Genomic DNA, 72089 nt, shown 5'->3' with positions numbered 1-72089 from the left:
TATACCTAACATAAATAATTATTTAGATGTCTGTAGTTACAATTAGCTTTATAGGATGGGGTTTAGAAATAGCTATAAAGCAAGCCCTTTGGATAATTCTAACACATGCTACAGTTTGGGGATGTAAGCTTAAACTGTCATCCATCTAATGACTTAAAACTTGTCTTCTACGCTAAAATACATCAACACTCACACATATATATGTGCACATGCAAATGCATACAAATAAAATATGCTGAAATAAAATACCTTTTTTTTATTTGTTGGTTGGTTTTGAGAAAAGTTCTAGCTCTGTTGCCCAGAATGGAATGCAGTGGAACAATTATGGTTCACTGTAGCATCAAACTCCTAAGCTCAAGTGATCCTCCTGCCTCAACCTCCTAAGTAGCTGGAACCACAGAGGTGTGCCACCCTGCCTGGCTAAGTTTTTAAAAATTTACTTTTATAGAAATAGGGTATCTCAGTGTTGTCCAGGCTCATCTTGGACTCCTGGATTCAAGCCTTCCTCCTGCATCAGCCTCCGAAAGGCTGGGATTAAAGGCATAATAAGGCTCTGTGTCTGGACCTGAAAAGAATTTTTATTCAGTCTTATCCAGATGTTTTTGCTTTTTTCTGGTGCTAGTCCTAAGAATATTAAGAAGTCCTAAGAAAACTCTTCCCAGCATGTAAAAGATGCATTCGTTGGTTATTATGGCAATATTCCCCACATGAGTAATTTTGGTGGTTAGCTTCTGTCTCATCATTTCTAGAAACGTTTTTTATTTCTGTCATAACCCCTTATGCTTAGTCAAAAGGCTCTTTCTTTGTATGTTGGTCTTCTTCTTGCAAATTAGACATCCAGTATTAGCTAGTATTTCACTGTTGAGGACCAAACAAACAAACAAACAAAAAAGTTGTTATTCTGCCCATGTAGTCTTAAGGTTTTGAAAACTTTAGAATTATCACATACTATCACTGCAACCCTTTTTAAATGTATTCTCATCTCTAACAATTATACCAGTAAGACCTGTTGACAGAATCTATTTCTGATAAATTCAGGACCCTGAATTTGAGTGAGAGAGAAAGGTGTGAGTAGTGACTGCGCATTGCTGCAGCTGTCTACAAAGTGGTCTTTTTCAGGCCTAGTCCCCATAGGATAATGTGGCTCAAATCAGGAGCATTTCAAACGTAGGCCTTCCCAAAAGGGGGAAGAAGGAAATGTTAGTTTTTCCCTAATTTCTATGTATTATCCAATGGAGACAAAAATTGAATTTTCAAATGATTTTTTTTCTTCCAGGGTTTGAATGAAATGTGCTAGAGGAGAAAACTTGTGGTAGAAAATGTTTCTATGGAAATCTAATTGCACAATTCCATAAAGCTCTCTTTCCATGATTAGGTTAGGAGTTATAGTTTATCTCTGTAATCCATGGGAATGACTCCATCATCAATGCAGGAGATGAAGAAATAATGTCTTTGGTACTTGATGGAAAGCAAAGATATAAAGGCCAGCTAACATAAATTGCCTCAAGGGTCACCCTTAGTTCTTATGTAGAGCAGCTCCACATCTGGTTTATGACACATTTCCATTAGTTCCTGATACATTTCTTTCAAGTGTTTACTCTTTTGATCCATATTGATCCAACTTCTCTGGAGTTGCTGAAAAATCTCTTGGTACTCCTTGTTCATCTCTCTAAATGTTGTTTTTCTTCTTTATGGAGAACTGGATGCAGCTTCCTATACTCATTCCCGATCATCTGTGCCCGTAGAACCTCATTGCCCTGTGGGGACATGGATTTTGTAGGTTACATACCCAGGCCTACTTCCACCGCACAGAAGCCACAAATTCATCCTCCTCATTCCTTCTTTTATTTTCCATCATTTACAAAGAGTATGATGGGTTAAACAAGACCTTCCTTCAAAATTTATGTAATTCATCAATTCCCGAACACCTGTAAAATAGCACTTTAGATTTAAATGTTTAAATATATGTCCTCCCAAATCTTAAATACCATTAGAAAACAACTAAAATTTATGATTGTTAAATTGTCATCAATAATATATATAATCTTTGTTACTCAATTAGTTTGTTGTTTCAAATCTTTGTACTTCACAGCCTAGACAATCACTCTTAGTAGAAATGTCGTTAGTATGTTATAATCAGGATCAGAAGCCATCACACAAAAAGGATCTTAGTAAAAAATTTAACTCCCATCTCTCAAACTGACTACCTCTTTTCTGTCTCCTATCTTTCTTCTGTCAAAAGCCATAGGCTCTATATTGCCCTGCCATTCTAACAACATGAATCTCCATTCCATTGTGTCTCTCCTCTCAATATTGACATAGTTATTCTCTCACTCCCCCAGTCATTTTTTACCCCTTCTCTGCAGCTTTTCATCATGTTACATTTTCTCCTACTTGAACTGGCATCATCTGGGTCCTTTGCTATCAGACTTCACCAGCACAGGCACATTTCTTAAATGACTGTTCCCACCTGATTTCTTCCCCCTGGACAACATCATATTCACCATTAAATACATTTATTTTTCAATTATATACTATGTAATTAATATTACATAATTCATCTTATTCAGAAAACTGCCTGAAATACTTCTTAATTTTAAGCACATACTGGCCCTTCAGAATTTATAATTATTTTTTTCTTATCTGAAAAACATTTCCAGAAAACCCGAACAAGCGTTATATTGAAGAGTCTGGTTGTTTTCCAGCCTATGAATAAACACATGACAAAATCTGGCATGTGAGAATTTCAACTCAAGTTGCTAATATAAATGTTGTCAGCATGCCTGTCTCAAGCTGGTTGTGAGGACTCACGGTCTCATACTTACCCTCCAGAGGAAGGCTGTTCTTCTCTCCTCATTTAGATTTCTCTGATTTTTTTTTTGAATCCTTTTCCATAAAATCCTCATTCACTTTAAGAGCTTCTCCTGCAAAAGAATTATGAGGTTGAACAACAGAAAGTCAAATACTATGGATTCCACACTCTGAGTGGCATACACAGGCAAGGGATATAATATATAAATACATTAGAGAAGCGAAAAAAATTTCACTGCTCATCCTCAATTGATATTTTTCAATTCTGAGGTTTCAGAATGTAGAACAGTTTAGGGAACTGAAGAGTGAAGATTTCCTGTAACCCGGCTAATGTTCAGTGAAACTTCCTGCTTCAGAACCCACTATGCTAGCCTCCTGATTTTGTAGTGTGCTATTCCCATACTCTCTTGTCCAGTAATATTAAATAGATTTCCAAAATACGTTTCTTTGCACTTGTAGTAGTTTTGGTAGCTTTTCAATGCCTTTAGCATTGAACTGTAGAGTCAATAATAATGACATTTACTTATTCACCCTCTGTTTGGGTGCAAGCTCTATGAAGGAAGGTAGAATTGCATATTTTATTCAAAATTTCATCACTGGTACCTAGAACAGCACCTGGCACTCAGTAAAGAATGGAGTAATCACCACTATGATTCTCATCGTCCTTCTAATCTCTTTACCTCTGGCACCCTCCAGCTTTCAGGTGATCGCAGAGCCATCTCTTACCCGGTGTTCCTCAGCTACCCCTTCAATGGGATAGTGTGTGTGAGCCCCGTGCTCCTGAGAGTTGGAGCACAGCAAACAGAGCAGACTCTTTTCTACGTCACAGAACATCTTCTTTGTTTCCCTGTGGGTCCCACATTTTTGTTTCTAGAGCTCAGGAATTGCCAGAGATTGGCTTTTCTCACAATGGTCACTAAATTATTCAGAAGAATATTGGTTTTGAAGTCCTTGTTCTGTGATGGTTCTCTGCATGAAGGGCAGTTGGTAGGACTTCGAACTTCTTCCCAGGAAAGGCAGAGACAGGGCCTACAGAAGCTGTGCCCACAGCAGATGGTGACAGGGTCTACCAGATAGTTCGAACAGATGACACAGGTGAGTTCCTTCTGGAAGGCATGTGCGAAGTCTGAGTCCATTTTCCTAAGGAAAGAAAACCACAAGAATTTAATCTTCTACCCTGGAGAGACAAAGATGCAAGCAAAGTTTGAATCAGGTTGTGATTGAATAATATCCTTTTTTTTTTTCTAGAGAAGAATAGGCTTTAATTTGCAATGACAGAATTAGGAAAAATAGAAAACCAAGGCACTAAGAGATATCGACTTCTGTAGACAAACATGACTGTTCTCCAGTCAACACACGGCCAACTTTCCAAACTCTACTTTCCTGCTTAGACAAATGTCAGATTTTCTGAGGTGTTAGTGTCCACCAAACTGCTTGGGCTTCAAAGGTTTCATCAACCTGTAAACTCAAGGGTTGAGTCTTGAAATGGTCTGAAAATCAATAACACTCTTAATTGCCTGTGATTGATTTAGAGAAGGCAAGCTAACTAAGCTCTTCTACTCTCACTTTTTTATTTAACTGTAATAACCATCCATCATGACTTTTCCAGAAGGACCCTGCTTGAAAATGTTAGAGCAGAACTCATACTTAGACCAAAATCAGAAAAAGCTAGCCTTTGCTCTTCAAGGTAAAACAGACAAATTGAGGTAAAGGCACTTCTCCAAGTTAAAACAAACAATCATTGTTTTTCTAGGCTGCTATGCTAATTCAATCAACAAAAACATTCTGGAATGTTTACTATTCTCGGACTGTCTGAGAATTTGAGGAAATACTGGTTAACATATCAACCTCCTTAAAAGACAGGTAATTAAAATTACAAAAAGATTGATAAACTATAGAAGAGTACACAAAGGATACAAATATTTTTTAAGTTCTTTGGAAGCATTATCATTACTCTTTCACACAGTCAGAAAAATAGTAAGTATTATGCAATACTAATAGGCACTAGACAGTAAGTCAGAGTTTTAAATGTATGTTTTGGAAAAAAAAAAAATAGAAGAGAAAAGAAAGAAGAAAGAAAACCTAGGCCAGATAAGGTGGCTCAAGCCTATAATCCCAGTATTTGGGGAGGCCAAATCAGGCAGGTTTTTTGAGCTCAGGAGTTCTAGACTGGCAACATGGCAAAATGTCTAGGTCAGCCTATCTCTATAAATACAAATGTATGTATGATAGCCGAACATGATGGCCCATGCCTGTAGTCCCAGCTACTTTGGGAGATGAGGCTGAAGGATTTCTTGAAGTAGGAAGTAGAGGCAGTAGTGAGTCTTATTTCCACCACTGCACTCCAGTCTTGGTGACCCTGTCTAAAACAAACAAAGAAACAGAGACATGAAAAAACCTAAATCCTGGTTTCTACACTTCATAAATATATGAGCCCTCTATTTCTGATATTTCTGCATGATTGCCAGTGAGACTTTTCTGCAGGAATACTCATTTCTTGCTTTCTTTGACAGATGAACGGAGGTTTGTGAAGAGACTTTTACCATTTTTTAGGAAAAAATGTTTGCCCAAATCATTCACTTCACTCTACCTATATATAGCCATACATTGTAACATAGGCACATTACCACTACTACAGTAGAATGTAACACATTCATACACATAAATTACAGTACCCGTAAGCCATTTATAGAATCTACAGAGATTTAAAAATTACTAGATATTTGGAAACTATTGCAAAATGCTTACAATCTATACAAACAACTAAGAAATACATTAAGTAAAAAATTAATCATAATCTTAATTTGAGGAACATGTAGCAAGACAGATGACAAAAATGTTAATTTGTAAATAGGTTAAGTAAATGGAGCTTGTAAACCTATGGATTATGTTTAGAATAATTTTAAAAAAGAAATGGTGCTGTTTTTAAAACTCAGAAAATGAGATAATTTCATGTAAAAAAAAAAATCTAAGTTTGGAGATAAATTAAATTCCCCAAATTGTGTGTGTTTGGATTTGTAACCTAATAGTAGCTCCTACTCTGAAATTGTGTACTTACCTCAGAAATATATCTGTGTTCTCACCAAAGCTTGCTGTCGAATATGATGGATTCCGCTCAGGGATGAGAGTCTCACAGTGCAGTGTTGTTAGCTTTTGGAAATCTCCAAGGCCAGTTGCAAAGCCACTCTGTGGGTTCTGGAGAAGAATGAGCTTGGTTCCTGAAGGGTCCTTCTATAAATCTTTGAAGACCACACTCTTTCTTCCAATTGATTGCATTTCAGGGGACATAGGGGTGTGTTAACATAGATGATTAAGTATTTTCAAAACAGAAGTTTTTTTGTTTGTTTGTTTTTTTGTTTTTGTTTTTGTTTTGTTTTGTTTGGATGGAATCTTGTTCTAGTGCCCAGGCTGGAGTGCAGTGAAGTAATCTCAGCTCACTGCAACCTCTGCCTCCCAAGTTCAAGCAATTCTCCTGCCTCAGCCTCCCAAGTAGCTGGAATTTTACAGGTGTCCACTGCCATGCCTGGCTAATTTTTTTGCAATTTTAAAAGAGTGTTTAGTTAACCGCTGGGATTACAAGCATGAGCCACCGTGCCCAGGCGATTCACTTTTATTGTAATGTAAGAATTTAATCTAAAAACACTGTTGGCCTCCACTCCAGAAGGGACATTTTTCCTGCTCCTCATGCTCCAGATGAAGCCTTCCAAGGGCCTCTCAGCAACCACAGGATGTAGGATTCCCTCCTATATTACCTGGCACTGCTCATCCCAACTCAAGGGGTAATGGAGAGAAAGTCTAGAAAGCTCCATCTCAGGGACCTCCCTGGGCCCAGGTAGTGTAGGACATGTTGGTCTAAGGTAAATTGAAATGTATTTCTAGTTGACAAAGTAATGATGGCAGGTCTTCATCTGAATGCATTTATTCCACTGCTCATGGAGAGGAGTGACGTGCCATGTTGAACACATGAGAACATTCTCTGCCTAGTTACCAGTGGCTCCAGATCTTCATGCAGTCATGGAAAACCATGCTGCAGATTCTGGAGAAGCAGCTCAGACCTCGTGCAGACAAGAGTTCTTCGAGAACCACCTTGGCTATGCAAAGACTATCAGGCCCAGCAACAGTCTGAGCTGGGTGAGTGATAGAGCAGAGCTCCCAGGAGCAGCAGAAGCTGTAAGGGAGAGAAAAAGGAAGGAATAAACCCTAGATTTCAGGATATCCCCTTTATATCTGTGAGAATCTCAGCACCCTCAAGGCCACCGTTCCTTTGTCTGACTCCTCTGGGATCCAGGAGGTTTCCTGGGTTAAGCCATCCAGGAATAGGACAGGAGATGCCATTTGGCTCTAGCAGCAGAGGAAAGAAACTCAGCGGGAAGAGTGTCTCTATGGGAGGAAAATTCAGTTGAGCAGGTTTGTAGGGTCACAGAGCTGGATATGGGTAGAGTCTAGCGTACATGTTTAGAAGCCACAGTTCCCCCAGATCTTCTGATTCTAACCTAAGTACACAGAGCCAATCAAATGAAGGAGGGGCGGGTCAAGGGAATTCAGGGACAAGGGGAATGAAGGATGATTAGCTGCAGGAGGATGCTGTCGAGGTCAATAGGCAGAACTTTTCCCCTCCTCTTATATTGAGAAACAAGTAATGAAGCTTAAAAGTGTTGCTTGTGCTCTATGCCAAAGGCAGCAGAGCACTTGTCTCTGGTCTCCATATACACTTGTCATATTTTCTTTCAGTATTCTGAGTAAGATTTTGATTCATTTCACACGGAATAACACTCACCTACTATGCTAAAATTACCGTACATATTATGAGACTTTACTGATCATAAATAAGTTGTTCTCAACCTTGAGGTCTGGCTCAATTTTCTCTATTCCTTCTCCTTTATATCAGAATTTTCGTAATAGACAATGGGGGCAAATATGGTATGGAGAAATAATCAATTTAGATTTAGATATTTTTAATTTAGTTATCTCTACCTAAAAAGCTAGGAAAAAGCTGAAATACATGAAACAGCCACATGCTTTAGTTTCTAGCCTCTTTTAGGTATCTGCCCAAATATATTCTATACTATGTCTTTTCTGACCATGATCTTAAAAATTCAGTTTTGGGCCAGGCACTATGGCTCATGCTTGTAATCCCAGCACTTTGGGAGGCTGAGGAGGGCAGATCACGAGGTCAGGAGATCGAGACCATCCTGGCTAACACGGTGAAACTCCGACTCTACAATACAAAAAAATTAGCTGGGTGTGGTGGTGGGCGCCTGTAGTCCCAGCTACTGGGGAGGCTGAGGCAGGAGAATGACATAAGCCTGGGAGGCAGAGCTTACAGTGAGCCAAGATCAGGCCACTGCACTCCAGCCTGGGTGACAAAGCGAGACTCTGTCTCAAAAACAAAAACAAAACAAAAATCAATTGTGTCTATGATACTTTCTTTATTTTCCTTTCCTGCTATATTTTTCTCTAAAGAACTTATCACAATGCATCACTCTATCAATTTTTTTTTTTTTTTTTTTAGACAGGGTCTTGCTCTGTCATCCAGGCTTAAGTGTGGTGTAATACCAGTTCACTGCAGCCTTGACTTCCCATTTTCAAGCAACCTTCTCACTTAAGCCAGTATCTGAGACTACAGTAACTTACCACAACACCCAGCTAATTTTGTTTATCTTTTCTTAGAGATGGGCTCTCACTTTGTTGCTTTGGCTGGTTTTGAACTGCTAAGCATAAGTGATCCTCCTGCTTCAGAATCCTGAAGTGCTAGTATTACAGGCCAGAGCCAATGTGCCAGCTTCACTTTTTCAATGTTATATTTTGACTTTTTGATTTGTGTTTCTCAACCTACAACCTCATTAGCTCTTTAGGTGCAAGAAAATCTGTCTCTTTTTTTTCATTTCCGTTTTGGCTTAGAATGCTTATTAAGACACAGTAGGCACTTTATATTTTGAAGAAAAAAGTATTGTAAGTTATATCCTTAAGGATATCACCTTTAAAGTATCAAGATGACTTATAATATAAATAATTAAGCTGATGATCTCTCTCTCTTTCACACAGAGCCAATTTCTTTCTTAGTGTGTCTTTAACATTATTTGTTTTTACTTTTCCATCAGGAAATCTTTACTTCTTTCGGAATGGGTATGTAATTTCATTTCATCTCTTCTCTTCACAATATTCATTTTATTTTTAAATCAGTAAATTATCAATACAGATTCTTCAGCCATGCATCTAGGCCCCATCTTGAACTACCCTATGTTACCATGTTACCTTTTCTGCTACATCTCTAGGCACTGCCTCTCTCATGATATATGTGTTAATCACATATGTGCACTATGTGGAAATCCGATAGTACAATGGTTTATCTAGTATATAGTTTCCAGCACCCGCGCATTCCCAGAAATTTCCTATTAAATTTTTTAATGTAATGTAGTTTAATTTACTTAGAAAATTGGAGAATACAGTTTTAAAGCTTTTGACCTATATATACTATTGACCCTTGAATAACACTGGTTGCAACTATGTGAGTCACTTACAATTGGAGTTTCTTCCACTTCTGCCACTCCTGAGACAGCAACACTAACCCCTGCTCTTTCTCCTCCTTCTCTGATTACTCAACATGAAGATGAAGAGGATGAAAACCCTAATATGATCCACTTCCACTAATTATATTTAGTATTCCATTAATGAATATTAAATATATTTTTCTTTTAATTTTCTTAATAATATTTTCTTTCCTTTAGCTAACTTTATTGTAAAAATACAGTATACATATAACATATATAATATGCATTAATCAACTGTGACTATTATCATCACTGCTTCTAGTCAACAATAGGCTATTGATAACTAAGTTTTGAGGAAGTCAAACGTTATATGCTGATTTCTGACTACGTGGGTTTTCGTCACCCCAACCACCACAGTGTTCAAGGCTCAACTCTAAGTTTATTAAATATCATTCAAAAAATCTGAGAATCTCCTTGTGAACATTCAAATACTTTATCTTTCTGTGAAACCCTGTGTTCATCTCATGCAGCAATTATTATATTTCATAGTGATAGTGTATTTTATCATGCTTATTGATACTTTATATCATTCCCCAGGAAACAAATATTTTTAGCTGAATATTTTCATATTAGCAAGAAATCCTAATAAAAAGTTTGCTCCCTTGTTGAAATGATTAGATGGAACCCTTTTGCTGTTGTTCTGCTGCTCACAGTAGCGTAGCAATTTACATCTCGGTTGTGCTCATTGTTCTATCTGGTACACTGAAGCATATACTCTCCATGGACTTCTGATAATATTGTGAATTACATTAATATTTTTGAAAGTAATAGCTATATATTGTTAAAGTGTCCAAGAACTGTTACAAAGTTTTATATTTTGTCATAGTATTTTCATTTCTTGTATTATTTCTTAAGAAAAAGTCTCAAACTTGGAAAAGAAAGATTGCTTTGAAAAAGACTTGAGTTCTAAAATGGTAATAGCAAGTATTTCAAAATAACCTCTTGCCTAAGAGAAGAGAAATTACTAAAGAAGTCGATATTCACCAACTTGAACATTTTATAATCATTAGAATTGGTGATTAGAGGCCTGGTGTGGTGACTCATGCCTGTAATTCCAGCCCTTTGGGTGAGTGAGGCAAAACTCCTGAGGTCAGGAGTTTGAAACCGGCCCGGATAACATGGTGAAATTCCATCTCTACTAAACAACAACAACCAGAAAAAAAAAAAACAAAAAACAAATGAAAACAACTAGCCAGGCGCTGTGGCAGGCACTTGTAATCCCAGCTACTCAGGAGACTGAGGCAGGAGAATCGTTTGAGCCCGGGAGGTGGCCAGCCTGGACGACATAGCAAGTTTCCGTCAAAAAAAAAAAAAAAGTTATTACAGACACAATATAAGAAGACATTTTAAACAAAATATGAAGTAAGCAGAAAGAATATAAAGTTGTAAATATAATTTGATTAATTTTATTCAACAAATATAGGTAAAACTTAAAGGGAGTTAATCAGTTAGTATAAGCATTGCATTATCTTCAGAGGAATATTGGGAGAATTGTTCCTTATTGTTAACAATTCTTTCCAGTTTTTTTAATGTGGGTAAAAAGTCAACAATGAGAATGAAAATTTAAACAGATTCCATGAAGCTGATTTTCTATCTTTAAAAGAAAAATGATGTTTTCTCTCCCTGACAAAAATGCCTCATCATTTGAATTATGGTTTGTTAAGGACGCACAGATTTTTCTTCCTGGAGTATATCTATATTTGTTTCATTGTCTCCAAATGATAGTAAAGATTCAGTCTATGTCTCTACATGATGTTTGCAATTCCTGAAACACCTGAGCAGTGCATTGCACATAGTAATAGTAATTTCTCACTAAGTAAATTAAGCTGAATGTTGAATTTCTCAACCAAAACTTTGAAATCTAAGGAAGAGACATGTCTTCATCCTGCTTTTCTTGTATGATTTCTCTCCCCTGTATCAAAGGACACAGGGTGTTAACACAGGATACAGAGAAAGAGAATGTGTGTGTGTGTGTGTGTGTGCACGCACGCGCGCGTGCATTTACATGTGTTTAGCCACATCAGTTTTTGTATTTGTAGCAATGACTTCTAAATTTGATTCAGAAACCCATAGCATTTTATTGGAATTGTGCTTGGTTTGATTGTCTCATCTGTTTACAGGAGCTACTAACAGTCTGTGTTTCATTTACCATATACTATTACAAAATCTGAGTTCATGATGCTAAATTTATGAATGTTGAATAGAGCTGAAATCCAAATTATGGGGGTTGTAGTTATTCCTATTTTTCCTTTGTCAACAGGGTGCAGTTGAAAAAACAATATAGACTTCTGATTTCATTCTAAAACTATCTAATGTGAGTTCAGGAAAATTATTTAACTCCTGATCCTTTATTATTTCATCGATGAAATGAGGCTACTACCCTACCCAACTTGTAGAATTGCTCTGAAGATTAAAAATCATGTATTGTGTAAACATTCAAAACAGTAATTGGCTCATAGGAGGTGATCAGCCATTTCTAAATGCTGTGAGTAAAGCAAAATTATAAAAAATAAGAGATAAATTAATGAATATAATATTGCTTTCTTAATGTAATGATGGTTCTCATTAGTTAAGTACAGTGTGACAGAATTAGTATATTGAATTCAGTGACTCATTGTTCTTCTACCCAGAGCTTGTTGATACACTTTCAATTAGATTAAATCATTCTTATTGCAATAGCAGCCCCATCACTCCTTTTGGAATGTAAGTTCTGTGAAAGCCAGGAGTGTCTGATACATAGCAGGCAATCAGATATTGTAGAAAGACTGAAATAAACACCATGTTTTGTTTTCCTAATAGGTTTAGCTTTAAAAATAAGAATATTGTTAGTTATCACTTGGCAAATATTTATAATTTGCCAGGCATCTTACTAAACTTTAGTAGATTATCTTATTTTAATGTTGATATTACTTCTGTGAGTAGATTACTAGGAGACCTAAGGTGAAGAAAGTCTTGCCTATATTTGTATACCAGGGTTTATCAGTTAGTTGTTATCAATGTAAACATTTTTCCCATTGGCACATGCAGCTGTTTATGTGCTTTCATAAGCCTTAACAGAATCGTATTTTATAAGATTTAAAAATATGGTAGCTATGTATTTTATTGTTCTTAATTTGCATATTATAGGAATTTAAAATATGCATTTCATACTTGAAGAACACTGAATTGAATTGCACAGGTCTACTTAAGCACAATTTAAAAAAAAAAAAAGGTCAGCCCTTTCTATCTGCAGATTTCACATCAACAAGCAAAGATGGGTAGAAAATACAGTATTGTTCATTGTAATCCCAAGTACTTAGGAAACTGAGAAAGGAGAATTGCTTCTTGAGCCCAGGAGTTTGAGGCTGTGGTGAGGTATGATCAAGCCACTGCACTCCAGCCTGGCAAAAGAGTGAAATTCCATGTCTTAAGAAAACAAAATAAAATACAGTATTGAAGGAAAGATCCCCACGTATATGGAGGGCCAGCTTTTTATTTTTAAAGATGGTAAACTTTATTTTGCCAAATTATTTTTTTCAAATTTATCTTTTTAAATATTAGTTTTGTATACAGAAAATGATTTTGTTAAAAATATCACCAAGTAGGAAGGACATAAATCCAGAAAAAAGGCTTTTAAGTGAGTAAATTTATTTCTATGGAACAAACTTCAATGATTATTTTTCCTTTACCTTTGATATGTTAGAGCTTTTTTCACAGAATGATGCTCATTACATGAGCTTGAATCTGAGAACCTCAGATGTGGCTAATAAAGAACTAATGAAAAATGTAAAGTAAGAAAATTATGAAAGTTTTTCTAGAAAACAAAACTAAATAAAACAAAACTGTTACATCCCATTTGGACTTTTAGCCATGTATTTCACAAATATTTTGTTTTATATTATTGCCTACTTCACTGTCTTAACAATATGAAGACCAGGATGTCAAAGGGCATTACGCATGTGGTGAGAGTTATATTACGACCAGTTAACCCAAGGGAGGTCAGATGTGGCTTCAGATCCCACATACACAGCTACCTCTCCTCACTGAGGCAGAGCAAGGCAATCCAGAAAGTCTTTTCAGACTCTGAGAATGCTGTACTTACTTAGAAAATCACTTGAACAGATGAAATATTAAATAATTTATACTAAAATCTGGATTATTATTCTGATAAATCAATTTGATTTGTTTAGTGGTTTGTTCACATTCAGCTTGTTAATTCCACAGAAGAGGAGGGCCTACTTTTCATATATATGTGTCTTTTCTTCAGCACTTAAGTATGCACAAATTTTGATGTCTATCAGTGTCCTGGAACCAATTCCCAGAGATGACTAAGTTCAGTTTTGTTCTGAATTTTTTACTTTGTGTGTAGAAATACATTTTCATGAAGTTATAACTATATTCATTTTATTTCTCATTCCAATACTATTGAAAATTATGAATAATCAACCAAGGTTTCTGTAATGAGCATTTATTGATCCTCAGGGTTACCAGATAGAAGTGTCTATAGGTAGGAAAAGAAAAAATGACTCCCTATTATAATATCACTTTTTCTTTTTTTTTTATACTGTTGAAATATATCATAGTTGATTTCTTGTAAGTCAATAGAAAATTTCAAAATATATGTAGTAAATGATCAATATAATATTTTCTCATACAATGTAATATAATTTTTGCATGTCTTTATTTTCAGTATCTTTTTGTTTCTTATTTTAAAATAATGTTTATTTTAGAAACTGTAAAGATCAAGAAAGACACAGCAGAAAATAAATATCTTCCTAATTCCATCAGAAAAATATAAAATCATGATTATATTCTTGTGTATATAATTCTAGCCTGTTTCCTATTTTAAATATATTTTTGTTTATGCATACATAAAACCCAGTAAATCTCTCTATATGTAAGGTATATAATAAACACATATTTATTTGTCCTTTTCATATTTTTGATATTTAGAGGTTTTTTCTTCCTAAATCTTGACTATTGTAATTTTTTTTTTGCCAAACATTGACCATCCCCAGGTTGATCTTATATGTATTGCAGAAGGGGTTAAGTCATTGGACAACCAGAAGTGGCTCCGTCTTTCTGTCCAGGGATTATCAAAGTGTCTGGCTTGGGAGAAAGAGCATGCTTTAAACAGTTTGATTGGTTGGTCAATGGCAGCATATTTTTAACTTACCCATTGCCCCAGCTTATTTTGTTGTCGTTCTTAAGAGGCAGGTTCTCACACTGTCTCCCAAGCTGGAGTTCAGTGTGCAATCTTAGCTCACTGCAGCCTCAAACTCCTGGGCTTAATCAGTCTTTCCACCTCAGTGTCCAAAATCGCTAGGACTACAGTCATGTGCCACAATGGCCAGCTAATATTTGTACTTTTACTTGTCGAGACAGGGTGTCCCTATGTGGCCCAGGATGGTCTCAAACTCTTGGCCTCAAGCAATTCTCCCACTTAAGCCTCTCAAATTTATGGGATTATCATCATGAGCCACCAATCCTGGCCTTATTTGTCTCTTCAGAGTTTGTCCTTCCTTTCTAGGTCTATGACATGAACTGTCTTTGCCCATTCTATAAAACATTCGTCTGTCGTGGTCATATGAAACATTACAAAATTGTTTTTGATGTTTCCTCATGCTTTATGTTAAGTATTCTAACATGGTAGTGTAGCTTTTTTAAAAAGGACAAAAAAAACACAATAGGTTGGCTAATCACAAACAAGACTTTAATGATCTCAATTGTGCTATAATTTATTATGATATATTAAAAAAATCAGCACTTACTTGTAATGTGCCTTAAGGCAAATCATTTAGTAACTTGATTTCTCAGACCTCAGTTTCCTCCTCTGGAAAATACTAATATCAACTCTGTGTAGTTTAATTTGAAGAATTAGAAAACTTGTAAGTAAATACTTTATCACCAAGCATGATTGCTGTGATTACTTTATCGTTGTTACTGTTGTAGCATTGAACCACTTACCACTTTAAGTTATTTGTTTGAAGTCAAATATTATTAATTAATACACATTTCATAAACTAGTCTTATTTATTTATTTATTTATTAATAGATGGAGCCTCGCTTTGTAGCCCAGCCTGGATTGCAGTGGTGTGGCATGATCTCGGCTCACTGTGACCTCTGCTTGCTGGGTTCAAGAAGTTCTCCTGCCTCAGTCTCCTGAGTACCTGGGACAAAAGGCACGTGCCACCATGCCCGGCTAATTTTTGTATTTTTAGTAGAGACCGTGTTTCCCCATGCTTTCCAGGCTAGTCTCGAATTCCTAACCTCGTGATCCACAAACCCTGGCCTACCAAAATGCTGGGGTAGCAGGCTTGAGCCACCGCGCCCGGCCAAACTAGTCTTTAGAGTTGATCGAATGTGGGAGTTCAGTTGACAAGTGACTGATTCAAATTGTTAAATTAGAAATATTCAGTGTTAGAATTGTAGAGTACTCTTGTGCTTCTCTTCCATATCATTTGGGTAACTAGTAAACAGCATACTATTTTATCAACAAGCATGTCATCTATGCTCCAACCAGCCACAGCAAGTATTCAGGGGAGTCATTTCCAGGCATTTCTAATGCTCTGTTTGATACTGAAAGGAAAGTGGACCCTTGCAAGGCTAGGGGAGAAGTGAAGAGAAAGATTTCTGTTGCAGCCTTCACAGTGCAGGCAGCTTCAGAGGCTTTGAAACAAGTAGCCTAAGAGGATTCCTTAGAGAAGCGATAATGAATTTGTGTGGTATGTCACTCAGAAAGAATCATGATGGGTAAATTGATGAATTTTAAAATTAGTATATTAGAAATAAAGATGGATATTATATACAGTTAGGTGAGTGTACATATATTTGTCTGTGTATATATTTTTTCTTTTATTTTCTTGTTATTGATTAAAAATAAAAAGTTAAGTTTTCAGAGGTCTCACACCTTGCCTGGCCTCCCAAGACTGAGAGGATCACTATCTCAACACACTCCTTGGGACAGTGATTGAATTACACTTTTAGTAAATGTAATACCTCTATAGCATAAGAAATCTTTATTTTTTATTAAAATATTTTATTTATATAAAAGACTATAACACACAAGTATAGAGAAAAATAGTAATGAAGTGAACATTTGTGAACCTACTAGTCATAGTAAGAAAATAACATTTCCAATGTCTTTGGGTTCCCCATGCACTATGACAGTTGTGCTTGATCACTTTCTTGAATTTTATTTTTATCTTTATTTCTTCTGTTATTCTTTGTAATTTTATCACACATGGCTATATTATTTACATATTTTAAGGTTTGGCTTTAGGTAGTTTTGGAATTTTTTAAATAAAATCATACACTGTATAGTTTTATGGTACTGGATTTTTTTTCCACTGATCCTCAAGTGTTCAGATAGATAGGTAAGTAGATAGATGGATAGCATTTATGTAAATGAAAGTAAGATTCATGGTCCATCAAGAAAGAGAAAACATATAATAATGTGAATAGGGAAAGTTAATCTAAAGAATGATTAATTATAACAGCATTTGGGCAAGGAAATATTGTCTAGAAGAAGGTAAGAAGAAGTCTAAATAATACGTGATGAGCACATATAAGGAATTGCCATTGTTTCCAGGGGGAAGTTGGAGTAGCCATTGGAGAGTCCCCTCACCCCTTGACCTCACTGAATGTTTAGACGTCGTGGTACTGTTGTGCTTGAAAAACTTGCTTTAAATCCACACTTCAGAGTTCCCCAGAAACTTGCCTTCTGGGCCACTGGTGAAGCTGTTTATGAAGAAATGTCATGCCAGACGGGCTCCACTGCAAATATGGAAAAGGGCAGTATCAGGAGAAGCTCGTGGCTGCTGAGTTCTCATGGGCCCCAGTGAACTTCAGGAAGTGGGTGCTATAGCAGCAGCCTGAACTACACAATCTGGGCATTGGTGTATCCCTGTATGCCCTCCGGGCCAGACACTGGAGGTGTCATTTCCAAAGCAGATTGGAAGCACTTTTTTGTTATTTCTCTCCAAAGCTTTCTACTCACAAAGATTGACATCATAACATGTGGCAAAGGAAAAGTATTTAAAGGATCCAGATCTATTTATGTAAACAATCAAGAGTGAGTTTGTAGTGGATAACCCAACGTTGGATAAATGGTGCATCACAAAATATATTTATTCATTTTCTGCTGTTGTATATTTGGAATGATTTTCGTATTTTGATTTTTGTGAACATAGCTCCTAATGCAAACACTCAATAGATTCTCATTCCTGACAGTATCTTCTGATAGGTGGAATATCTGGGTTATAAAATTTGTGGATCTTCAATTCTACTGGGCAATGCCAGAGCGATTCAAAGTAATTTTATTTATTTATATTTCCACTGACAAGGTAATCATGTTATACAAAATAATAGAAGTATGGATGATTGCGGCAAGCTAAAGAAATACAAAGAACTCACCCTTACTAGAACCCAAGGCATTTGTGGGAAGAAAAATTCATACACTGAGCATCAAATACATCAAGTACGTTTTGGAAGACATCGAGAGGAGTGTAACTACTTTGTTGTAGTTTGTCAAAATCCCATAATAAGGTTAACCAGGTAGGAATATAGGCACATTTGCATTTCAGAAAGCATTCTGGCCTAGATGTAATAGAAGGACATCAACCCAGCAAGAGAACAGAACTAATGTTTTTTTGAGTGTGTAAGACAGGATCTCACTCTGTCCCCCAGGCTAGAGTCAGTGGTACAATCCCAGCTTAATGCAAACTCTGCCTCCTGGGCTCAGACAATCATCCAGCCTAAGACTCCCAAGCAGTTGAGATTACAGGTGTACACCATCATGCCGGTGTAATTTTTCTATTTTTTGTGGAGATGGAGTTTCACCATGTTGCCTAGGCTTGTCTTGAACTTCTCAGCTTGACCAGTCAAGCCATCTAGGCCTCCCAAAGTGCTGGGATTACAGGCATGAGCCACTATGCCAGGTCCCGAAATCTTTTCTCATGACAACTGCTGTCACATAGACTTTACTATCAGAAAAGACAAGGCTACCTTCATCCTTTGGGTTTTAGCTCATGTGTCGTTTCTTTTAGGAAGACTTTTAGGATCACTGTCCCTTCCTTTGTATCTACTACTAAACCATGAGCTCCTTAAAGACTTAGTCTTGCTTTTTTTTTTTTTTCACACTGTTTTTATAAATTTTACTTTAATGTTCAGGATACATGTGCAGAACATGCAGATTTGTTACTATTTTGGCTCCAATCTCTACCAGTAAGGAGAGTCCATAGCAGACACTCATTTTGTGAGTAAATGAGACCCTCTGAGACATTCTGTGCTTTGAAAAGAAGAGCTGCACCGCCCACTGTGATTTCCACAATGCCTTTGTTATGGGGTTTAGCTGAGCATGCTCACAGGATTTTTGTCATGTCATTGATAGAGAGTTGGACAGTATGGTAGATGTAAGACAGTGTGCATATTAGTATTCAAAAAAATGGACCAAAACCTGCACAATACTTGAAAGCTTTGTCAACTTTCAATCAATTCTGCCAGCATGCAAGAAGCATCCCCCAATATATTGTATGTAATTTGGTGGCTTAGGAACATACTTTGACATCATATTTAACGTCACTGAAAGGAAAACAGTTTTCAGAGACAGACTCCCTGGTTTCAAACCCTAGCTCTCCTCCTTCATTACAGTATGCGTATGGGCAAATTATTAAAGTTTCCTATTCTTACATTTCTTAATCTTTAAATCAGTATTAAATATTATTTATTCCATGGGTGGTTGTAGGAATTAAGTAAGCTAGAACATGTGAAGCACTTAGAACAGTTTTTAGCGCAGAGTTGGTAATCAATAAATGTTTGACATTTTCACTTGATTGAGAGTATTTTTTAGTTAGGTAAGGAAATACTACTTTTTCTCTCTTACCTATCCTGCATGGGAACGCGGTTGTAGTAAAATAGATAATAACTTTTTCAGCTACTAACCCTATAATTTTCAACTTTTTAAAATTCTTTTATATACATCTCATAAGTTGCTTATTATTTATTTCTGTCTAATACAGGGCAGTCTACAAAATACAGAAGTGAATTTTTCCTGAGAAGTGAGAATACTAGAAAGTCTTTCTTCTCTACAGTTAGGTAGATAATATGCAACGTTTTAAGAATTGTTTGAAGCAGTTTTCAAAGAACAGCATTTCTGGGAAAGTCTGCACATAAGTATCTATGATTACCTTTTCTTAACTTTGTTGGATATTTTTTTGAAGCATAATGCTGATCAAATGACACTTCAAAAAACCCACTAATTTGCAATGCCATGGACCGATTAAAAAAACAGCCACTTCATCTTTTCCTAGGATATGCTGACTTTTATAAATTTTATAATTTTTTAAATGTCTATTAATATATAAATGGTGACTTTTATATAGATTTTTACTTTTTCAACTTCTAGCAAGGTTTTGTTAATTTTAAGTTTATAGAAATGAACAAAATCCCCAAACATTAGATAATTTATGAATACAACTATGTGTAAACATTGGTGATTTATTAAATCATGGTGAACGACAACAAAATCTATTAGTATGGCAACTGTGTTAAAAATAACTTTCATGCACTATTAAACATAATTATGCACATAATTGTTGTGAAAATAGCAGCCAGGTGCCATGGCTCATGCCTGTAATACCAGCAATTTGGGAGGCTGAGATGGGCGGATCACCTGAGGTCAGGAGTTGGAGACCAGCCTGGCCAACTTGGTGAAACCTTATCTCGACTAAAAATACCCAAATTAGCCGGCCATGGTGGCAGATACCTATAACCCCAGCTACTCGGGAGGGTGAGGCAGGAGAATCACTTGAACCTGGGAGACAGAGGTTGCAGTGAGCCAAGATCATGCCATTGCACTCCAGCCTGGGTGACAGAGGGAGACTGCGTCTCAAAAAAAAGAAATAATAATTATTATTATGTGTAAATAATTATTATATAATTTTAAAAATATGAATACATAACATTGATATAGATAGTTATGTACATATATATGTAAAGTATCAGTTTTAAAATTATTGAAAAAGGTGGATGAATAAAAAAACAAATTTTATTTTCATATAACACAATCATTATGAAATAGTTATAAAATAGTAAAAATAAGAAAAACAGGCTGATACAACTAATTCTATCAACCATCATATATACAATTATGTGAAACACAATTGAATTCCTTGCTGTACTTTTTTAAACAAGAGGGTTACACAGTACAGATGTGTTGGTAACCCCAGTTAATGTTTTATCTTTGAACATATTCAGATAAATAATGGTTAGGCACTTAAGCAATTATAACTTTAAAAAAGAGTGAGAAACAAAATTTTAAAGTTAGCATGTCACCCGGTGCAGTGACTTACGCTTGTAATCCCAGCACTTTGTGAGGCAGAGGTGGGCAGATCACCTGAGGTCAGGAGTTCAAGATCAGCCTGAGCAACATGGTGAAACCCTCTGTCTCTACTAAAAATACAAAAATTAGGTGGACGTAGTGGTGGGTGCCTGTAATCCCAGCTACTTGGGAGGCTGAGGCAGGAGAATCACTTGAACTCGAGAGGCAGTGGTTGCAGTGAGCCGAGACCGAGTCATTCCACTCCAGCCTGGGCGACAGAGCGAGACTCCGTCTCAACAACAACAACAAAAAACAAACAAAACAAAACAAAACAAAAAACAAAAAACAAAAAAAATCATAATTAGCATGTGATAATATTTAATGAAATAATTGTTATAGTTAAAATATTTCTTTCAATAACCTGTGTTAAGTCAACTTTCTTGCATCTCATTCTAGACTTGTCTGTTGAGCTTTGGGCACCCAAGTGTGGTTTTTAATACTTTATAAACCTAATCAGTCAATTTACCCATTTCTGTGCAATCTAATCAATCTCAGGAAGTGCGTGTGGCCTTTCATGGTCCCATACAGTTTAAAAGGACACTTGTCCAGAGATTTCTCTCTCCTTCAGGGAGGACCCACCGCATTTGTGGCTGCTGGGCTTTGGAGCACCAGGAGTTACTTGTAGTCTGGATATCTACAGAGCTTCTAGACTGAGACCATTCATAGTAGCCTTGTGAGTATAAAATCTGCAGTAAATCCATTAGGAAATAGTCAAAACAATCATTAGGAAATAGTCAAAATAGTAAATATAAGAAAAACAGGCTGCTACAACTAATTCGATCAACCATCATATATACAATTATGTGAAACACAATTGAGTTCCTTGTACTTTTTTTAAACAAGAGAGTTACACAGTACAGATGTGTTGGTAATCCCAGTTAATGTTTTATCTTTGAACATATTCAGTTACATAACTGCTGGGCACTTGAGCAATTATTATTTTAAAACAGAGTGAGAAAATTTTAAAATTAGCATGTGGCCCAGTGCAGTGGCTCACGCTTGTAATCCCAGCACTTTGGGAGGCCAAGGTGGGCAGATCACCTGAGGTCAGGAGTTCAAGATCAATCTGAGCATCATGGTGAAACTCCGTCTCTACTAAAAGCACAAAAATTAGCTAGGCTTAGTGGTGGGTGCCTGTAATCCAAGCTACTCGGGAGGCTGAGGCAGGAGAATTGCTTGAACTCGAGAGGCAGAGGTTGCAGTGAGCCAAGACCAAGCCATTGCACTGCAGCCTGGACGACAAAGTGAGATACCGTCTCAAAAACAAAAACAAAAACAAAAACAAAAATTAGCATGTGATATTTAATGAAATAATTCTTATACTTAAAATATTTCTTTCAATAACCTGTGTTAAGTCAGCTTTCTTACATCTCATTCCAAACTTGTCTGTTGAGCTTTGAGCCCCCAAGTGTGGTTTTCCATACTTTATAAACCTAATCAGCCAATTTACCCCTTTCTGCGCAATCTAATCAACCTCAGGAAGTAGGTGTGGTCTTTCATGGGCCCATACCCTTTAAAAGGATGCTTGTCCAGAGACTTCTCTCTCCTTCAGTGAGGACCCACCAGATTTGTGGCTGCTGGGCTTTGGAGCACCAGAGGTTACTTGTAATCTGGATATCTACAGAACTTCTAGACTGAGACCATTCATAGTAGCCTTGTGAGTATAAAATTTGCAGTTAACCCAGCATGCTCACTTTTTCTCTTAAAAATACTTTAAATTTACCTGACAGCACACTTGGGTCTTTTCTAAGCAAACAAGTAACTGTCTTCGTGATTTTACAGAAAATCAATATAAAGTATCTTCAATTTGTAACATATGGTTTGTGTTCCCTTGCTATTTGATTCATCTTATGTGACTATTTTCTGTATTGTTAGATAATTTTAAGTGTGAAAAGATAAATATTTCCATAGTTTCATGCAATGATAGAACTCATAAAATAGATAAAATGTTCACTAGAATGTGGGCATGTAGTAATGGTTATAATGTACACCAAAGTCAATGTTAAAAAAAGTTGAATTACTTTGAAAATTCTTGTTGCAAAGGTCTTATTTGCTGTCTCTTCAAAATTTGCAGTTTGCAGACTAGATTTGAAAGCTGTTGAAAATAGTTTTAATTGGCCATGTTTAGATGGCTCATGTTTGCAGCCTAGCACTTTGAGAGGCCAAGGCAGGCAGATCGCTTGAGGTCTAGAGTTAGAAACCAGCCTGGCAAACATGGTGAAACCACGTTTTTACTTAAAACATAAAAAAATTATCCTAGCGTGGTGGCAGGTGTCTGTAATACCAGCTACTCAGGAGGCTGTGGCCGGAGAATTGCTTGAACCTGGGAGGCGGAGTTTGCAGTAAGTGCCACTGCACTCCAGCCCGGGTGACAGAGTGAGACTGCGTCTCAACAACAACAACAACAACAAAAAGGTAAAGAAAGAAAGAGAAAGCAAGCAGATGTAACCCTCTGACAAGGGCTTCCAAGTGGCAGAAACTCCCAATTTACTAAGAGGAATGGTGAATTGGTGGCCATGCTTCCATTAACTGCATTTCTGGATTTCATAGTGTAGAGTGGAAAACCTAATACATAACTTCACTTTTATTGTTATTTTAGAAGATAATTAATTGTTGATTAATTCTTATAAATTATTATATTTTAAATATTCATTATTTCAGAATGTGAAAGTGTTGTCTCTAATCTGAATTGACTATGGGAAAAAAATTTTCTAAATTAAAAATAATAGATATTATTTACAATTAATGTAGTGAAAGGAAGAGTTTTGATATTAAAGTTAAAAGGATAAATTTAATGACTGATAATTTTAGGAGTTGATAGTCCACTCTGATTAATCAATCTTAGATAAAACCTACTTCAAAATTGTGTGAGCAAACTTCATAGGTGAGTTTGGAGGCAGGGAGTATAGAATAATAGCATAGATACTAAGTGTCTTTCATATATTATCATCATGGAATCATTGAGAGAGAATGACAGAGACAGAACGAGATTAAGAATGTGCTTAAGAACGAGATTAAGAATTAAGAATCAGCTTATATAAGTGACTGAGAAATCATCTCAGCTTTTACCCTCTGCCCAGGCTTTAAGCTTGCTAAGTAACTGGGAATGATTGAGAGCACGGCCTGTTTAACAAAAATACCATGAGGACTCTCGTCTAATTTTCTCATTTGAATCACAGTTGGTTGTTCATATCCATAAGTTTCATACCCGTGGATTCAACTAAACTCAGAAAAAAATATTTACAGGAAGAAAAAAGCAGCTGTACTGAACATGTCCTTTTTTTTTTTTTTTTTTTTTTTTTTTTTTTTTTGTGAGACAGAGTCTCACTCTATTACCCATGCTGGAGTGCAGTGGCATCATCTCGGCTCACTACAACCTCCACCTCCTGGGTTCAGGCGATTCTCCTGCCTCAGCCTCCTGAATAGCTGGGACTACAGGCACGTGCCACCACGCCCGGCTAATTTTTTGTATTTTTAATAGAAACTGGGTTTCACCATGTTAGCCAGGATGGTCTCGGTCTCCTGACCTCATGATCTTCCCACCTCAGCCTTCCGAAGCGCTGGGATTACAGGCGTGAGCAACCGCGCCCTGCCAAACATGTACATATTTTTAATAATCTTCTTTCTGTTCCTGAACAGTATGGCATTACAAGCATTTATACAGCATTTACATTGTATTAGGCATTCAAAGTAATCTAGACATAAAGTATTCAGGAGGATAGGTTTAGGTTACATGCAAATCCCACACCATTTACTAATAAGAGCCTGGAACATCTTAGGATCTTGGTATCTCAGGGAGTCCTGGACCCAATCTTCAATGGCTATTGAGGGGAAACTTTATAAATCCAGCACGTTTGCATTTACTATGTCTCAGTTTGTACTGGAGCTAACTTATTAGACATATTGGACAGACCTCAAGTAGACAAGGAAAATTGTCCACTGGCCCTTTTTTCCTTTGCATCAAGGCAAATAAAAATAAGAAAAAGAAATTCTCACCTTTTTCTTCATTTTCAGAGATATGGATTCAGACAGACTGCAAGCCTTCCAGAATGAGCTCATTTGCTCCATTTGCATGAACTACTTCATAGACCCGGTCACCATTGACTGTGGGCACAGCTTTTGCAGGCCCTGCCTCTGCCTCTGCTGGGAAGAAGGCAGAGCACCAATGCGCTGCCCTCAGTGCAGAAAAATCTCAGCGAAGTCCGACTTCAACACCAATGCTGCACTCAAAAAGCTGGCTTCCCTAGCCAGACAGACCAGACCTCAGAACATCAACAACTCACACAATATCTGTGTGCTCCATAAGGAAACTAAGGAGCTCTTCTGTGAGGCTGACAAGAGATTGCTCTGTGGGCCCTGCTCTGAGTCACCAGAGCACATGGCTCACAGCCACAGTCTAATAGGATGGGCTGCTGAGGAATGCAGGGTATGTGATGCCTCTAAGGCAGTTTGATATGTATATAATCCCAAATAAGAATGATGAGGGCCTATGACAATGATGGTGATGAGAATGCAGATGGTGGAGGTGGTGATTATTCCATGTCAATCATAACACATAAATGTGTCTTTTCAATGTTGCTGACTAATTTGGCACTCTAATCATAGCTGTATTGAGACTTCACTAAAGGAGGTTTCCTTAGAAACATTGTTCGAACGTGTAGAATGGAGCTGTGGAACAGGTGACCAGCACCAAGAACACTTTTCAAAGTCATTTTATATAAAAGCCGGTTCCTCCGAAAATTGATGATATTATCCAAAGGGTCCCTTAAAACTCTCTATTATATTTCTATCATTTCTCACATCCAAATTATTAGGACCAAATTTGTTTAACATGGTAAAATCTGACCACTCCACTCTAACTTGAATTTATGTTTCTTTCAATTACAGACTTTTTATTTAATTGATAAGGGGATGAAATCTAGTATACTGTCTTCATTATTGCTAAGCTTCTTGCTTCTTTTTCAGGAGAAACTTATAAAGAAAATGAACTATTTGTGGAAGATTAATCAAGAGACACAAAATAATCTAAACCAGGAAACTAGCAAATTTCGTTCGTTAGCGGTAAGAATGAAAATATTTCCTTTATTTTTACTCAAATAAACACAATGTTGGTTTACACTTTTTAGCTAAATTCAAACTACCAGTTAAAAGATAGTGATTTCATCCCAAGAAAATATAGTGATTTCAATTGATATAATAGGAATCGCAAATAGAGAAGCCCACACAAGCTAGCCAAATTAATTCTAGTATATTGGATAAATGGCATGTTATGTATTCTAGTTCAAATTTGAAGGTTGGTATACAATTTTTCAGACACTGCAGATGAGACAACATTTCACTAAGACTGGGTGTGAGGAAGAGGAAAGAAATAGAATACTATATAGAGTAAAAATATAGTAAAAGTAAAAAAAAAACACACATAATATGATGTATGGCTAAATGTTCTTTAACATTTAGGTGAATTAGACATGGAAAAATCCTAAAAGAGAGAATAATAGAGGAAATAATGGACTCAGTAAGAACTGTAAAGAAGCATCACAGTGACAGAAACCAGAAGTCTTTATATAGGTTTTGATTTAAAAGGGGAGAGAGAATAAGAATATTGAAAAAGATGGACAGAAAAAAAAACACCAAATATTCAAGACTCTTTGCAAGAGCAAGGCAGAAAGTTTAGAAATTGCTTGATTACACCCAGCATATAATTATTTGAACTTTTCTATTGAGAATGAGAACATGTAATTCTTTTAACCAAACATCTCTGCAGGACTATGTCTCATTAAGGAAGGTGATAATCACTATTCAATATCAAAAGATGCATCTACTTCTCCATGAGGAAGAGCAGCTGCATCTGCAGGCACTGGAAAGAGAAGCAGAAGAGCTCTTCCAACAACTACAAGACAGTCAAGTGAGAATGACCCAACATTTAGAAAGGATGAAAGACATGTACAGAGTGCTGTGGGAGACGTGCCACATGCCTGCCGTGGAGCTGCTCCAGGTGAGGAGGGAGGGTCCATCTTCAGAGACAGGAAACCCTTGCTGGACATTGCTGCCAGGACATGCACATGTCACCTGCATATGTCACTGCTCTAAGCTAAGTGACACATGCTGTCTGACTCCCACCATTACATTACATTTGTCCAGTCACTTATTACTGCATACTTCGGTATACCAATCTTTGGGAAATTTATATCATTTTAGCAGATCACATATAACAAAATCTCTTCAATCTAATTTAGAGTACTATCCACACATAGAGATAATCTAAAATCATTAGAACTTGAGGCTAGGGGAAGGTTAGTAATACTCCATTTATATGCCCTAGTTCCTCCTCACTCTCTGATGTCCCACACAACAGTGATTTGCTGAAGACATTGAGGGTTTTCCCCTTTCTGGGGCGAGGTTTATGAAAGTTGCTCATCAATCTCCGTGTACTCTGTTTTTCAAATGGTTCTGTTTTGTTTTAATAGTTGTCATGCGTGGTCAGACCTTTCCTTGGAAATAAGAGTAGGAAATTAATGACACTGGAAACCTAGACATCTTTGCTTTGCTCCACCATCTCTTGCTCAGCTCCTTTCTTCTTCATGCCCACTGATGAAGCTATTCATTATTTAGTTGAGGTTCTGTTATTAACGTAGCCTTGAATGATTCCCTAGAGGGGAATAGAAAGATACACATTTTAAAAACACTAAAACAGAAAGAAACAAGAGTATGAGAAAAGATACAGAAGGAAAAATCTCTCACAATTAACATTATCTTTTATTTTTTGCAGGATGTGAGAAATGTATCGGCAAGGTGAGTTTACACTAAAAAATGCTATTTCTGAAAAGTTCATTCTCTTGTGAATGAACGGGGTGTACACATTTTGAGGTACTAATATCATTCTCAGTGGCTATTTCCATTTTTGTTTCAAAAGAGGGCCTGAGGTCTTCTTCTCTTTGGTCTGGAAAGTTTTCATCTGAAAATTTGTATGAATTCATATATACGTAAAAACAATTTGCCATTCTGAAGTTTGTTCTTTCCAGTCCATCCATCCTGTCCAGCCCTACTCCACAAATCTTAATACGAAATTTCTCTGAGGAATCATAGTGTTGTCTTCTACTCTAGAGGGGTGGAAGGTTTGAAAAAAAAAAAAAAGACAGAGGGAGGAGAGAGATTCCCTCTGGGTGGGCTGAGGAGGAAGGTTTTGTTCCTAAAAGCATCAATGACCAGGACCTGCTCCATCACAATACATCCATTTCTAGGAAAGACCTCAGGAAAATGGTTGCCTCAGGACCCTCAGCAGCAGGGTTCTCAGGCTGGAATTAGGCTCCTTTGTTTTGCTCAAAAGATTAAAGCCTTTTTTGTCAGTGAACATTCTTTGTTAGACACTGACTAACATTAGTGACAACTGCAGGCTGTGGTCCCAAATGCTTTTGTCTGAGTTTTCTGCTCTCTGAAATATTTCCAGGATTTCTTAATTCCCTCAGGAGGTGTGATGGGCAGAGGGAGGTAATGACTTTTAATGAGTTTAGAAGTTGTGTAATATCTGAAAACAGCATATCTGGCGAAATTGGGTTTTTATGCAATAAAATTCAGAAAAAGTAACATTTGTATGGCCCATAGAGTGTGGAATAAAATGCACATGCAGTTAACCAAAACTGACAGAATTCTGAGGAAACATCTTATATGAAAATATGATATCTTTGTATGACTGTGTGATTAGCTTTGGACCTGGAAATATAACTGAGACCATTTTTTTGCAGGGCTGATTTGGCAGAGATGCAAAAGCCCCAGCCAGTGAACCCAGAGCTCACTTCATGGCGCATAACTGGAGTCCTAGACATGCTCAACAACTTCAGAGGTAAGAGCCAGCTGCTTGGCAGTCCAGCCTCAAATCATTTCTTTATTTGGTCCATTGGTCGAGGCTTTTCCCATTAAGTTTTATTATTTTTGACATGTAGGTAATACATAGTTTTCCAAAACATGTGCATCTTCTCTACCTGCATAGTAATACTACAATGATCAAAACTCAATTTCCTGAGTTAGAGTTTGATGAAAATGTGAAGCAAGATACATACTTTATCTTCAGAATAAGAGGACAAAGAATATTAATGTCATGTAGTTATGAAGACACTAATTCTCATGGTGGCATCAGTATTTTGTGTGTATTCAATTTAATTCAATTTTGAAGGCTTAGATTTGGCATAATGGTTTTTAATTGGTTCTATTCTATGTGCATTTACATTCATTTTACAAATAAACTTTACTATTTATAAATTCAGAACTTTTTGATCAACAAAGAAAATGACTAAAATGTCCATAATCAGGATAATTCTAATGCCATCAGATACATCTCGTAACAACTGAAAGCTGAGGGATCTGTGAACACGGCCTAACCATGTTAGGCTCATTCTAGAGAGCAGGTCTAGGTAGCAGAGGGCAGGAACCCACAGCAGATTGAATCGGGGGCTAAACAGATAGTTTAAAGCCAGAGTATGCTTTCAGAAACTTATAAACTTTACATGTGTTAATTTCTACCAAAGTTTTGATGTTTGAGACTGTAACAGGCATAACTTACATTCCAATAAATACATCACAGCAAGGTGATGTCTACCTATTGATGATCTTAAAGACAAATAATATGAGAAAGTTTTTCTATTAAAGAAAAAAATTGTTGATATGTCCTGAAACAAACTGTGCAGAGGTAGACATTAAATCATTACTTTGCCCAGGGATATGGTCACTTTTTTCTCTATTATTTAAGGAACAATATATAATTGTATGTGCTGTAGAGTTGTAATGACATTTCATCTTCATGGATGCATGGCACTGAACTCTCTTGGCTTCCTTTTTTCTGTATTTTCTTGGAAGAAGGGCAAATGAAGTGAATAATTGGGCCACAGAGCCTCTGTCCCTCATAGCTCTCACTAATATAGTATTTTTTCCTTGTCAGTGGATAATGCTCTGAGCACGGAAATGACTCCTTGCTATATAAGCCTTTCTGAGGATGTGAGACATGTGATATTTGGAGATGACCTTCGCAGTGCGCCCATGGATCCCCAGGGAGTGGAGAGCTTTGCTGTGTGGGGAGCGCAAGCGTTCACTTCTGGCAGGCATTACTGGGAAGTGGATGTGACCCACTCCTCCACCTGGATTCTGGGAGTCTGTAGAGATTCCAGGACAGCCGATACCAATATTGTTATTGATTCTGATGAAACATTTTTGTTAATTTCCTCAAAGAGGAACAATCACTATAGTCTCTCCACCATCTCTCCACCTTTAATTCAGCATGTGCAAAGGCCTCTGGGTCGGGTTGGGGTGTTTCTGGATTATGAAAATGGATCTGTGAGTTTTTTTGATGTTTCTAAAAGTTCTCTTATCTATGATTTTCCTCCTTCTTCCTTCTCTTCCCCTCTGAGGCCTTTCTTTTGCTTTGGTTGTAAATGAAAATTTGGTTTCATGATGATTTATTGTGACCTCCCATATATGAGACAAATAGTGTTCTGAGACCCAATATGTGAGAGCCTGTGAGCTCCTTGTAACTTCATGGAATGTAATTACTTTATGGTTATACATGGGATAACCACCTTGAATGTGTATATTTGTTAATTAAGTTATTTTAATTAATAAATTATTGTGGAATCTTTTTTTTTTTTTTTTTTTTTGAGACGGAGTCTCGCTCTGTCGCCCAGGCTGGAGTGCAGTGGCGCTATCTCGGCTCACTGCAAGCTCCGCCTCCCGGGTTTACGCCATTCTCCTGCCTCAGCCTCCCGAGTAGCTGGGACTACAGGCACCCGCCACCTCGCCCGGCTAATTTTTTTGTATTTTTAGTAGAGACGGGGTTTCATTGTGTTAGCCAGGATGGTCTCGATCTCCTGACCTTGTGATCCGCCCGTCTCGGCCTCCCAAAGTACTGGGATTACAGGCTTGAGCCACCGCGCCCGGCCTGGAATCTTCACTAGAATATAGATAATGATTTTTTTTTATTTTTTATTTATTTATTTATTTTTTTTTATGGTACAAGGTTTGTTGAGATTCATTCACTTACTGTGAAAGTCATGTTCTAATGTATTTAATTCAGAGATGGTTAGTATATCACACTTGTGCAGCCATCAGAACTCTTTACTGCTTGGGCACTTTTATCACTTCCAGAAGAATCCCAGTGCCCATTAACATTTATTCTCCATTCACCTTCCCCATTCCTTCACAACACTTAATCTACTTTTTATGTTTATGCATTTAGGTAAATAAAATCATACAATATAAATTTTTTTAATCTGATTTATTTTTCTGAGAGTATGTTTTCAGAGTTTGTACACACTGTAAACCATTTGTCTTACTTGTATATTTGAACAGGCTGGGGTAGAAAAATGAAGTGGTGGATATCTTATCTTTACAAAGAATAAAGACGAGTGCTTATTTTCTTTTTAAGTCTGACCAAGTTAAGTTGACCTCACAGACTTTATTATTTCTCAACGTCCTAGTTATTAATCACATTTCAGCTCATGCAACAGTTTTTCAGTGCTGCATTGCTCTGTTATTACATTCTCTCTGAGTATATTATATCAGATTATAATATTCAGAAAACTCTTATATGTATTTCTACCAGATTAAAAATTCCAAGGGGGCAAAGGCAGTATTTGTCTTCTTTGTTAAGATATTACCATTATCCAGTGCAATTTTTAGAATACAGTACACCATAAATAAGATGAATAAATGGATAAGTAGAGGAGTTAATATGTACAAATATTATTCTAACATTAAAATACTTTTCCACAATGTAATAAAATAGGATAGAATATACTAACGAATATCTATCAACAGATAAGAAACAAATCGATTTTCAGATTCATATCAAAGATAATACTATAATGTTATGGTTTAAAATAATTGTAGCATAATTTTTATGGGATTGATTTCAGTTGCCTTGGGTTTTTTAATATAAACCATTGAAAGAGGAAGATTCCTATGTAAAATCATGATGAAGAGGTACAAGGCTTAGAATAATGAGACTGTTCTTGCATATAAGCTGAAAATAAGTGAAGACTGGGTCAGTAATAACATTGCTTTGCTGAATTAAGAGAATTCTAATAAAATATTTTTAGTTGGGAAGCTATCTGTATTAAAAAAAATTGATCTAAGGCTGGTTATAGTGGCCACACTTATAATCCCAGGGCTTTGGGAGGCCAAGGCAGAAAAATCACTTGAGGTCAGGAGTTTGAGATCAGCCTGGGCAACATCTCTACCACAAATAAAAAGAAAATTAGCCTTGAGTGGTGGTGTGCACCTGTTGTCCCTGCTACTCAGGAGGCTGAGTTGGGAGGATTGCTTGAATCCAGAATTTTGAGACTTCGGTGAGCTCCCATTGTGCCATCGCACTGGGCCTGGGTGACAGAGTGAGAACTTGTCTCAAAAACAGCAAGTAAATATTTTATGTAGCCATTTTACCTGAAAATTATAATTGTTTCTTCTACGATTAATAAATCTATATATATCTAGGCCAGCTACATCAGGCAGAGCTTGTCTTTTAGTAGTTACATCTATATATAAAAAGACAATTATAAGGAGGGTCTAAGGAAAGCTTTTTTTCTCATTCTGGACTTTGAGGTTATAATTTTTTAGAGTGATTTTCTGTCTCAATGGTGGATATCACCCTGAATCTTAATTTGTCCGAACACCTCACCTAGTCTGAGATTTTTACAAAACATAAAGTTCATAGGATCAATACATTCGTGTGCCTTAAAAGCCTCCAGGCATTCAAGGATACTATTATGGGGAAACTCAGGCCTTCTACGGCATTATTGGAGGGGCACATTTGAAACTCATAGCACTGGGTTGCAGGAGTCTGTTAACAGGTCTGGACAATGAGTGATGTCAGTTCAGATAATTCTGAGGAAGGCTTTCTGCCTTATTATAGGGAGAATAATCATTGGAGACTCTAGACAAGTTCCCAGTCATTATTCCAGCATTTAATTGCTGTTTTTGTAAACCAAGCATTTTCGGAGGCCTAGGCAGACAGATCACTTGAGGTCAGGAATTCAAGACTGGCCTGGCCAACATGGAAAAACTTTGTCTCTACTTAAAATACAAAAATTAGTGGGGTATGGTGGCGCACACTTACAATCCCAGCTACTCAGGAGGCTGAAGCAGGAGAATCACTTGAATCCGGGAGGCAAAGATTGCAGTGAGCCAAAATCATGCCACTGCAGTCTAGCGTGGGTGACAGACTTAGTGAGACTCTGACTCAAAAGATAAATAATAAAAAAACCTCACATCTTGAAAGGAGGGTGAATAAGGAGTATAACACGGGGCCTTGGAGGGAAAATATGCATTAAAAGGGAAGGAGAACATACTTAACATGCCAGTGGAAGGTGAAATTCTAAATATCTTATAAGAATAGTTTTGAGAAACATGTATAATTATTAGTAAATCAAGATATACCCTTTGAATGACATTAACAATTCACTAGAAGAGTGAAGAATAATAGTTATAACGTCACATAAGTAACAAAAGTCTCAAAACATAAAGTGTTCTAAAACTTTAATTAAATTTCATTTTTGAGATAGAGAGAATAAATAATAGTTCATATATTAGACTTTATTATGTGAAAAAGACTTTTATAAAATTCTTCCATAATAATTGAAGATATAAATTACAATAATTATAATTCACAAAAGAATAAAAACATTAAAATAAATTGTAAAAAACATTTTAAAAGGGTAAATTTGAAAATTATTCAAAAATCAGAAAGTGATTTTATCAATGTCCAAAAAAATTAAAATGAAAACAAACTTAATAATGTAAAAGAAGGCAGTTTTCTGCCGGGGTGGAGCGCGGGAGCTTTGGCTTCTCTGGGGACGCAGAAGCGAGAAGTAGGGACCTTGGCACTTGCCCCACGCCTCACTCCCTTGGCCGCCCCCCGGGCCCCCTGCCCGCGCCTCCACTCGCCAGCAGGGTGCTTCTGACTGGGACTGGGAGGGAGGGCGGCGGGGCGCGCTGCATGATCCCGCCACCGTCGTCCCCAACCCGGGGATCGCAGGTCCAGGAGGACCGCGCTTATTATGAAGAGTTCCAGGACTTCTTGAGTCCGCCTAATACACGCAGCATCGCCTCGGACAACTCTTTCTACCCTTTAGAGGAGAAGGAGGAGCACGGCCTCGAGGGCGAGGAGAGCGTCCCGGAGGCGTGGGGCTGCTGGGGACGCTGGTGCGTCGGGGGCTGAACGTCAAGGAAGCGCAGGAGACTGACCACAATGGCTGGATCGGCGGTATTGCCGCCTGCTACCATAGCTTTGTGGATATACCCTGGTGGCCTTAGCTGAGTGCCCCCACATTGACATCAACTGGTAGGACAGGGAGGGGAACACAGCCCTAATCACAGCTGCACAGGCAGCGGCTGTCCTTGGCCCCATGGGCACAGCTCTCAGCCTGGCGCTTCCTGCATCAGCAACACCTGGGCTGGTTCATCTCAGTTTTAGCCCAGATGTGGTGGAAACAGACTACCAGGTCCTGCCCCTGGAGTCTTTCTTTGAATAGGCCTGGGGTGGGGCCCAAGAATGAGCAGATCAACAGGTTTCCTGGTGAGGCTGATGCAGCTGGCCCAGGGCCCCCACACTGAGGATGGAGGACTTTGAAGTTTTCATGTCTGATGACGGTCAGCGACCCCTCTCAGTAGGCACTGAAGACCAGCAGAGTCACAGACCCCAGGAGAGATGTTGTCATACTGACACAGAGGCATCACGGAATTAAAAAGAAAATGAGGAAAGCTGCTGAGCATCTGTTCAGGACTTCCCCGCGCTGTTTTACTAAAGAGGCCGTTCGGTCCCTATCAGGGCACACTATCATCACCAACTACTTGTTGAACTTATGTCCCGGGTCTTGACCTGGAAAGGAAAGACGCGTTCGCGTTCACCGCCCTGATGAAAGGGGCCAGGGAGGGTCGAACGGATCGCATCCAACCCCTTAGCTAGCAGGGGCGGGTGTTCATGAGAGGGCCCCCGCCATGGGATGCTGCCACAGGAGTGAGCACTTACATGTCCGCTTCATGCAGTGGCTCCTGGAGCGCCCCTACTGGGAGCGGTTCAGGGAAAAGTACCAGCTTGAGCTGCCTCCGCTCCCAGAGAGGGCGCAGAAGCCCTAGGGCTCCAAGAATCGCCTCCAGATGCTCAGGTACTGGAGTTGTCCGCGCTGACGCCGCGCTCCGTGCGGGGTCCGGAGGACCTTGGCGCCCTGGATCACATGGTCAGGATGACCACGAGCCTCTAACAGCTCTGCGGTGGCCATAGCGTGCCAGACCGTGTGCCCCGAGAGCACTCCGTGCGTGGGGAAGAGGCGGCTGGCGGTGCAGGAAATCCTGGCGGCGCGGGGAGAGGGGATGCAGGTGCAGGAGGCGGGCGAGGGGGAGGGCCAAGGACAGCGTAGGAGGCTCGTCCGGGCGTCGGTGGGCTAGCGGGAGGGCTCCCTGAGAGCAGGACTCCGACCTGCAGTGCTGCCGGGGTCCTGGGGCCCCGCCGCGCCCGCCTCGCGGAATGCCAGCTACCTGATCCTGCAGCGCATGCAACAGAGGAGCGTGTGGCCTGGCGTGGTTGTGCCCGGGGTCGGCGACAGCAAGGCGCCCGCGCCCACCTTCTAGTACCCGCGGCCGGCGCGGAAGGGCAGCACCAAGGACAGCGGCCACCTGCGGCTCCCCCAAGTGGAGGTACAAGGAGGCCAAGGAGAAGAGCCACGTCAAGGCGCAGGAGAGGATCCTGCCGCCCTGGAAGAAGAGCAAGTGAGGGCCCGCGAGTGCCTGGCGCGGGCTTCGAGGTCAGGGTAGGACCCAGGGACTGAACGCCATGGCTGCTCCCTGGACCTGGGGGCCTCGCGGGGTTCCAGGCTGTCTCTCTAGGATGCTCCCAGCAGGGGGGATGGAGGAGCCACATCGATTCGCCTGACTTTAGCTCCTCTACCAATCAGTACACCTAGCGGGCATGTTGCCTAAAAGGCTCCCTTAGAGAACCTCAATTAAGATTTTTTTAAAAGATCAATTTATCCCGCTGGGCGCTCTGGCTCACGCCTGTAATCTCAGCACTTTGAGAGCACGAGGCGGGTGGATTACCTGGGGTCGGGAGTTTGAGACCAGCCTGACCAACGTGGAGAAACCCTTCTCTACTAAAAATGCAAAAGTAGCAGGGCCTGGTGGCACATGCTTGTAATCCCATCTATTCGGGGGCTGATGCAGGAGAATCGCTTGAACCCCAGAGGCGGAGGTCGTGGTGAGCCAAGATCATGCCATTGCACTCCGGCATGGGCAACAAAAATGAAACTACATTTCAAATTACTTACTTACTTAATTTAATTAAAACAATTTATTAAAAGAGTTTTCTGTGTAATTTGTATTTTTAATCACTATTTATCCAATTTGCCAAGTTTTGCAAGTGATAGGGCCCCTCGTACCCAAGGCAATTTTAATACACTTGCCTGAAGACCTTTTGTTTAAAATACTCTTTCTAGCAAAAAATATTTATAGTATCTGTAAGAGTTTACACAGAAATCATGGGATTCTCTCTTTTTTGGCTTTTTTTTGGTCTTCTCATCTTGGGTGCATGTGCACACTGGATGTTCTTATTAATCAGATTAAGTGATACCGGATATTTCTATTTGATGGAAGGATTGACTCGTTTAGCCACATGATCAAGTGAGACAGAGAGATCAGATTTTATTGTATCTTTTAAAAAGTCTTATCCATGCAGTCACATATTGGAGAAAAACATTTAACATCGAAGTATAAAACAATCCAGAGATAAATATGTATGTATTACTAGAATTAAACTCATTTTAAGCAAGGAGTTTTAGATAAACTGGATACAAAATCTTTAACATATTAAAAATAAATATGAGAAAAAAACTGTCATTTGATAAAATGGGGGCAAATGTAATAAATGACTACCACAAATACAAAATCAAGCCATATGTGCTCTTAAGTAAATCAAATCCAGGTATCCATAAAATGTAAAAACAGATGCAACAAGAGTAAGGAGCCCAGAATGATGCAAATTACAGGAATGGGGAGGAGGTGATGTTTAGAACAAGCGAAGAGAATGAAATGGGAAGCAAAGTTATTTTCAGCAAATTCTCCTGAAGTGCAACAGGCAAGCCCTTCTTCCAGACTCAGTTTCAAAGAGTTCCTTGTGTGGGTATTTCTTTTGTTACTCCTTTCAGGACTGCACTTGGTGTTTAGTTCATCCTCATGCGGACCTCATGGAATTTCCAAGACGTGGAGCCTTGGCATTGTGGCACCTTCCTGCCACACACACATAATTCACAGCATTATCAAGTCCCCATGAGCCCTACCCTCACCTCTGTCAGCCGAGGACCCACCCAGGCAGTGCCACGTGATCTCCCAGGCACGCTTCTCCAAGCCAGCTATCCCTGCTGCGAAAGTTCTCAAGGCACTGGTCTGGGCAGCGGAGCCCTGGGCTTGTCCTAAAGCTCCATAGGTGACTGTACTGCAGCCCACATGGAGAGCTGCAGCTCTAACACAGGGATTTTGAGAGGCCTCAGTGGTCTTTAAGTGGCACTTCCAGGACACCCATCCTGAGCTCCCACAAAGGGCTAAACCTTCCCAAGAGTGTCTAATTGTCATTGGAACAGCCAGGGTTAGGCAGCTTCTGCTAGGGCTGACATGGAGTCTGACCCTTGGTGGGTTGCCAGACATTCCTTCCTGTTTCTGCCATGGGAAGCTGGCACTGGGAATGGTATGGAGCTGGAGCCCCCTTTCTGCCCTAAGCCTTGGGTTCCTTCTGCTTCCAAGTCAGAAATGGACACTTCTGGTCCTGCCCAGCCACTACTGCACCACAACCCATGCTCATAGTCTCCAGGGATGTGTAGAACAGCCATGGCAGGACAGCAAACAACTGGCAATTTCCCCAGGTCCCACACTATGCACTTTAGTGCGGTTTGGGGCTTGAGTTGGCTCAATGTGATCAGGTAGTGATGAAATCTTCTGGATGTAAGTGGATGCTTTGATTTAAGCTACACTTTGTTTTGTCTAAGTGCAGCTTCCAGTATCCTTACCATGTTCTGACTTAGCTCCTCTATATGTGCATAGAGAGTTTTTAGTGATAATAGTTTCTAGAGCAATATTTGAGGATGATGATGAGCAGTGTGTCCATGCTTCATGGCCGTATTCAACTAAGCACTCTGCTCTTGGTTTCCTACTAAATCCTCCTTGGACCTTTAAATTTCCTAAAGGTTGTTGTAAGTTTTTCTGGATACAGAAAATGTAGCCCATTTCTTGTCACCTCATGAGCTACACCTTGACATAACATTTTAATGAAAATACGTGTGCTTACTCCATAACCTTTTTAGGGTTTGCTGAAGATGGTGGTATATAGGCTGGGGGCAAGAGGTGGTGAGGTATATCGGGGTTTGTTGATTATAAAACAGGTTCCTTTAGAGAGATATAAAGCACCTCCAAGTCCTTCGAGTTTTAAGCTATTTCTTGTAGTATTCTGGGGAATCGTTTTGTTAATGTAACTATTAGAGCTTAGGGCTAAGAAGAGTGGGGTATCTAATCCCAGTTTGGGTCTTAGCTATTGTGTCTTTAGGCTATTAAAGCCACTTTCATAGTATATTTTCTTTCATCTGGAGTTCATTTTTTTTCTAATGACTTAGAGTTTAGCTTTATTTAGGGACCTTAAACACTCTTTACGCCGAGTGCTATTAGGTTAGCTAGGGCTGAGTATGGCCGCGGTGGCTGGCACGAAATTGACCAACCCTCGACATCCGTAGACCATAGTTAACCTTTTGCTTATTACTAAAGATTTATCACTCCTCTTTCCCGTGGGGGTGTGATTGAGCAAACTGTTTTGAGTTGTCTTTGTGTGTGCTTGGTATCTGCTCCTTTTGATCTGGGGGATCTAGAGGGCATTTCCACTGGGGTGGGGATGCTTGCATGTGTAATCTTACTAAGAGTTAATAGAAAGGCCAGGACTGAACCTATTTGTTTATGGGGTTGTGAAGACCCATCTAGACATTTTCAGTGTCCTGATTTTAATAATTAAGCAACATTAGCTGCAAAAATACTTAAGTGTAAGATTAAAATGTGAAGGGAAAAAGTAAGTAAGAATAGTAATTTTCAGTTCTGAAAATTTAGTCTTTAAAGTTGAATTGACAGAGGCTTGACTGAGAGAATATTTCTAATTAGGGTATAACTGATTTAGGGTATAATATGTGGGATGTCACTTTCAGAGGGGTATGTTCAACGTATTATACTAGTATTAGGGTGAAAGTTTAGTTATTATATTTATTATATGAAATGGAACCTTAATTTAGTAGGAGCGTCTTAAGAATATTTTAGGAAAATTACATCAATTGAAAGGTAGCTGTTGGGATATTCATGGTTAAAATATGGTTTTTGGGCTCTGACTGGGTTGCATTTAGTCTTTTGTTTTTGGGGTTTGGCAAGGGCACATTGACCTGGGTTGGTGATAAGTTCCGAGATGAGGGGATGGAGGGTTTGCCAATTTAATCGGAAGTAGTTCTTGGAAGTGAGTGTACATGAGTGGTCGTACGCACCTATTGATTAATTATTATGTCCATCAAGCATGAATTAATAAGCACCTCATGATTGGAATGCCAGTTCAGAATATTCAATATAAGTTCAGCTTCTACAATTGATTTGGCAGAAATAAAATCCAAGTTCATTGACAGCTTATTTAGAGGGGACCAGGTCTTCTGTGATGGTGAGTGATAGCTCCCCCAAAGTTAAAAATACCAAATGCATGGCAGTGCTCCCATGACTGGTTAATAGGGTGATAGTCATTAGTCCATAGAGATGTCTTATATAAGGGGGAAGTGTGGGCGATCTTAATTTTATGGCCCTGAGGTAAGAACCAGATGCCGGGTATAGTTTCAATATAGTCTCCCCCAAGTGTAATGGGCCCAGAGCGAGGAGGGTAGCACTCGTGAGCAGGATGATGATTTCTCAGAGGTTGCAGGTTAAGAGACCAAAATTTGGTGGGGGATATCCATACTGATGAGAAATTTCTTGACTGGTACTTGCTGTGGCCAATGAACGAATATATGTACTATGTAATATTAAGGATTTATAATACTAATTGGATAAAATTTGTATTGTATTGTTAATATTAGTAGGTTGATGGAGGGATTTCTAATACGTGTTTATATGCATGTGGGTAAGCTTTTAATGCACTTTCATGCAGGAATGGCCTCAGTATCCTGACCGTGCAAAGGTAGCATAATCCCTTGTTCCCCAAATTGGGACTTGTATGAATGGCCACGTGAGGGTTCAGCTATCTCTTACTTTTCATCAGTGAAATTGACCTATCTGGGAAGAAGCGGATATAGATAAATAAAATGAGAAGACCCTATGGAGCTTAATTTTATTAATGCAAATAAAAACTCAAAAAGCCTACAGGCCCTAGCCAGTATCCCTGCATTAAAAATTTTGGTTGGGGTGACCTCGGAGCATGACTCGACCTAACTAAGACTGTGCTATTCTAAAGGAATCAATATATATTGATCCAGTAATTTGATCAATGGAATAATTTACCCTAGGGATAACAGTGCAATCCTATTCTAGATTTCCATAACAACAATAGAGTTTATGACCTTGATGTTTGATCAGGACATCCTAATCATGCAGCTGCTGCTATTAAGAGTTCGTTTGTTCAACGATTAAAGTCTTAGGTGATCTGAGTTCAGATCAGAGCAATCCAAGTCTGTTTCTGTCTATTTAAGATTTCTCCCAGAATGAAAGGACAAGAGAAATAGGGCCCACTCAAAAAGTACCCTTGCCTCATAAATGACGTTATCTCAATTTAACAAATCATTATATACCTTACCCAAGAACAGGGTTTGTAAAGATGACAGAACCTGGGGATTGCATAAAACTTAAAACTTTATAATCAGAAGTTCAACTCCTCTTCTTAACAATATGCGCATAATTAATCTTCTCCTACTTATTATTCCCACTCTAATCACCATAGCATTCCTTACACTCAATGAGCGAAAACTCAGGCTACATACAACTAGCCAAAGAGCCTAACGTTGTAAGCCCTTATGGACTGCTTCAACCATTCACTGATGCAATAAAACTTTTCACCAAAGAACCCCTATGGCCCTCAATCTCTACTACTACCCTTTACATTATTGCTCCAAGCCTGGCCTTTTCTATCTCTCTCCTATTGTGAACTCCCCTCCCTATACCGGATCCTCTAATTAATTTGAATATAGGCCTCCTATTTTTACTAACCATATCAAGCCTAGCCATCAACTCTATTCTGTGATCAGGATGAGCATTCAAATTCAAATTGGCACATTACAAGTTGTAGGCCAAACAAGTTCACAGGAAGTAACCCTAGCCATTATCCTGCTATCAATTCTACTGATAAGAGACTCATTTAACTTACATGCACTCATCACAACACAAGAATTCCTCTGACTGTTCCTACCATCATGGCCCCTCTTGATGATATGACTCGTCTCCACACTAGCAGAAACTAATTGAGTCCCTATATTATACATATATATATATTTTATATTATATAGAAATATAGATTATATAAAATATAAATCTATAAATATTTATACATTATATTTTATACATTATATATAAAATTATATATTAATTTTATACCCTCTGTAGAGAGAATTATCTTTGTTTCTATGTCCATCCATAATAAAATACTATGTCCATAATAAAAATACTAGTGAAAAATAGGAACTATAATCACATAAGAGGTAAAAGAAAATCTGTTAGTATCGATATATTAATATATATAGATAGTGTTTGTTTTTACAGGGTTTAGTAAAAGGCATTCCAATTTTCTAAACGATTTCCACTTTACAATATATATATTTTTCTCTCTTTCATGATTGGAAAGAGTGCAACACTATACATCCCTATGCAATCATCCTTGATTACATCTAAGGGAGTTTCTGCAGTAATAACATTACAGAGTTAATATATTCATACAGGTATTACAGGGTAACCAAACGACATTCCGAATTCTTTCATCAGCAAAGCCCAGTGTAATCCTAATTCAGGTAGCCACCCTAATTAATGCAATTAACTCAGGTACATATATATATACACACACACACACACACACACACATATATTACATATGTATATATCTGCATGTGTGGATGCACTTATATGATTATAAATACCATCGAATTTTCCTCTCAAACACTATTTTTGTGGAGAATGAGGTATATTCACTAGTTCATCAAAAATATGTTTAAAATTCTTGGATGATTACATTTGTTACAGTGACTAGCTGGATTAGAAATAGATTGGGTTAAAAATGATGAAAGAATTGGGGAGAGGGAGCAGAGTGTTGGCTGTTAATTAGCACCTGGATCAAAGGAGAGCACTGATGAGTATAGAAGCCACAACATTGACAGAGTAAAAGACAGACCTAAGAATCCAACTGTAAATTTCTTTACTGTGGTATTTTCTACCATTTATGCTCCATAACACACACCTTAACCACTTTATCTTGGTATCTGCAGCATTCTATTTTAGTCTACGTAGCATTTTCTCTCAAATTCATTGTTTCTCTCTCCTTCATCTTCCTTCCCTTCTTCCTTCCAGCTGTATTTTTTCACTAGAGAACACTAGTAGAATGTTCTCCCAAATTTCAGATTTCAGATACACATCTGCAAAATAATGTTATGGAGACACAGTTTAGTTGCTACTGAATACTTGGTTGTTTTCAAAATTTCACAGCATTACTACTGTCCTCCAAAAAAACGGTTTCCCATTTCCACAGCTAATCTCATCATTGACTCTGCCATCCAAGTTTATTCTATGCCAATCTGGAAAAATCTTGAAAAATCAATTCTGATCGATTTCACTTTTCCACCTAAATAAAACAGTGGATGACAGGGCTTTTGGGATCTGGGGACCAGGATATATAGGGACCGACCACAGCTACGCACGCATTACCTCTAAGGTTCCACACGCAAGAAGCAGCACAAGGAGCATGTGCAGACATCTTCCGGGTCCCCATGCTACCCCAGCTCTACTGGGGCCTTCATCCTTGCACTGCAGCTGTTGTCTTATGTAGCCACCTCCAGCTCCACTTAGTCATTTTTCAGACATTGAAGGAAACTTATTTTAAAATTATTTTGAAGCCGTAACTTTTGAAAGACGATTGTCGCGGAGACTTTTATTAAAAATAAATTTTTTTGAAAGCATTAATGACTTAACCAACCTGCAGATTCCGAAGAGCAAAATCCAAGATTATTGTGGATCCATGCCAATGATCCTTATGACAAAAGGAAAATACAGCAGCAGCTATGTGGTTTTATACACTCTAATCGTAGTAGCTTCTGCCTATTTCTTTAAGGAATCTTTAAATTTTATTTAGGTCAGACAAGATTCACAAACCCTTCCTTGTGCAAAGAATGGCTGCAAAAGAAAGATGGGAAAATCCTTTCTTGTGGTTAATAACCAAAATTTATTAATGTTTTGAGTCCTATTTTCCCAGTTTGGAAACTGAAAATTGAGTAAACAATATAGGTGCAAATAATTTTGATAAATCAGAGGTTTACTACAACCTTGATTTTTCTGAGACTATTAAAGTCAAAAATTCATAAATTTAAAAGAAAAACTTAAAGTATCAGAGCTATAAACAGAAATACGAAGACAGACTATTCCTCAAAGCACTTTGTTTTCTTTCTTATTTGTAAAGATATGTTTATGTAAATAAGGCCAGAAGCAGAGGCTCATGCCTGTAATCCCAGCACTTTGGGAGGCCAAGGCAGGCAGATCACCTGAGGTCAGGAGTTTGAGACCTGTCTGGCCAACATGGTGAAATCCCGTCTCTACTAAAAATACAAAAATGCATTGGCGGTACACGCCTGCAATCCCAGCTGCTCAGGAGTCTGAGGCAGAAGAATTGCTTGAAACCAGTAGGCGGAAGTTGCAGTGAGCAGAGATCGTGCCACTGCACTTCAGATTGGGCGACAGACACCCACTAATAGGAAAATTTGAGAAAAGTGATTATATACACATAGACAAACAATTATATGTTTACCAAGCAATTTGTAATGTAATGTGTATCTAATGTTTAGAATATAAGATCAATATTCCCATAATCATGTCTGATGTACCATCCTCCACATTTGAAAATAGGTAATTCCCAAGTTTCAATGACAAGCTGTTGTCATAAGTGAGCTTTCGTTACTAAAATCTAAAATTGGACAGAATTAATATGTGATATTATCTAATATTCTGACAGTGTAAAGTAGGTACCATCAGCTACCATTTGATATGTTTGTATACATTTCATGGAGAATGTTATTGGGAAAATGCATTAAAATCCTTACACATAAGTTTGCCTCTGACCCAGCAATTCTAGTACTAGGAAAGGGTTCTAAAATCTTCACTGGACAGCAGCAGTCAAATATCAATTCTAGCCTCAAGTATTTCTGTCTATGCTTCAAATAATACATATGCCACATGCAGCAGATAAAAAACCTTGTTTCCTGTTTCTTTGTTTCACAATGATTGAATCATGTAACTTCAGGATTTTAATACATTGTATTTCTTAGTGTTTTGGCAGGTGACCTGCATTGAGAGCCCTCAGCTCTTCTCTCCGTCTTCCTTCCTGTGGCTCTACTACTTTCTGCTCTCAGCATCCCAAACATCAGTCAGCAAAGCTACGTGACTTGTGCTTCTAACAAAAAGAAGAAAGAAGAAATCAAGAGAGAGGAGGAAGAGCAGGAGTGGGAGGAATTTTTTGAAAACTTATGGATTTACTGCAATGCTGCAGTTTGAAGTTTACAGAATAGTACAAAAGATATAAATGTAAATAAACATATTTACAATTATAAAATCTTGGATTTAGCACCAGCATCTACAGGTTACTCCTTAAGTCAAATATAGGAAATGTCTCATGACAGTAGAAATTAGCATAAGTGAAACAATTAATAAAAATAAATTCAGGATTATGAATACTTATATTCAGCTATTTATTCCTTATACCTGTCATATTCTACTTGGAGGTGGTGGGACATAAACACTGTGTGTCCCCTTCTGATATACAGAATAACAGGATTTAGCTTAAACTGATATTTTCATAATTTTATCAACAGACTTCAATCATATTTTTTAATACATGCACTATAAAACTATATAATCCAGGATAAATATCCATTGTCCACAATGTGGGGAACAGAAGAGTTTCAGTTTTTGGATATTTTTGGATTGTGGAATATTTGCCTATACATAATAAGATAAGATTTTTGTGTTTGACCCAGGTCTAAACACAAAATTCATTTATGTTTCATATACATGTACGCAGATAGGCTGACAATAATTTTAGACAATATTTTAAATAATTATGTTCATAAAACAACATTTGTGTGCACATATCATTTTATTACCTTTTATGAGTGTACTTGCTTGGGGAAATCTAGGTGGACACAGAAAGGTACCTTGCAGCTTAAGTCTGTAATCCCAACGATTAGGGAAGCTGAGGTCGGAGGTTTGCTGGAACTCACGAGGTTGAGGCTGCAGTTATTCGGGATACCATCACTGCCCTCCACATTGGGCAATAGAGTGAGACTCTGTGACAAAATAATAAGAAGAAGAACAAAAATGTAAAACGACTCACTAATATATGCGATGTTTATTATGTTGTAAATATTTTGGATATATTCAGTTAAAGTATATTATTAAAATTAATTTCAGTTGTTTCTAATTGTTTTATAATATCTCCAGAAAAATTTATTCCCTTCCTCTCCTTTATAGTTCCCTTGCAAATCCATGAACCAATGATGAAAATATGTCTACTTGAATAATATTCAAGATACCTAAAACATTTGAAATATAATTAAGATAATGCTAAGAAGGAAATGTATATCATTAAATCCATCTGTCATTAACAAGGAAAGGTCTATTCCAAACAACCAGACAAATACTAGGAACTTCATGCAAAGAAAACAAAGAAAAATTGAAAAAATAATTGCAGAAAATTAGTTAAAAAGCATAAAATAGATAAAATCAATAAAGTCAAAAGCAGGCTCTTTAAATAGGAAAAATAAATTGATAAATTTCCAGCAAGACTCATTTAATAACAGAAAAAGGGAGTTCAAATCATGAGTTAACAGGCAGAAATGCAGGTCATCCACACATTAAATAGTCAATAAGATTTTAAGAACAACTTTATATCTACACATTTGACAATTTCAATGAAATGAGAAAATTCTTGAAAAACCAACTGACAAAACCTAACAAAAGAAAGCATAGAAAATTGAAATATATGATTTGGATTATAAAAGTTTGCCCTATTATTGAAAAAAACCTCACAAAGAAAACTCCAGTGATACCTTTCAGTGAAATCTTGAAAACATTTAAGAAAGAAATAGCACACTTAGACAACCCTTCTAGAGAACAGAAAAAAAAGTTATACTTCTCAATTCATGATGTTGTTCTTTTATTATTATTATTATTTCTTTTTGTAGACAGCTTTTCTCTCTGTTTCCCAGGCTGAAGTTCAGAGGCAGGATCATAGCTCACAGCAGTCTCAAACTCCTAGTCTTAAGTGCTCCTCCTCTCTTGGCCTCCCAATGTGCTGGGATGACACTTTGCCCAGCCCAAGCGTATAACTTTAATACCCAATCTTGATACACATGTAGTATGAGAAATGAAAATTGCCATACAGACTTTAGCATAAACATAGGGACAAAAATTCAAAAAAGTTATTAACTAATCAAATCTTGTGACAGACAAGGGCATAATACATCATGTGCAAGTAGAGCTTATTCTAGGACAGTAGAGTAATTTAACATCAGAATGTGGAATAAATGTGAATCACCACAGGAACAGGACAAAATACATGTTATTGTTCCTGTAGATAGAGAAGGGAAACATTTGATATAATTAAATGGTCATTTATGATTTTAAAGATATTATTTAAAAACTGAAATAGATGGAAACTTTCACAATCTAATAAGAACATAAAAAGTTAGAACCAATTCAATATTTAATGGAGAATTGAAAGCTTCTACCCAAGAATGGAAATGAGATGTGAATTCTGCTGTCACTGCTTGTTTTCAACACCTTTCAAGATGTCCTCTTCAATGCAACCAGACAAGGAAAAGAAACAAATAATGTGAGGGTTGGATAGAAATAAATCTATGATAATTACATGATTAGCATAACATGATGTGACATTAAAAGTTACCTGAACTCTATAAACTACTAGACATATTATTGAAATGAGAAAGAGATTTAATCTTGCATGCTTCTTAGACAACAATTAAAAGTGAGAATAAAGTTAAAATGTATTTAAATATTATACGAAGAATCAATACATAGAAATAAAGCTAATGGGAGATGCACAAGTCTGTGCATAAAAATCATAAAACACTATTAAAAGAAATGTTTAAAATATAAGTAAATGAAGAGATATCCTATGTTTGTGGATTTGAAGGTAAGATTTGAAGCTATCCTGTGCTTCTGGATTTGAATGCCAATTCAACAAATAAGAAAATGAGTTTTTGTTTTGTTTTGCTTGTTTTTTTTTGCATGTGTATGAACATTCAGAAGTTGATTTTAAATGTATATATGTGGTTTGGGCTCTGAAAGCATTTTTTAGCTGTGGAGTGCAAGGGTCAGACCACAACACTACAGAGGAGTTAGTACTCTGTTATCAGACTCATCACCTCTATTCATACCTGAATGGCACAGATAAAAATTGTCATCATTCTGTCGGGGATGACATTATGCAAGACAGGTGATACATTCCAGTAGAAACAGAGCATAAATATCTGTCTAGAAAAGCCCTTGAAAACTTTGCATTGTTGCAAGTAGGCCATCTGAGCTCACTGAGAATATAGTGGACTTCTATTGTGCAGTAGACTCATATTCACAGGAAGTCACAAGCTTATGCATTACTCGTCACTGACCACATGAAACTCTTTCAAGATTTAAAATGTAGTGAGCTCCTTTTTAATTCTCCAAGAACATGGAAAACGTAAAGGAATCACCATTTTCTACTAAGTCAACAGGATCTTTCCTGCCCAGCCACTTCCCCACTTCATCTTCTTCCCTTTGGGTTTCTTGAGCACCACTTAAGGAGTCTCACTTGAAAACTGGATGATATTAAAGGGTATCCCTAGTAAGATAGTTAGCAGTACCTGCATCTCAGGCATGTTAGGAAACACACTATGCTCTGAAGATAGCTACGTTACAATGTACTTTCAAATGTACTTTTGAAATTCAATTCTGAAGGACCTCATGGCTGCTGCATTCAGATACTTGCCGTCCAGTGTGTTGACAATGTCAGGTGGAAAACTGACTTTCAAATCTTCTAACAAAAAGTTGCTCATAAAAGCATGTGACCTGGTGAGCCTGATTTGGGCTGTTTTCCCTAAGGCAGTGTTCATGTCTATTTCTAGATGTTCAAGTAGCCCTTATAGCAATTTTGGTGAAAAGACTCAGCAACTGTATTCCACCAGCCACAATGTGAATCTGCACTTCACCATTGTTTGGTAGTAGGAAACTTACTCTGCACCACTCAGAATTTTGAGACGCCAAAATCTGAAGGGTGCTTGACACCAGCCTGACACATGCAAAATCCATGTAGCCATCTAGATGGGTGGGTCACTGTTTATGTCCTGGCTTTCTGAGATCCTCCATATGTGTCAGGCCTTGTGATATGAGATGAATGAAGTGCATGTTTTTGTAATCTGGTTGATGCAAGCTGATCTTTCACGAGCATCTCTAGGTCTAATAGATCATTACTGTTCTTCTGAAAATAGGATTTGGTACATCTGTATTTTGTTTTCAAATTACCTGCTATTTGTGCTGTTAGAATTTACTTTGCCTAATACAAGATATTTTTTAACATCAAATTTTGTATTTATGTTTACAAGAGGTTTGTATCAAACAAAATCCATATGCTTGGGTGAATTTACATAGGTCTAGCAAATGTTCTAGAATTAGCACATGGCAGAAGGATACATGCATACTTCTATTTGGTCAGATTAGTGGTGCCATAACAGAAATGGAAGCCTTTTTAATCAATCTTTCAAGGGTTTTTTTTCCTATGGTTTGGGATGGGAAGCATTGTGTTCATATATGTGTATTTAGATAAAGTATCTAATGTAAAGTATTTTCATTATGGTATAATAGTCCAAAAACATTTTATTTTTGCATAAATCAACCATTAAAAATAGTCATAAAATAGCGAATGGAAGAAAACAATTTTATACAAGTAATTACACCAATGATTGTATATTAAATTCTTTGAAACACTGCTAAACGCTAGGTGCATTTTTTATGAGAGAGTTCCAAAGATGGGTTGTTTATTTCATTTAAAATTTTATGGTTGCACATATTCAGATAAATAATGGCTGGATGGTTATTTAGCAATGATATATTTTAAAAGGGGAGTGAGACTTTACTGGCTTCTCATAGTTTCTAGATACAGAACTCCTCCTTTCCATGTTCTGAAACCTGAACCTGCCCCTGCAGCCTCATTTCCCATCAGACTGCTGTCATTCTTGTTACTTTAGCTTCAGTGGCCCTGAGCTCAACTACACTGGGCTCCTTCCACCCAGGAAGCTTTTGCATCTGCACTGTCACTGCAAGGAAACTTTTTCTCTATCTCACTTTGCCAAGTTAATGTATTCCTATCCCTCAGATCTCAGTTCTGTCATATCCTCATGAAAGCCCTGTGTGATCTAACATTCAGCACCTCTCTCCCATTACAGACCCTCAGAGCATGTATTGCTCTTTCATTGAGCTTATACTCTAATTCTAATTATATATGTACTTGTGTGATTCTTCCATTATGATACATTTCATTCACTAATCTGGGTATTCTAGTAGGACTGAAAGTGTTTATTATTGTTCACTGTAATTTGTTTCCTATTTCTGCTCTACTGTCATCAGTAAACATTTTTTGAAGAAAGAATGACAAATCTAGAATGGCTGCATGCAGTGCCTCATGCCTATAATCCCAGCACTTTGGGAGGCCGAGGAGGGTGGATCACGAGGTCAGGAGTTCAATACCAACCTGGCCAAGATGGCGAAACCCCGTTTCTCCTAAAAAATACAAAAAAATTAGCCAGGCGTGGTGGCGGGTGCCTGCAATCCCAGCTATTCAGGAGGCTGAGGCAGATAATTGCTTGAACCAAAGAAGCGGAAGTTGCAGTGAGTCAAGGTCATGCCATTGTACTCCAGCTGGCATGACAGAGTGAGATTCTGTGTCAAAATAATAATAATAATAATAAAAAATAGTGGGAAACCATATCTGAAATTTCAGAGTTTAAAAATGGAGCAGTAAAGCAAACTTTTAAAATTGTGAGGGAATTGTTTGTGGAATAAAACATTACTTAATGAAATAATTATTTCAGATGTAATGTCTCTGAGCAAGGTATGTCAGGCCAAGGTTCTTACATTTCACTCCAGAGTCATCTAGATTCTCTTGGGCTGTAAGCCCCCATTGTCTATACTTTATAATTGCAGTCAGCCAATGTTACACCCTTCTGTGTCACCTAATCTTCCATTTCCACTTCTCTCTCCAGAAAGTAGCTAATCTCATGAAGTGGTTGTGGTCTTAGGTGAGTCTAATCATTTAAAAATCAAACTTGTCTTCCAAGATGGCCCAATAGGAACAGCTCCAATCTACAGCTCCCAGCATGAGCAACGCAGAAGACAGGTGATTTCTGCATTTCTGAATGAGGTACCAGGTTCATCTCACTGGGGCTTGTCAGACAGTGGGTGCAGTACAGTGGGTTCAGCCCACCAAGTGTGAACCTAAGCACGGCGAGGCATCGCCTCACCTGGAAAGTGCAAGGGGTCAGGGAATTCCCTTTCCTAGCCAAGGGAAACTGTGGCAGACAGGATAATCGGGTCACTCCCACCCTAATACTGTGCTTTTCCAATGGTCTTAGCAAATGGCTCACCAGGAGATTATATCCCGTGCCTGGCTCAGAGGCTGCCACACCACAGAGCCTGGCTCATTCCTAGCACAGCAGTCTGAGATGGAACTGCAAGGCAGCAGTGAGGCTGGGGGAGGGGCGCCTGCCATTACTGAGGCTTGAGTAGGTAAACAATGCAGCTGGGACCCTCCAACTGGAACTGGGTGGAGCCCACCGCAGCTCAAGAAGGCCTGCTTGCCTTTGTAGACCCCACCTCTGGGGGCTGGGCATAGCCGAACAAAAGGCAGCAGAAACCTCTGCAGACTTGAATGTCCCTGTCTGACAGCTTTGAAGAGAGTAGTGGTTCTCCCAGCATGGAGTTTGTGATCTGAGAAGGGACAGACTGCCTCCTCAAGTGGGTTCCTGACCCCCTAGTAGCCTAACTGGGAGGGACCCCCCAGAAGGGGCAGATTGACACCTCAATGGTCAGGTACCCCTCTGAAATGAAGCTTCCATAGGAATGATCAGGCAGCAACATTTGCTGTTCAGCAATATTCGCTGTTCTGCAGCCTCCACTGCTGATACCCAGGCAAACAGGGTCTGGAGTGGATCTCCAACAAACTCCAACAGACCTGCAGCTGAGGGTCCTGACTGTTAGAATGAAAACTAACAGAAAGGACATCCATATCAAAACCCCATCTATACGTCATCATCATCAAAGACCAAAGGTAGATCAATCCACAAAGATGGGCAAAAAACAGAGCAGAAAAGCTGAAAATTTAAAAAATCAGAGCACCTCTCACCCTCCAAAAGAACACAGCTCCTCGCCAGCAAAGGCACAAAGCTGAATGGAGAATGACTTTGACGAGTTGAGAGAAGAAGTCTTCAGACAATCAAACTTCTCCGAGCTAAAGGAGAAATTTCGAATCCATCGCAAAGAAGCTAAAAACCTTGAAAAAAGATTAGATAAATGGCTAACTAGAATAATCAGTGTAGAGAAGCCCTTAAATGACCTGATGGAGCTGAAAACCATGGCACAAGAACTACGTGATGAATGCACAAGCTTCAGTAGCCGATTCGATCAACTTGAAGAAAGGGCATCAGTGATTGAAGATCAAATGAATGAAATGAAGTGAGAAGAGAAGTTTAGAGAAAAAAGAATAAAAAGAAACGAACAAAGCCTCCCAGAAATATGGGACTATGTGAAAAAACCAGATCTACGTCTGATTGGTGATGAAAGTGATGGGGAGAAGGAACCAAGCTGGAAAACACTCTGCAGAATATTATCCCGGAGAACTTCCCCAACCTAGCAAACCAGGCCAACATTCAAATTGGCTTGGCCAATTTGATGGCCAATTTGAAGGCCAACATTCAAATACAGAGAATGCCACGAACAAGAAATGGGGAAAGGATTCCCTATTTAATAAATGGTGCGGGGAAAACTGGCTAGCCATATGTAGAAAGCTGAAACTGGATCCCTTCCTTAAACCTTATACAAAAATTAAATCAAGATGGATTAAAGACTTAAATGTTAGACCTAAAACCCTGAAAACCGTAGAAGAACACCTAGGCAGTAGCATTCAGGACATAGGCATTGGCAAGTATTTCATGTCTAAAACATCAAAAGTAATGGCAACAAAAGCCAAAATTGACAAATGGGTTCTAACTAAACTAAACTAAAGTGCTTCTGCACAGCAAAAGAAACATATCATCAGAGTGAACAGGCACCCTACAGAATGGGAGAACATTTTTGCAATCTGCTCATCTGACAAAGGGCTAATTTCCAGAATCTACAAAGAACACAAACAAATTTGCAAGAAAAAAACAAACAACCCCATCAAAAAGTGGGCAAAGGAGATGAACGGAAACTTCTCAAAAGACGACATTTATGCAACAAACAGACACATGAAAAAATGCTCATCATCACTGGCCATCAGAGAAATGCAAATCAAAACCACAATGAGATACCATCTCACACCCGTTAGAATGGTGATCATTAAAAGTAAAAAAACAGCAGGTGCTGGAGAGGATGTGGAGAAATAGGAACATTTTTACACTGTTGGTGAGACTGTAAACTAGTTCAACCATTGTGGAAGACAGTGTGGCGATTCCTCAAGGATCTAGAACTAGAAATACCATTTGACACAGCCATCCCATTACTGGGGATATACCCAGAGGATTATAAATCATGCTGCTATAAGGACACATGCACACGTATGTTTATTGTGGCACTAGTCACAACAGCAAAGACTTGGAACCAACCCAAATGTCCATCAATGATAGATTGAATCAAGAAAATGTGGCACATAAACACCATGGAATATTATGCAGCCATAAAAAAGGATGAGTTCCTGTCCTTTGTAGGGACATGGAGGAAGCTGGGAACCATCATTCTCAGCAAACTATCACAAGGACAAAAAACCAAACACCACATGTACTCTCTCATAGGTGGGAATTTAACAATGAGATCACTTGGACACAGAAGGGGAACATCACACACTGGGGCCTGTCGTGGGGTGGGGGGAGCGGGGAGGGATAGCATTAGGAGATATACCTAATGTAAATGACGAGTTAATGGGTACAGCACACCAACAAGGCACATGTATACATATGTAACAAACCTTTATGTTGTGCACATGTACCCTAGAACTTAAAGTAAAATAAAAAAAAAAAAATCAAACTTTCCAGAGAAGACATCTCCAGAGAAGACACACTGAATATGCAGCTGCTAGGCTTCAGGCACCCAAGAATTACTGCTTACCTGGATATCTGCAAATCCTCCAGATATGACACTATTCATAGCAGATTCTAGTGTGTATCACAGTTACAATAAAGCACTTCCTCCTCACTTACTCTAATAAAAATACTTTAAACTTACTTCCCAGGGCACTTTTGTCTATACAAACACATAGCTATCCCAGCTTTCTCAGTTATTTAAAATAACATCAATATTTAAAATATCTATAATTCGAGCATTTATAATATGTTGGTTTGTGTTACATCAAGTAATTATGGTTTGTTTTATTATTGAGACAGACTGTCATTCTGTCACAGGCTGGACCGCACGGCACCACCATGGCTCACTGCAGCCTGGATCTTCTGGACTCGAACCATCCCGCTGCATCAGCCCCCTGAGTAGCTGGGAATATAGCATGTGCCGTTATGCCAGGCTGATTTCTAAAAGAAAGTTTAGTAGACATGAGGTCTCACTATGTTGCCTACACTGGTCTGGAACTCTTGGCCACAAGCCATTCTTTTTTTTTTTTTTTTTTTTTTTTTTTGAGACGGAGTTTCGTTTCGCTCTGTCGCCCAGGCTGGAGTGCAGTGGCCGGATCTCAGCTCACTGAAAGCTCCGCCTCCCGGGTTTACGCCATTCTCCTGCCTCAGCCTCCCTAGTAGCTGGGACTACAGGAGCCCGCCACCTCGCCCGGCTAGTTTTTTTTTTTGTATTTTTTTTAGTAGAGATGGGGTTTCACCGTGTTAGCCAGGATGGTCTCGATCTCCTGACCTCGTGATCCGCCCGTCTCGGCCTCCCAAAGTGCTGGGATTACAGGCTTAAGCCACCCCGCCAGGCACCATTCTTACACCTTAGTCTCCCCATGTGCTGGGATTAGAGGTGTGGGCCACCATGCCTGGGCTCCTTTTGTATTCTACTATCTTATGCATTATTTGACATTTTGGGTCTTAAGAGTTCTAATTCCATAGTGTTCATGTAATTATGGAACCCACAAAGAGCTTACAATTGCCAATATATTATATACATGGAAGAGTCCTTTCTTAACTTCAATTTTATTATTGAAATTGGCATATATATATTAACTTGTTTCTGAGATTCATCAATTTTGTTGCATTCAGTGTTACAGGATTATTTTGCACCAATAATAATAAATACACCAAATTTATTTAGCTATTCTACTGTTGAAGAATATTTTGGCTCTAACTTGGAGCTACTATAAAAATTGATGCAGTGAACAATATTGTGTATGCTGAAGTACATGTAGGCAATCAGTTGACTATATTTTAGAATTAGAATATCTAGCCCATAAGAAATGCTAATAGTCAGTTTCCCAAAAAGAATTTCCATTTATGTCTCCCCAGTCATGAATAAATTTCATTTATTCTGCATCTTTGACTACACACAATATTATGTGACTTCAAATTTTGGTATTTTTTTTATGGGGGCCTGTGTTACAACTGGTGGATTAATTCTTAATTTTGTAAGACTAATGAAAGTGAGCACTTTTTTATATTTGGCTAGTTATTTATGTATCCAGTTCTGTAATGGGTCTGTTCAGATATTTTACCCCATCTTCTATTGAGTTCACTGTCTTTTATTTATTACATTTTAAGTATTCATCATGCATATGTATTATATTTTATTTTATGTATGTTGGGGTGAATATCTTTCTCCACTACTAGTTTGCGTAATGTTTTTTGAAACACAGAAGTCATCATTATCAATATAAATGAATGAATTGTTTTAATTATTAATTTGTGCCCTGGTTAAGAAATCCTTATGAGAATATTGTATCAGATTCCCCTTCCTTTCAGGACTTGAATCTATCTGGAAATGAGTGTGTATGCTTTGAGGTAGGGGTCAATATTTAGTCACATTTTTCCAATATTTAATTAATCCAGCATTGGTCTGATCACCTTGGGTATTTCAATGTAGAAGAGCACACTAATAATGAAGGATTATTTACATCTGTAGTGAGAATTGCAAAATGAAGCCGAACATAGAAGGTCAAATAATAGTATCTCAAAGGATAGATTAATACAATGAATCATGATGGATAAGTGTAATATAGTCAGATAAAAAGGAAGAAAAACATATCCCAGTTATCATTCAGACTTCACTCCAAGTTTCTTTGCATGAAGCACAAGATCCTGACTGTCTTCCATTGATTTCTACTTCATTCAGACATGTTTGTCATCTATTATTTCACTCAGTGACAGTCAGAAATAAAGAAAAAAAAAAAGAGAATATACTGTATGCCATGGTCATGAATAATGATTTTTCAAAAATTAGTTAATAAAGAACCAATACATATACTTTTAGTGTTTTCAGCATATTTAATAGTAACACAATAAATGAGTTTTGATAACATTAGAAGGTAGTTCAAGACATAAAATAAAGCCTATTTGTCGTGTATGTTAAGGCACAAGGAAGAGGATTTCGTGGAATAAAGGGATTCCCACAGCATGTGAACACGTTCCAGATTTGTCTCTGATCAGAAGTGAATACAGCAAAAGATAGGTCTGAGAGGAGGTGAGAAAGAGCAATTAGGGATGGTGTATATTAGGGAGCTTTGATTAACATCAACAAAGCTCACAGTCTTAGCCTCATAATCCAGGAATAATCCTACTTGGCTGGTAGGTCTTGGGATATATTGCAGCATAAGTGGGGAGGTGGTAAAGAGACGGCATTGACTGTCATTCTTAACACACCCAAGAAGAAAGAGTCCCTCCTCTCCATCTATCTTCTCATTCTGATTCTTCTCTTTCCAATATGTATTACAGACACCAAAAGCCCAGTTCCAAGAGTCCCCCACATGGAACTCCCAGTAATATTTGCCGGAGGTGAAAGTCTGAGCACCCCATGCAAGAAAACTTCTAGGTGTTGCAGTGATATAGGGCACATCTTGATGGTCACATTCAATACACATGCTTCTCAAAATTTCATATCGAAAGATATGACTGTTGGCCTCTTCATGATGCAGAGTAATATGCACTGCAAAAAATAAAAAAAGAAAAAACATGCATAGACACGTGTAAATTAGAAAAAAATAATTGTTCTATCAAGAAGTTACTTTACCAGGAAATGTAAAGTCAGAAAGACAGTTTTGCTTGTAACTTCCAGTAAAGTATAGAGATGATTAATATTATATACAGGACAAACCAAACCCTAACCACAGATATGAAATTTTTTTGAAAACTTTTATATTGAGAGCCAAATGTGAGACCAACTTCTTTCAATCCAATTTTCAAAGTAAAATGTACACATTATATGCCCTAAATGCTGTACTGTTATCAAGATTTTTATTTAGAAATGTTCCTTATTCTTAAAAGCTAATGCTATCACTTTGGAAAGAATGTGAAGATTTTCACTTACTCAAGAACTGCTCTAGATATCTGGATAAAAATGTATATGTGCATGTTATAAGTGATAATTTAAAGCAGATTTCTGCAAAATCTTTGACCAGTCTCTCTGTGGTCCTCCATGCTAGCTCTGGACTGAAGCTGGATTTTAGAATTAACGTGTAGCTCCTCATATTGCAATTAAATTGAACTTATTTTCATTTGTAATTTTACTTGTATTCACAAAATGATTTCCTCCTTTTATTTTTACCCATTAATTCAAATGTTTGCAATATATGAATATATACCCATTTAAAAAATACAAAACCCCCAAGAATCTCCAGTAAACTATATTCCCCCAAAGAACAGTCTTAGCAGTTCCAACAAATACACTAAAGAAATGTACAACTTTTTATTTAACATTAAATAATTCACCTGCATTCTGAGCATTATTTCTTTTGCTCCTTTTTGAAATTTGCTACCCTACACCTTTTTCCCATTACATAACTCAATACATATTATGCCAGAGAGTATTGCTTTTCATTATCTTTCAAACTTAATGCTATAAATGTGACTATAAATAGACACAGACACCAAAGGGGTGCATGGTTATATTGTTCACTTATGTCTTAAAAGAAGTAAAATATTTGGTAAGGGATGAAATATTACCTATGTGATCCTAACAATAATAATATTTAGATAAAGTGGGAGTGCTGCCTGTGGGTGGAGACTTACCTCGGAATTGGTTGAGCCTGTCCATCAGTCCAGCGATGGGCCCTGAGCTTAGCTCTAGATTCAGAGGCTGGGGCTTATGCAGCAGCACGGACTCACTCCTGCAAGGAAAAACCTGCAGTTACAACATCTACAACCATAAAATAAGTAAGAATCACTATTTGTATGTAAAAGACATTTCATGAGAATCCTTTGAATCTACACATTTGGTAATTCAAAAATTATTACTTCCTTTTTTGAAATTAATTCTTATTTAGAGTTCCTAAATTTTAAAGCACGATGGAAGAGTCTAAGTCAGAATTCAATCTGATCCTTCTTTTTTCGCCCCAAATGTGTAAGTTGCCCTCAGCCTTATGGCCTTGATAATATTTAGAATTGAAATTCCGAGTTCCACTTCTTGGCAGACTCCCCGGACATCTTTGAAACAGCAGGGTTCTGGGGAGACTGCTGCATCCACTGCTTCCTTTTCAACATAAAGGCTGTGAAACTTGTTCTAGGCAGGGAGATCTGCCTTTTAGCAAAGAGCTTCCCTAGAGACTTACACACTTCTAACACTCCACAGTTTTTTTCAATCTATTTTTCAGAACTCTTAACTGATTTGTATATATGTATAAAAAACAACACATCAACACATTTTCACTGCTAAAATACTTCCCCCTCTTCTCTCCTGCTTCCTCTGGTGACTTTCTTACCATCCACGAAACAAAACTCTATCTTTCACCTATGCAGGATTTTAAGCAATAAAACAAAATCAGGAATAAAAATGTTTGTTTTAGTTCACTCTTCTTGTATTCATTTATTTACTCTTTGGCCTTGTCTTTTAAGTTGTGGGAACAAAAGTAGCTGCAAAAAAAAGTAATATCAATATCTTAATTATTTATGCCATGACCTTACTAGAGCCTTCTTTGATATTTGTGGAATCTGAAAGAACATATGCTATAATGTAGGTACACCCTCACCTGTGTAATATGTCTCCAAAACCCTGTAAAAAAAATAAGAAAGATTCAGTGCATTTCACAAGATGCATCTTTCACTAACTTCAATGTGAGATTTGTATTCAGATTTGTATTTGTATTCAGTTTCTGAAGATAGCATTCTCCTACCATATGCTTCTGGAAAGCATTTTCTGTTTTTTCTGTAATGAAAAACCCAGTCAGTTGTATTGTCATTAATTCACGTCCTGGGAAAGTCTGAGTCTTGAAGACATTCTATAAATAAGTGAAGGGAGAAGAGGCCCAGAGGGTCCATGCTCTGTGGTAACCTCGAAAAACCTACTCAGTCATCTTTAGCTGAGCCAGTTACCCAAATGAGTGGAATGTGTTTTTGGAAACATATCATAGAAATAAAGGTAGGGAGATGGATTTCAGCCTTGAGGAAAATACTTATACATGTGAATATTCAAAAACCTGAACCACATTGTGGGTTCGTACCTGAAGTAGCTCCACATCTGGTTTATGACACATTTCCTTCAGCTCCTCATATATTCCTCTTAAAATCTCCCTCCTATGAGCCATTTTGGCTTTACTTAAATGAAGTTGATGAAAAATATCTTTCCCCTTCTTTTTCAGCATCTCCAAATTATGTTTTTCTTCTTCATGGTGAAGTGCAGGCATCTTCTGATACTCAGCTCTAACTGCTTCTAGCCTTAAATTCACATAATCCTGCAATGATAATGGGTTAATCAAAAGAGAAATGTATTTATCTATCTCCTATGAAATCTCAGTGATTCCTTTTGTCTCTCGAACATCCAAGAGTTTAAACCTGAGTCTTGCCAGTTCTTAGAATCCACAAAATTTTGCTCCTTTCCTTTCTTTCTGCATAAAGATCAACATAGATGTATCTGCCCAATTACATTAAATTTATTCAAGATAATGTGTTTTCTAAGATAGTTGGAAATAAACACACATACACACACACAATTTGAATTTTGCTATTCCAGCCCATATTATGGAAAAGTAAGAACAGTTCATGCTTAAGAGTTGGAGTATACAGCTATTGTTACTAGAAAGGAAATAATTATTTTCTGTCTCATTGACACATGCAAGTTGCTTAAACTCAGTCTATGTGAAATGACCTTAGACTAGCATGTCCAGCTACATGCATTTCACCCAGCGAAACCTATCCTAATAAGGTTGCATTTATGATTTGGCCATCTTTGTCTCTCTGAATTCATTTCCTTCCATTCTTTCTCTAACTCATCCCAATCTGAAACATAGACTTCTCTGTGGTTCCTCAGGCCTCCAAATATACACAGACTCCAAATTACTGCATATGCTCTTCTCTCCAACTAGGATTATATAGATACACACAAACACACACACACATACATACATATACATATATACACACTCATGGTCCACATATATATCCCTACACACATCTTTGTTCCCTCTCCTCTTCAAAACTTTGTTTCAATTTGAATTTTTCAGTGAGGCATTTTTCTGACCACCCTTTTTAAAATTCAGACACTCATCTCCAGTTTCTGGCCTGTATTGTCCTTTTCTACTTCCCTGTTTGATTATTCTCCAACAAAAAACCTACAACGCTCAAGTACATCATGCATTGCATATATTTGCATATTGACCATTTGACTCTCTTATTTGGATTGTATGATCTGTGAGTACAAAAGTACTTCTTTTCTTCTTTGCTAGTATATTTTCTAATTTAATATTCAACATAGACTACATTCTCATGAAATCCTTTTCAACAAACTAATATTAGCTATCATACCCTCAAAGTATATATCCACAAAGAGAAAATTATTTATAATATTTTTCTGAAGTCCTCAGAGTTCTCCGTATATTTAGATACTGGTTCCCTCAAGACACAAATCTGTGTTTCTCACCACTTTTCTCATCATATGTTATGTATTATTCAATATTAATTAGTTGAGATTCCTAATTTCATGGTTTCCCTAGATTTCCCCTGTCACTTTCTGCCTAAAATTTTCCATACAATTCCACATACTACTTGTTCACCAGCATTCAGATTAATGCTGACCCAGCCTCAGAAGGTTCACTTGAGCTTTCCATGACTGCCAAATAAATCTTGTGCCCAGCATTTATCCAACCAGCACCTATAGAATGCTGTGAGATGTATCTCGGTTTCTTGTATCTCTTGGTGTATAGCTACAGGTTTGTAAGGAAACAAACCAGCATACTTTGGGTGACATCAGTGGTTTTCTTAGAAATCCTACCTAATAAGCATACTGTTCTATATAAGAAATGAGGCCACTTTTTCTCAATGTTTTCTTTTTTCTTTTCTTTTTTTTTTTCTGAATCCCAGAAACAATACAGTTTGCTATCAAGTTCCTATTTTGAGAGTCACCCATTTGCCCACCATAAGCTCCTGGAGAAGGGAGAGTAGTAAAGGACTAACCTTCCAGTATTTGGTTCTGGTGGTTTCCATGTTCAGGTTTCTGTGATTTTCACAAGCTTCTTCCCATAAAGACTGCATTTTCTTTAAAAGCTTCTCCTGCAAAAGAGCCATAAACTGAAGCACCAGTGCAGACTGTGACACAGGGAGGGGGCCCAGAATAAGAGACAAATAAGCTCCTAGTAGTAAATGGCATTTCCTTCGTTTCCCTTCATGTTTGTCAAAGCCCAGAGGTTTGAAGCTAAGAAAGCCCAAACAGAGCTGCTTAAAGGGAGGAGGAGTTGGCTTGATCCAATCTCCAAGAAAATAGACCCACAGGAATTTCATGTGTCCTTTATAGAAGTAGATGTTCAGAGGCATCACTTACCCGGTGTTCCTCAGCAGCCCACTCAATGGGACAGTGTTTATGATCCCGGTGCTTCTGAGAGCTGGAGCACAGCAAACAGAGCAGGCTCCTGTCCACTTCACAGAACATCTTCTTTGTCTCCCTGTGAGTGCCACACATTTGCTCCTCAGAGCTCAGGAATTGCCAGAGACTGGCTTTTCTGGCAAGGGAAGCCATCTTCTTCAAATGAATGTTGGTTTCAAGGTTTCTCTGCCTTGTTGACTTTCTGCATTCAGAGCACTGAACAAGAAGTGGGATATCTTGCCAGTTGAGGTAGAAACAGGGCCTGCAAAAGCTGTGCCCACAGTCTATGGTGACTGGGTCTATGAAGTAGTTCATGCAGATGGGGCAGGTGAGCTCCCTCTGGAAGACTTGCAAGATTCCAGAATTCATGTTTCTGGGGAAGAAAGAGAAACGTGTCATTTTGGGGCCTGGGTTGATGAAAGGCTTCTAAACATGTGGAGATATGTGATAGCTCTAGTTTCTTCTCTTGTCAATGTTCATTAAAATACCACAAACTCTTTCTTCTGTTACAAACTTAAAAATTCACACACAGAGGGATTCTCCCAGCTTTAGAGTAGATATTACTAACTAGATGACTCACAGTCGCTTCTGCTCCTAGTTCCTGTCTGTAACATAATACTAATCTATTCAATTACCAATTTTCTGAATGTGGATCTGGAAATTGGGTTTTGATTCTAAGTGGTCAGAATAAATCGTAGTTTTCCCTATTCTTCTTTCAAATAACTGATGAATGACTATGAGAGAGTGGGAAAAAACTACCTGGGCCCAAGAATATGAGAAGATAGCCAGAGTGTTCTGTGACATATTTTTAGAGAGGGACGCAAAAGCCGGGCAGTAAACCACTATGGCACAAGTTTACCTAGGTAACAAGTCTGTATGTCCTGCACAGTTATCCCAGGACTTAAAATTAAATTAAATTACATTAAAAACAAAAACCCAAATCAAAACAAAATAAAAAAAAAATCCAACCAACCAACCAAATAAAGGAAAAGACTACAATTAAACCAATCAAGGTTTACTAGTAGAGAAAAGAAACATTATTAAATATATCTGGTCTTTTTCTTTTCCTGCGGATTAAATTAACTTCCCCTAGGGCTGCAGAAACTCTGAACTAATATATAGGAGCTTTTTGTTAGACTCAGAGAGGTGTAATTATATTTCCATGGTGTGATGGTGAATTTTAGGTATCAGTCTGACTGGATTAACCAATACCTATAGAACAGGTGAAGCACTGTTTCTGGGTGAGTCTGTGAAGGTGTTTCTAGAGGAGAGAGACATGTGAGTTGGTGAGTTGAGTGGGAACCTCATCCCTCAATGTGTGTAGGCACCATCTAATAGGCTGGTAGCTCAGATACAAAGAAAAAAGCGGAGAAAAGGCAATTTCCTCCGTCTCTCTCCTGAAACTGGTCCTGAGGCTTTCAGACTTGAGCTTAGCCAGTATACCAGTATCCTCAGGACGCCAGCTTAAAGACAGCCTATATTGGAACTCCCAGACTCCATAATCAAGCAAATTAATTTTCCTGATGAATTCTACCCCATGTAGAATCATGTATAGCTTGTGCACGATGTATGTTCTGAGAAATGTGTCAGGTGTTTTTAGTTTTTTTTTTTTTTTTTTGACAGTGTTTCCCTCTGTCACACAGGCTGAAGTTCAGTGCCATGATCTCGGCTCATTGCAACCTCCACCTCCAGGGTCAAAGTGATTCTCCTGCCTCAAGTTCCCGAGCACCTGGGATTACAGGAACGTGATACTAGGCCTGACTAATTTTTGTAATTTTTTAGTAGAGACGGGGTTTTGCCATCTTGGCCAGGCTGCACTTGAACTCTTGGTCTCAAGTGATCTGTCTGCCTTGGCCTTCCAAAGTGCTGGAATTACAGGCATGAGCCACAGTGCCCAGCCAGGTGGTTTTATTGTTTTAATATGATAGAATATACTACACAAACCTAGACGCTATAGCCTACTACACACCTATGGTATACACTATAGCTTATAGTTCCTACAATAGGCTACAAACCTGTACAGTATGTTCTGTATTGCATACGGTAGGCAATTGTAACACAATGATAACTATTTGTGTATCCAAACATATTTAAATACAGAAAAAGTACAGTAAACATATTGGTATTATAATCTTATGGGACCGCCATATGTGGTTTGTGGTTGACTCAAATGGCCTATTAATATATCTGCACACATATATATAAACATCCTATGGTTCTGTCTGGAGAACCCTGACTAGTATAAAAACTATAATCTTTGTTTTGGCAATTTTAAGTCCTTTACGCTGCTTTGTTTGATATCACTTCTGAATTTAAGTGAAAGAAATGAAAAATCTTAGAATTGCAAATATTTTCCAGAGCTCATCTAAGACATTTTAAGAAATTTTTCACAGTTTGATAAGATTAAGACTCAAGTGAGATGACAATCACAAACACATATCAAATTAGGTCTCATAAATTTATTTGGTCGAAAAATTGTGTTTTGATTTCTAAAGTAGGATATTTTGGGGAGCTTTCTCATTGTCTTGGTTTCACTATTTTGCATCGCTCATCATTACCTTACTAATTAAAAGTCATGTCTAAAACCTGAATGTTATGAAAGCACATAACTTACATCATTCATTAGTGTATTCTCAATTGAATTCAACAATATTAATACACTTATTACAAACATATACAAACACCTATGTGTATATATATGTATCAATTACATATATTCATTATGCATACATATCTGTTGCAGTAAACATTAAAGTTTTTCAAAACTATATTAGACAATCATAGAAAACACAAAATAACAATTAATATCCTCACAATTGATAAAATCTATGGTAACAACAGGAGTTACAAATGGTATCATTGTGTAGATTTAAGAAAATGAGATATTTTAACACTCATTTATTATTGTGTAAAGGAAAGATGATATAATTTTATCAATATGTTTCACTCACCCTGGAGTTCTTTTAATGGTTCCCACAATGATTCTTCCAAAAATAATTTTGTTAAGTACTCCTCCAGGTCAGAAGCTCATTCACCGCAGTACTGAATTTCAGAGGTCACCAAAATGCAGTTCTAAGTGCTGTCCTTCTCCTTCGGAGAAAACTGAACTTGTCTCTTCTGCTTCCTTTTATAAGAATCTGTGAAGACCACACCCACCTCTTTAAGGGTATTTAGAGCATTCCGAAAGGTGGAGACAAAGATGATTAGGTTTATGCAGCATTTAGAACACACCTTTGCAGCTCTGATTAAATTATTGTCACACTTTCATTCTGAAAACCAGTGCCTGAATGAATCATATGTAACATAAATCCTGTCAGAGTAGACCTAGGCTAGAAATAAATTAAGATGCATTTTATACTGTTTATTGGGTTTCTTCCATGATATAGGCATTCCTCTAACTGCACATTTACTTATTCTAGAGAAAGGGTCTCCTTCTGGAGTGCAGTGGCATAATCGCAGCTCCCTGCAGCCTTGAATTCCAAGTAATCCTCCTGCTTCAGCCTCTCAAGTAGCTAAGACTTTAGGCTGACACTATATAACCTGGCTAATTTTTTTTTTTTTTTGAAATTTTTGGTAAAGTCAGTGTATGACTCTGTAGCACAGGCTGTTCTCCAACTGTGGGTTTCAAGTGGTCCTCCAGTCACAGCCTTCCGAAGTGCTAGGAGTACAGGTATAAACCACCTCATCCAGCTTAAATACTGCTTTAGTACATTTATAGGATATTTCCAGAGAAGTCCAACAGAAGATAAAACTTTCCTTTTTGTTTTCTGTTTTCTACGACTCTAAAAGAAATCACTGATTAACCAAATAAACCCACTAACTTGGGGTCTCTCATTGAATTTACAAAACTTCGCCAGTGTCACGGGTGAAAGATGAGTTATTATTTTAACGCTTTTCTCTACATAGTGCATGATGTCCTGCAATGACTATGAGTGCACCACAGGAATTATTTGGGGGATTATAAATAACTTTTAGGATATAGGCAAATTCACAAATACAGAATCCAAAAGATAGGCATGAACTATATTTTTCTTTCTGTACCAAATCTTTTTGTAGTTATATGAACATTATTTTTTTTTTAAAGAAAGATTTCGGAAGGGACTACTCAAATACCTTCTGACAGAGGAATCTTTGTCAATGGTCCAGAAGATTTATGGTCAAGACTATCAAAACTGTGAAGACAAATCTATCAGACCCATGACTGCCAAGGTTCAAAGACAAAAGCAGAAGCCATAAGATATGTGTATAGTTAGGGAGATTCACATATAAATTAAGTGCAAGGAATTGGCTTACAAACAGGGGGGGCTGTTTAAGCAAATGTGAGATCCTTGGTACAGTCCGTCAGGAAAAGAAATCCCCGCTGCCTGGATCCCAGTGGTCATGAATCAAAGCTTTGGTTTAAAGTCAATAGGGGGCAATTGGAAGATTAGAGTCCCATTTACTGTTTAAAATGTTTTTCAAGAGATGCCCATGTCTTTCTTTAAAGGACTTTCACAGATGAAGTCAGGCTTGCTTGGGCACACTTCCTAGTCACGGACCTTTGCTTGCATCTGCGAAATGCCTTCCCAGCAGTTTCCTAAGTAAGTGTTTCGTTGAAGAATAAGAAGGTATGTCTATGCCACAAAATGGCTACTGCCCTCATTTCCCTCTTTGTACGTGCATGTACTCAAGTTGACCCATCATAAAATCATCCAGAGTTTATATTTCATTAAATGCAAGAAATTGAACACTAGATTTTCTTGTTCTATTGTGAGCTTACTGTCCAAGACCACCAACTGACTGACCACCCTCTATATCCATTCTGTACCTCAATAAATCTAAGTAACTAATCGACGTGTCCACAGAGAAGTAAGATCTGCGCTGGTTGTGTGTGGGGGCCCTGTTGGCTCAGTCCTGGACTCCCGAGTGGGAAACTTGTGAAACCCTCAGGTTATGGACTGGATCCTGCCGACATTCTCTGCTGAGATTCTGGAGCTCCGTGGCGGGGCCCTGGTTCTCCATTACAAGGTCTGATGACGCTGTTTATCAGGAAGGAATTGGGGCAAGGAGAGAAGGGAAGGGAGGGTAGCTTCTGCTTTTATTTCAACCACTTTTTGCACCACATCATTCACTTATTCATTCAAACACTCAGCTTTAGGCAGGTGAAGCCTAGAGCACTGCAAATTAGGAGGTTTCCATTACAGACCTACCTCTGTCTACTGTGGCATTATCAAGGAAACAACCTGTTTTCCTACTTGAGTCTCAGACCATGAAACAAACACAAGAAAGTAATTCCCTTTAGATTGGCATTTTGTAGGTTCCAAAAGTCCTAACCAATCCAGAAGAGAGAGTAGAGATGGGTATAGGCAGGAACAATCCATGATGTAAATAATGGACACTCCAGCGAATTTGGAATACTTCTTCATTTTCCAGTGCTTCTCCTTTTAATAAAAAAGATAGTTTTTTGTACATAAGACTGTTTTCATTCTGGCATCTGAAACCTACGTCTACCACAAAGTTTTCTGTTGAATTACAAATCTATTTTTCAGAATCTGGTAATAGAGTGTTTTTTTCATCTGAGTTCTAAAACTTGTTGCAAAATCTTTGTATGAAATTTGGTGATCTATTTCTGCTTCCTTAACATATGTAGAAATCTGACTTTATTTAATTCTGGAAATTTTAAAGTTTTTATAAAAATGCCATTCTATGATAAATACCATTTAAAACCGAGTAAATATAACTCCTTTGACATTTTGTTTGTTTTATTTGCTCACATGGAGAGAATTCTGCATATATTTTCCAATGTTAACAAAATTTAGTAATTTTCCAACAAGTTACATTTTTCTTTCTGGACTCTGAATATCCAGGGCTATCTTTTCTTTAACCCCCCCTTTTTTTTAAAATTGCTTCTCAATTGTTTTACCCGTTTATTGTCTATTTTTCTACAAACCCCAGTCATTTTCTGTTGAAACCTCTTATCTACTAGAGTGGAGAGAAATATGTTAGAAAAAGGAAGGGGACAATGTGGTACATGGGCTGATGTACTAGATATTGTGCTGTCTCTATGCACACATTGTTCCTAATCCACCGAAAATATGCAATATGTCCCAAGTTTACATAGGAGCACATAAAAGGTAAGCAGTCTTCCCTTTTTTTTTTTTTTTTTTTTTGACACTGAGTCTTGCTCTGTCGCCCAGAGTGGAGTGCAGTGGCGAGATCTCTGCTCACTGCAAGCTCCTCCTCCCGGGTTCACTACATTCTCCTGCCTCACCCTCCTCAGTAGCTGGGACTGCAAGTGCCCGCCACCACACCCGGCTAATTTTTTGTATTTTTAGTAGAGACGGGGTTTCACCATGTTAGCCAGGATGGTCTCGATCTCCTGACTTCATGATCTGCCCGCCTCGGCCTCCCAAAGTGCTGGGATTACAGGCGTGAGCCACCGCCCCTGGCCGTAAGCAATCTTTTTATGGTCCTATTTCCTGAACGGGATGGATTCAGGAATCAATCTCATGTCCTCAACTCCAGAAATCCTCAAATCTCTCAAGGTATTGTCTCACCTAGAGCCACAGAAACACATATGATTTCTTCTGTGCTTGTGTGTTCAGGTGAGGTTCAGTCTACATTCTGAAGTTTCTTTCTCTGATGAATGAAACATTGAGTTCTTGAATATTGCTACATTATCAGTAGCCTATAAAAATCAGAATCAAATAGATTTTCTTCCTTAAGAAAATAATGGATGCAGCAATTACACACAGCAGCGTAGGGGGTAGATTTCAGTCATGTTTTTTCTTTTTCTATTCTTTTTTTCTTTTCTTAGAGAGAGAGTCTCACTCTGTCACCCAGACTATAGTGCAGTTGCTGGATCGTAATTACTGCAGTGTCAACCACCTAGCCTAAGTGATCCTCAACCTCGGCCTCCTGAGTAGCTCTGAATACAGGCAGGTACCCACACTCCAGGTCAGTTTTTAAATTGTTTGTGGAGATACTGTCTTCTCAGGCTGTTCCATCTGGTCTCAAACTCCTGGACTCAAACAATCCTCCTGCTTCAACCTTCCAAGGCACTGGGATTACACGTGTGACCCACTGTTTCCAGCCTCAAAGTATTTTCATGGCAAAGAGTTAACAGAATATTTTCTTCTCTAGATGCAGTAGACACAAGATTCTTGTCTTTTATTCTTCCCATATCTGGCTGAGTATCCTGTTCTCAGACATTACATTGCCAAATTTGTTTTCCAGTCATCTTTCCAGCATAGTATAGAAAAATGAGTACTGTGGAGTAGAGTTTTCACATTCTTTCCTGACCCCTGCCAGTTCTAATAGTGCTCATGGACTTAGCCATTACCCTTCACTGGAATCCGTTGTTGTTTATAAACAAGAGTAAGGGTTGTTTATTAAATTTCCAAGGAATAGGGCAGAATGTAAGGTTAGCATGTCTTGTGCTTTTACCTACCCTAAGCCCAAAGGATCATGAGTACTACATATAGAAATCTTTCCTCCTTAACCCTGTCACATTCTACTTGGATGCTGTGGAGAAATAAACCCAGTGTATCACCTTCTGCTATACAAAATATTAATATTTGGCTAAAAATGATGTTTGTAAAATTTCATCCACAGATTTCAGTCACATTTTCAAATAAATGCATTATAAAACCATGTAATACAAGTTGACTGTTATTCACAATGTTAGAGCAGAAGAATTTCAGGTTTTGGATATTTGTGGATTGCGGAATATTTGCATATGCATAATAAGATATCTTGTGTATCAACCCAAGTGTAAACACAAAATTTGTGTTTCATGTACACCTTATTCAGATAGGCTGAAGATAATTTTAGACATTATTTTAAATAATTTTATTCATGAAGCAAAGTGTGTGTACACATGCCGTTTTATTTCCTTTTGTGAGTGCCCTTCCTTGGGGACATCTGGGTGGACATAGAAAGATATATTACAACTGAAGGGGCTGGGAGAGACTTTGGTCCACTGAGAACAGTTTTGACCGTAACTGCTCACATGAGGTCATGTGTGGGATATTTCACTTTCGGTGACATTTCAGAGCTCAAAACATTTGAGATTTTGGAGTATTTTGGAGTTTTAGATTTTTTGATTAGTGGTGCTCAACCTGTATGGTATTTCATTTTTTTCTTCTCTAAGTAGGAATGGAATTTGCATTTTTGTTTTCACTTGTATTACGCATTTTTTTTTTCCAACTCAAATTCATTATGCATATTAGTTAGATCTCTTCAAATTTTGATGAAAATTCTCATTATATCAATTATTATTTTCAAAAAATTTTTATAACAAATTGATTAAATACCATGATAATCCACAGTTAAAAAATAAACATAAATTCATGTTCATGTATTAGAATTGGGTTTTTTTTTTTCCAAATGATGAGCATTAATGAAATAGTATGCCTTGGGCCGGGCGCGGTGGCTCAAGCCTGTAATCCCAGCACTTTGGGAGGCCGAGGCGGGCGGATCACGAGGTCAGGAGATCGAGACCATCCTGGCTAACACGGTGAAACCCCGTCTCTACTAAAAAAAAAATACAAAAAACTAGCCGGGCGCGGTGGCGGGCGCCTGTAGTCCCAGCTACTCGGGAGGCTGAGGCAGGAGAATGGCGTAAACCCGGGAGGCGGAGCTTGCAGTGAGCTGAGATCCGGCCACTGCACTCCAGCCTGGGTGACAGAGCAAGACTCCGTCTCAAAAAAAAAAAAAAAAAAAGGAAATAGTATGCCTTAAAAACCTTTTTCTAAATATATTTGAGAATATTGTTTGAAAGTAAAAAATTGAAAAAGACTGAGCATACCATAATTAATGACATTTGTGCTTAAGAAGACTATCTTTTTCAGAGATTATTTATAAAATGAAAGTACCCATTTCTAACATTCCTCGTCCCAGTTAAGAGCTTGTTACTGATGTGCTACTGATGATGTTGAAAGTTGTTAGGCTAACAGGATGCACTGATAGTAGTACACTGTCAAGCTGAACTTTCCCGATTTAAATGCTATCTCACCATTCCTGTGCTGTACGTTTTTATTAGAATTCTAGCAGTATGTACTATATATTGTGGCCTAAATAACAAGCACACACAAAAATGATTTCACACTGTGTATGCTGATGTATTTTAAAGTATGTGAAAAATATTGTAGGTGTCAGCAAGTACAATAGTGCTTCGTACATAGAAGGGGACCAATTAATGCTAATAAATGTTATTAGTTACTTAAGAACGTTGTATTACGTAAATACATCCAAATCAATTATTATTTCGTTGGTAATATGATAGCAAGCCTAGATGCAGAGTTAAGGAGAATATTGAGCAAGAATGGGTTAGGAGGGTGTGAGGAGTAGGCCCTGGAGAAAGTGAATACCAATAATTTGCTGAGTCAAAGTTGAAAGCACCCGCAGGCTAAGTAGATACCTCCCATTCTGATCCAGTTCAGCAAAATATTTGAATCTTCCGTGGTTTTCATAATTCTGGGAGTTTAGAAAATGCTTTAGAGAAGTGAATGAGCCACTATACTTTTATATTCATTTATTTATTGTATTTGGTGATTTGAGAATTTCTCTAAGTCACTTGAGATAGAGCCAGAGTACTAATCTCAGGTTACAAATTAATTTTTCAATTTTATACCCATATACCAGTCCCCAAAGATCACCCCGCCGTTAAGTAACAGTAAATTATCTTCAATGTCATTTAAGTTCACCAGTTTCTTGTGAAGTATTTTTAACTTTAAAAAGTTTAAAAACACAAAAAACTATTCTTTAAAACAAAACAAGTATAAATCAAGTTCTTAAAAACCAATCCAGGCTGGGCGTGGTGACTTAACCTCAACACTTGGGGAAGTTGAGGTGGGCAGATCCCTTGAGGTCAGGAGTTGGAGACACGTCTGACCAACATGGCAAAACCCTGTAACTAATAAAAATACAAAAATTAGGCTGGCATAGTTGCACTGACCTGTAGTCCCAGCTACCCAGGAGGCTGTGGCAGGAGAATCTCCTGAACCTGGGAGGCAGAGGATGAAGTGAACCCAGATTGTGCCACTGCAATTCAGCCTGCGCAAGAGAGCGAGACAACATTTCCAAAAAAAAAAAAGTCTTCTACTCTTTAAAAATCATGGAAAATATAGTATTGTATATAAAAGTAGAAAACAAAATTGTTGTTCACATATGTTAGGATTTAATAAAGAGTTATTAAAAAGTAATTATAAAGTCACTTTATGTGGACTTATAAAGGTAACATCAGGCCACTGTGGTGGCTCACACCTATAATCCCAACACTTTGGGAGGCCGAGGTTGGCGAATTACCTGAGATCAGGAGTTCCAGACCAGCCTGGCAAGCATGGAGAAACCCCACCTCTTCTCAAAATAAAAAAATTAGATGGGCAGAGTGGCAGGCACCTGTAATCCCAGCAGGAGATTTGCTTGAACCCCGGGGGTGGAAGTTACAGTGAGCCAAGATCCTGCCACTTCACTCCAGCCTGGGTGAAAGAGCCAGACTCCATGTCAAAAGAAAAAAAAAAAGTAACATTGTATAATGACATCAGACATCTGATTTACTCATCTATCATTGGAATGTATTTGTTGAAGTTATTTTTTAATTTTAATTGATAAAGCAATTATAAAATTAAATAGAGCCAATCCAAAGGACTAGGTTTTGCCTTTGAAACTGAAGAAACCTAATCTTCTATTAAAGGATTATAAATCATGCTGCTATAAAGACACATGCACATGTATGTTTATTGCGGCGCTATTCACAATAGCAAAGGCTTGGAACCATCCCAAATGTCCATCAGTGACAGACTGGATTAAGAAAATGTGGCACATATACACCATGGAATACTATGCAGCCATAAAAAAGGATGAGTTTGTGTCCTTTGTAGGGACATGGATGCAGCTGGAAACCATCATTCTCAGCAAACTATTGC

The 72089-nt window shown here is 38.0% G+C and overlaps 2 protein-coding genes and 2 pseudogenes across 3 annotated transcripts; 2 read left to right on the top strand and 2 right to left on the bottom strand.

The window, feature by feature from the left end:
* Window positions 1–1503: 1503 nt before the first annotated feature.
* On the bottom strand, window positions 1504–3947 carry LOC126936515 (tripartite motif-containing protein 43-like; annotated as a pseudogene).
* Window positions 3948–24739: 20792 nt separating this feature from the next.
* LOC126934753 (putative tripartite motif-containing protein 64B) lies at window positions 24740–30147 on the top strand. Its single transcript, XM_050755548.1, has 6 exons — window positions 24740–25147; window positions 25687–25782; window positions 26486–26716; window positions 27491–27513; window positions 28464–28561; window positions 29654–30147. The coding sequence occupies exons 1-6, from the start codon at window positions 24740–24742 to the stop codon at window positions 30145–30147; spliced, it is 1350 nt and encodes a 449-aa protein (XP_050611505.1).
* Window positions 30148–31681: 1534 nt separating this feature from the next.
* On the top strand, window positions 31682–35473 carry LOC126936514 (ankyrin repeat domain-containing protein 33B-like; annotated as a pseudogene).
* Window positions 35474–55737: 20264 nt separating this feature from the next.
* On the bottom strand, window positions 55738–64151 carry LOC126934764 (putative tripartite motif-containing protein 49B). 2 transcript variants are annotated; one of them, XM_050755557.1, is made up of 7 exons: window positions 64134–64151; window positions 61141–61555; window positions 60777–60872; window positions 58829–59059; window positions 58358–58380; window positions 57402–57499; window positions 55738–56319 (listed from the first exon to the last, which is right to left on the bottom strand). In XM_050755557.1, exons 2-7 carry the CDS (start codon window positions 61549–61551, stop codon window positions 55820–55822), a joined length of 1359 nt encoding a protein of 452 aa, XP_050611514.1. In that variant the 5' UTR covers window positions 61552–61555; window positions 64134–64151; the 3' UTR covers window positions 55738–55819. The 2 variants fall into 2 exon arrangements, with proteins under 2 accessions (XP_050611514.1, XP_050611515.1); XM_050755558.1 differs by lacking the exons at window positions 58829–59059; window positions 64134–64151 and having other exon boundaries at window positions 55817–56319.
* Window positions 64152–72089: the final 7938 nt, after the last annotated feature.

Source organism: Macaca thibetana, chromosome 14, assembly GCF_024542745.1.
Source record: "Macaca thibetana thibetana isolate TM-01 chromosome 14, ASM2454274v1, whole genome shotgun sequence".
NCBI classification, from domain to species: domain Eukaryota; kingdom Metazoa; phylum Chordata; class Mammalia; order Primates; family Cercopithecidae; genus Macaca; species Macaca thibetana.
This window is presented reverse-complemented; position numbering and strand designations above follow the sequence as displayed.

What these genes read in the sequence shown, in the direction of transcription:
- LOC126934753 (XM_050755548.1), top strand. Translation starts at nt 24,740, where the DNA reads ATGGATTCAGACAGACTGCAAGCCTTCCAGAATGAGCTCATTTGCTCC. An exon ending in GCAAATTTCGTTCGTTAGCG is followed by an intron (nt 25,783 to 26,485) that starts GTAAGAATGAAA and finishes ACATCTCTGCAG; the next exon opens with GACTATGTCTCATTAAGGAA. An exon ending in CATGCTCAACAACTTCAGAG is followed by an intron (nt 28,562 to 29,653) that starts GTAAGAGCCAGC and finishes TTTCCTTGTCAG; the next exon opens with TGGATAATGCTCTGAGCACG.
- LOC126934764 (XM_050755557.1), bottom strand. Translation starts at nt 61,551, where the DNA reads ATGAATTCTGGAATCTTGCAAGTCTTCCAGAGGGAGCTCACCTGCCCC. An exon ending in TTTGGAGACATATTACACAG is followed by an intron (nt 57,500 to 58,357) that starts GTGAGGGTGTAC and finishes TTTTCCTTGCAG; the next exon opens with GAGTGAGTCCGTGCTGCTGC. An exon ending in CAGGCTCAACCAATTCCGAG is followed by an intron (nt 56,320 to 57,401) that starts GTAAGTCTCCAC and finishes TATTTTTTGCAG; the next exon opens with TGCATATTACTCTGCATCAT.